General features: G+C 38.3%; 2 protein-coding genes across 6 annotated transcripts; one reads left to right on the forward strand and one right to left on the reverse strand.

The window, feature by feature from the left end:
• The first annotated feature begins 692 nt into the window (after window positions 1-692).
• Window positions 693-19,455, forward strand: nxph2a (neurexophilin 2a). 2 transcript variants are annotated; one of them, XR_006098671.1, is made up of 3 exons: window positions 693-1,329; window positions 1,432-1,581; window positions 6,899-7,137. XR_006098671.1 is itself a non-coding variant. In XM_042425499.1 (3 exons), exons 2-3 carry the CDS (start codon window positions 1,537-1,539, stop codon window positions 18,762-18,764), a joined length of 792 nt encoding a protein of 263 aa, XP_042281433.1. In that variant the 5' UTR covers window positions 693-1,329; window positions 1,432-1,536; the 3' UTR covers window positions 18,765-19,455. The 2 variants fall into 2 exon arrangements, 1 of the variants encoding a protein (XP_042281433.1); XM_042425499.1 differs by lacking the exon at window positions 6,899-7,137 and adding an exon at window positions 18,018-19,455.
• Window positions 19,456-25,236: 5,781 nt separating this feature from the next.
• spopla (speckle type BTB/POZ protein like a) lies at window positions 25,237-39,078 on the reverse strand. Of its 4 annotated transcripts, XM_042426721.1 has the most exons (13): window positions 38,888-39,078; window positions 38,614-38,646; window positions 36,331-36,414; window positions 33,843-33,956; window positions 33,234-33,355; window positions 32,792-32,943; window positions 32,520-32,647; window positions 30,161-30,338; window positions 29,461-29,516; window positions 29,208-29,330; window positions 27,435-27,577; window positions 27,275-27,328; window positions 25,237-26,747 (listed from the first exon to the last, which is right to left on the reverse strand). In XM_042426721.1, exons 4-13 carry the CDS (start codon window positions 33,918-33,920, stop codon window positions 26,603-26,605), a joined length of 1,179 nt encoding a protein of 392 aa, XP_042282655.1. In that variant the 5' UTR covers window positions 33,921-33,956; window positions 36,331-36,414; window positions 38,614-38,646; window positions 38,888-39,078; the 3' UTR covers window positions 25,237-26,602. The 4 variants fall into 4 exon arrangements, with proteins under 4 accessions (XP_042282655.1, XP_042282654.1, XP_042282656.1 ...); XM_042426720.1 differs by lacking the exon at window positions 38,614-38,646; XM_042426722.1 differs by lacking the exon at window positions 38,614-38,646 and having other exon boundaries at window positions 36,320-36,414.
• Between the last annotated feature and the right edge of the window lie 22,592 nt (window positions 39,079-61,670).

The raw sequence follows: 61,670 nt of genomic DNA on the forward strand, positions 1-61,670 counted from the left end.
TGCAATCAACCCAAAGTCTGTTGTGACATAGAAAAGAAAAAAAAATAGTAAGGCGATACTCTCACTCTGAATTGATAAGGCCTCTGTTGTGTAATGAGCAACATTTTGCTCTGAGCTGCTCTTCTTGTATTTCATTGTGACTCCATTGCCTTCAGTCACTGGACTGTTGTCACAAAGCTGCTAAAGCTTAAATGAAGAGAAAGCACTGACTAGTTTTGCAACTAGTCAGATGATATAAATCAGAAATATGAACAGATGTCATCTGCACACTGCAGCTGAAAAATCCTCTCTGGAAAGTGAGATGGTTGGCTGTGACCACATGGTGGTGCCAAAGTCACATAGATCCCCACATACTTCTTGTCTTGTCCAGGAGAAAAACCTATTGCCTTCGGAAACAATCAGCACAACGTTTGACCTTTTGCTGTCTGCTCCGTGTGGTCAGGAGTGCTGCGTCAGCCGGTTCTCAAATGAATAAAGATCACACACAACTTTGTGTTTCACTAGCATGATTCCAAAAGCACTGACAATATGTGTTTTCATGTATGAAGGCATCATTTTGTAAAGTAAAATACAGATGTTTTGTGTCAAACATAACAAATATATATAGACCGTCAAAGGACATCTCAGAAGATGTCGAGTATGGCTACTTTTACTCTGGGTTTGCAACTTATACGTCCATGATTATTCTTTGATCAACCTAGTAGCCTAAAACACAGTGAAACTCTCCGTTGCCCAAGTGCCATTGCGCGTTTAAAGGGTTAAAAACGTGGACGTATAACTGAACAAAACCTGATAACAGTGACATCAAGACTCTTACTTGTCTCCTGCACGGAGAGAGTAAGACTTCAAAGCTAGATCTTTGGTTTGACTCTGCACGGATGCGCGCCAAACCTGGAATCTCCAGACGCGCAGCATAGGATTTTGCGCACTGAAATCAAGTAGAGCTGAAGAGAGCGCACAGCGAGCGGACTGCAACTGTATCTTTACTGCAGCTCTGTCTGTGGGATACGGGTTCATTTGGCTGTACCTGACATCGACATCATATTAATACAATTACTCGGGATTAAATAGGGGAAAAGATACCTCACAGTTTATGTCGGTTTGGCTTGATTCGCAACTTAGGAGTGTTGTTTCACCTGAAACACTGAATGTAGCCGATTCACCTTGTTTGTAGAGAAATCAAAGAGTCCAAGCTGCTCAGGGAAAAAAAAAATCACTCAACAACCCGAGAGACGGAGACGATTGCGAGGATTTTAGGACACTTTGTCGAAAGTGGATTGAACAAGGATGATTCCAACCGCCTAAGTGAGGTATTACATTTGCAAAACGGTAAGAAAAAGTTCATTATTATCTTTTGAAGATAAGACTCAAATGTCATTTCCTTGGGGTCCTTTCAGATTTAAATCGTGACATTTTCGACTTTTCTCGCAGGTGATCAGAGCAATGTTTCAGCGGCATGTGCGTCTGCCCCTATCCAAATCTTCCAGAGAGGATTTAAGCGCCGCTCATCTTGAATAAGTCGAGAAGTCATCGAAGATGAGAGCTCTGCAAACATTCCTGTTCTTTGTCCTCCTGCACCAGGTGAGGCGTGAGGTGGCTGAATGAGCGCAGCCAGAAATGTAAAAATATGTCTGTAGCCAAGAGGGCTTTAAAGAAAAAGTTGGCTTAAGGTTGTTCTTATGTTTTTTAAATTATTAAAATGTAAATTTTTAAATATTAACAGTTGACCCTTAAAAGACATGAGCTAAACAAAGTTTTATATATTTATATTTAAATTATTTATATTTATATATTTTACCAGTAATATGCAATTTACTGTAGATCTGCAACATATAGCTCCTGCGATATAAGCTGTATCAATCACCACATAATATCAAATATCAATTAAATCAATTCCTGGCATAAGATAGAGTTTACAGACATGAGCAGCAAATGTGTTTGGCTGACATGAACTCATTCAGTTTTACAAAGGATATACTTTTGTGTCATCAGAACCTGCAGGCTTTACAGTAAAAAACCATCTGACTTAATGAACATGAATTTTTAACATCTCTTAAAATAGAGGAAACCTCAACATCTCCACATATATGGTTGTTTTATTTATTTATATAGCCTATTAAGAACATATCGTAGAAACAAAAATAATAATTTTTTGTCCAATTGCTTTAATTTTGCAGAACAGATTGTGACTTTGCCAAAGCCATAATGTATTATACACTATGTAGTTAATTTCCTTAATAGCATCTGAATGAACTTTTTATTCCTGTTTGGCATTGTGACTTTTCCAAAGAAACATTTATAGTTATAGAAAAATGCTTGAATGTGTATTTAAACAATAAAACAACCATTTACATTACATAGTTAATATGAGAAAAATGCTTATTATAGTTCAGAATTAACAATTATTCTTAATTGAAAAGTGGATTTAATGTAGATTAAAAAATCAATTAACCATTCACTGAATATAAACTAGTATTTGCTTGTTTGATTTGCTTGCTGTGCCACCGTGCAAAGTTTATGTTTTATTTCCACTGTGGTGTCTTTATCTTTTATATTATGGCCTTTTTGATCTTGCTTCTGTCACTTATGGCTCAACAATGCCATACAAATACAGCATGCCTCTTCATTTATTCAGCTATATCACATGGATATTTCTGGTAATCAATCATTTTAATAAATTTTGCTTATAGGCTTGAACAAGGTTCAACCTCTGTGTTGAACACCCGACACAGCCGTACTAAAAACTAGGCCGGAGTTTTTAAAAAAAGACAGCTGTGAACAATAAGTGAAAATTGCACAGGTTTACAAAAGCTTATGCTGTTGCTCCTTGATAACTTATACAGTGTGATGAAATCACAAGTCCTTGTGAAATTATTTAATATTTACCAGAAATTGATTGTCTTAAGCTTCTGGACATAATCTTTCCCTAGTCTAATTCTGTTTTGATTGCAGGAATAAGCTCTCCAAAGACTTATCAAAAGCTTTGGGGAAATACAAAGGTCTTTGCCCGCTTTTTTTTTTTCCCCAGCAGCCGCTGATGTTGTCCTCTATAGGTAGCTGAATACAGTGTGGTTTTTATAGTGATCATCCTAGCTTTAAGGGCTCTTGCCGTGATCACATCTGAACAGAAAATGCCATGTGATTGAAGAAGTTCTTCACATCTGTACCATCCTCAAAGAGGGATTTTTTAAAGATAGCCTTGAACTGTGCAGATGTAGCGGCAAAGTGGTGCTGGCTGCTCTGGATGCTGTTGTAATCAGCCTTGTGTCTACTGGGAGCCCTGCCTCCAGAGAACAAGGCTGCTTCCCTGGGGAGGCTCTCTTCATATGCCTCACTGGTTTCCCTCCCAGCAGACCCACAACTCTCTGACTTGGGACACATTGGTCCTTATCAATACTCGCCCACCCTCTGCAGAGAAAAAATGTTTAAATACCAGGCCAAAGCTCAGTGAAAGCGTGAAATATGTACCAAAACTTCTTGAGCTACGAACAACCTTCCTTTTTTTCTTCTTTTTCTTTCTTTCTTTCTTTTTTTTCTTACAGTAACTGATCCATAGGATAGTTTAGTATGAAGAGGCGCTGGACAGATGTGGTTGTGTGTGACATGCGATAAAATTGCAAGGCCAGATTTCAACCCGGGCATCATATAGTGTCACAGCATGCATCTCAGCCAACTGAGTCACCAAGATACCCTGTAATATGAAGGAAACATGTTTATTGTTTTAAGCAAAGGGTCAGCGTCTGTAGCATTCTTCAATCTTTCATGCGTGTGGCCAAATCATGCAAATGACACACCAAAACACAAAGACTTTTCTTCTTCTTACTCTTTTAGTCACACACACACACATACAGAAACACTCAGAACATGAATCAAACAGTGAAAATGTAACCCCGGCCCCAGCATCTGTGCCATACCCCAGGGACAAATAAGAGGGTCAAAGCCATCCTGGGAGAACCCATTCTTCCCCATGACATCTGCTGCAGTCATCCTTTGTGCAATGACAGCAGAACAATGTAGATGAAGATAAAACATACTTGAGAGCTCTGCTCTCTGCCATCTTCCCTCTGCCTGTCCTGCCCTGCCTTTAGTCCACAGATTGCATGCAGTGGGTTTTTCAATGCTTCTCGGGATTAAGTGTGAGGAGATGTTGACAAAGTCTATTATGCCTTCGTATCCTATGGCTCTTTGGTAATATCATGCCATGACAAAGCATCTATGTGGCCCATACCAAAAGGATCAGTGGTGGTGTTAAATGTATAGCTACCCCCTCTGTTACCGTAACGCCGCCCGGGGTCAGACTGAGCAAGGCATTTTGATAGAAGGGTGTGACGCATTAAAGAGACAAAGCTGAGCTCGTTACTAGTAAGCTGAACATGTCTTGTCCCCTGGATCCGCTACATGCTTGGAGTTCATCCCCAACTTTGATGTGTACTGATTTAGAGGATTACAAGTGATTTCTCACAGGATTTAGCATTTAATTTGAGCAGTTATTTATTTCTTTATTAACATCTAGTTACTCGATTATTTATCTGTTCATCTGTCAGTGAAAGTGGGAAATCATTACAACAAGTGAGAATTTGAATTCGGTTCGGTTCAATTTTAGCTGCTAATATTGTTGTAAAAATGTGCCAAAGGATTTTTTCCCCACTTTTTTTCTCTGCAGTGCTGGATCGAGACAGTGAGGCTCTATTCAAAGTCAAAAAGGGCTCTGGCAAGGACAACAGTTTTATCCCTGTCTTCATAACAAAACATAAATTCTACATAAATTCCCTCTCTGAGGGCTCTTTAACCCTTTTCCCCTTCCCCATGCTCAATTAGGTTTGGTTTTATTATTTATTTATTGTATATTTAAAGGCAACTAACACTGGGAAGTGTAATAAAATGTACAGTGGGGGGATTAGGAGCAGCTCTTTAATCTCACGCTTCTGATAATACTGCATGGGCTGATTGATTAGTTTTTCAGGAAGCTTATGTCAGAAAAACCTAATCCGTCTTTGGATTGTGCCAGCCTTGTAAGGTTTTCCGCGCCGCCACTTTATCATGGCGGCGAATTACAGAGCTGCTGGGCTGTGATAAGGTCCTAGTCTCTTTTACAGACCCCACTACCCAACCCCTGCACCCCCCCTTTCCCTCTGGACAATAAAAAAATGTGTTTATATTCTTCACATCCCTGCTCTGCCTGGTCTTCACATCAACCTCTCCCAGGATTTGCCTTGTAAGAAAGAGAGAAAAAAAGAGTGGAACTTAAGTCTTCAAAAAGCCACCAGAGAAATTGGGTGGGGAGCGAGAAAAATATGAGAGAAAATGGCAGGCAGACCAGTAGAAAATTTCTGTGGAAGTGATTAAACATGGATTGACAGAGTGAAGGGGCCTTGTATGCATGTGCTGCCTTCCAGGAATCATTTTGGAGCTTACATGGTGCTGATGTGTATCTGTGCTCATATTGGGGTCACAATCTTTCTAGCCAGAAGGCTTGACTAGATAATCCCTCATAAACAATACTGTCTGTGGCATTTGCAGTCCTCAGCCTGTATGTTGTCTCAGACCTCCAAAGGAAAGGTTGTCATTTCTGCGGGTTAAATCCCTCAAATGTATCTCGCAGCCACTACAGGTTGTATTGACTGTATTGAGCCCCGCAACCTATTCCTTTTTCAATCATCAATCATAATTGTGTGCGTACCAGCAATCAATCCATGATAAAGGTCCTAAAATGAAGAGAATGAAGTTCCAAGTGATTGATAGGTGTGACACAATTGCCCTTTGCATTGACAATAACGCTCATCTGGTTGCTGGATGGACCATTAAAGACTTAAGTCAAACAATTATGAGCAGCACGATTACTTTTCCTCAGCTCCTCCTGTGATGTGAGGTTTTCGGGATGAAGCGAGGTGCTGAGCAGCTCTCTCAGAGCAAGTCGCACCCATTCTGGTGGCTCTGGTGCAGGATCCATTATGTTTAATATGATGTTGAGTAGAGCCGTCATTAGGCCTGGGCATCTGAGGCTACAGCCCTGAATGTTTTATGAATATATATATATAAATATATAATTTTACAAAAATAAGAATTAGAAAAAATAGTGCTGGTCCTATTCATCTGTCATTCCAATCATGCATTAAAGCCATTGAAAATAATGTGATATCATTGATCAAAAATGCAAATATGTTTGGGTCCTCTGTGTTTCATTCAAGCAGCAGATCGACTTCACACTACACATGCGTGCATTTTGTGTGAGCGCGAAAGAGAGAGAGAGATAGAGCGAGAGAACGCGCTCCAGTTACAAGGCTTGTCATTTGTTGGCATCTGGTGGTAGCTAGCCAGCTAATTCACTAAGGCAAGACTTGAAGGCTATGGATATAGAGTAAGAGGCTTTTTCAAAAAGAAAAAGGATGAAGGCAACGAGGCGCAGGCGAGGCTAGAGGAGGTGGAGGAAGAGTTATCTCCTGTTGCTGTAGCAGCAGATGAGTCAGGACGTGAGAGTGCCATTGCCTCATCCACAAGCTCAGGTTGGTGAAGAGGAGGGCTCCTCTCAAAGATTTTTGTCACAAGGCACACCATTTACGAAAACAAGTATCTCCAAGGCACACTTTTACATATGATTATAGCTACTGTATGTAAGTCATCAAAAATAAGACTAATTCCAAGGCACACCTGGCCAGCTCCCAAGGCACACCAGTGTGCCACTGGTCTTGCTAGCCTGCACTCACTGTGATGGAACAGTGCAATAATGATTTGCTTTTGTATAATCTGATATTGGTAGGTGTGCTCAAATCATTGGTCAAGTCTCTGTATAAAATACATTGGTAAATAACGTGTTTATGATCTAATTATCACATCAAAAAATGAGAGACTTGGTTAGATTTTGGTTGGCATATGCTGATTGCATCCTTTTAATGAGCAGGACAGTAAAGAGGAGAGAACAGAAGAGATGAGGAGTGTGACAGACAGATGAGACACCAGAAGAGCTACTGGAGAGGTGAAGAAGAGGAGAAAATCAGATAGACAGCTAAGACACAGAGTTAACACAATTTGTCAGTTCAAATCACAAATCACAGTTCAAAAGGAGCATTTGTCACACAACAGAAGCAGAAGTGGACCAGAACTGGCAACATATGATCGAGCATATGACTGCTTCATCAACGTCAAGGCTCTTATTTTTTCTTAGTTTTACTGCTGCTGCTGAAAATAAAAATAACAATAACAAAGTTGAATGAGAACTCAGACTGCACTCATTTTGTTTATTTTGATTTCATGTCGCCAGCCTACACAACTGACCGGAACCTTTTGGAAGAACACATTGTCTCACATCTTATATTCATTTTACTCTAAAATAACTTATAAATAATGGTGCAATTATCAGCTGAAAATCTTAAGATTTCTGGGCTGGGCTAAGCCCCCAATGTTTCAAGAGCCTAACAACGCCTCTGATGTTGAGTTTCCTGATCTATCTGGTCCACAGCTATGAATTTTTATGGGCGATGTGCAGCCTGAGGCGGTGTTAGCTGGAGGCTCCGCTATCTTATAGCATTGTCATTATCGCTCTGCAGGGTCAGGAAGATCCAGCATCCTCTGATGCACAACTTCAACTTTTTTACTGTCTGCATTGCCTTTCAATGCTGTGCTGCAACAAAACAAAATGTAGACAACAGTTCATATAAAGCAGGTATTTTGTCTAAATCATCTGAGGAATCGTGGTGTCACTTTTTAAAAAAATGTTTGTATAACAATCCAGTATTGAAAACCACATAGTTGTCTTGTTGCTGTACAGCCATGACTTCTCCTTCATGTCAGAACTACCAAACCATGATAAGCTGCGTAATCACATAAAACCATGACTCTAGCTAGGCACAGTAGTAAAGTTTTTGCCTTTGAAGACTTTCATATTTCCCAAACACTCTGAAGTTCCTAATTACCACCTGGTTTGGTACTTGGAGAAGGCAATCACACTACAAGTCAGCGCTTGGGAAAATGATTGACCTCTTTAATTAAAACTGCGTTGCTTTCCTGTAAAAAGCAAGGTGTGACAGCTTTAGAGTAAGTACAGTAAATCTCCTTTCTGATTATTCTCAGTTTTGCATTTCCTCCTCTGCGTCTGGGCTTTGAGGCCTTTCTTTTCAGCTTGTCATTTCCAGCCCTAACAAAGCACTGTCAGCTCCCCTCTGTCTTTGTATATTTCTTGTGAAGTACCTGTCTTCAGAGCTGTTCAGAGAAAAAGGAAGCAACGTTGTTTCTACTCCTGTTTCTTCTTCAAAGGGAGCTGTTTCTGTGAAATCAGCCGCGGCACAATCTGCTTTGAGAACAGAAACATTTGCTCTGTCAAATTCAGTGGACGTACGTTTGAGCAAATCAAGCAAAAACATTTTGAATAAAACACCCGAATCATTCACAGCATGCATTTGAAGAGAGGAAAAAACAAAACTGAAGTTGTCACACATGAAAAAAAAAAAGAAAAGAAAAAAAAAGAAAGCTCAGCTTAGATTATGTTTTCTTGAGGGGAAGTGACAAAACTAAAACGGGAACCCTGAAGTATTAACATGCCATGCCTTCTTAAGTATTAGGTGAGGAGTTTTACAAGCACGTTTGCTATTGTTGTACACAGTAGAAGGTGTTTAAAATTGGTGAAGAGAATGATAATTACACTGAGTCCAGCGTGTTTCATAGAATTATCTTCCTGAATCCCTGCTATCAGGCGCACGGAGGTGTGCTGCAGGTGTCAGGAGCCTGCACAAGAGTTGGCGCTTTGACCACGTAAGGGGATTATGAAACTGATGATGCGTTGAAAGGTAACGCCTGCCTAAAAGTGAAGTGTTCAGGGCTTTGCTGCTGTCACATGTGGCAGGTGCTGAGATAACACAAGTATCCAGATTACCTGGAGGCTCTCGTCCCAGCGCCTCCACGCTCTCTCCTTCTCTCCTAGTGGGATCACTGTTAACACTTTCTGAACATCAGGCATCATCGCTGCATTTAAATTACCCACACCACCGATATCCAACTTTCACCCTCGAGGCTTGCCACCGCCAGGTGAAAATAAAATTACAATGATCTCCTGCAGTTAATTCACAAACTGACAGGAGGCACATTATTTTAAATTGTTACAGGCTGTAAATTCATGCAGCTATACAATTTGGATTTTTATAGATTTTATTGATGTGAGGAGAGCATTTGAATCCATAGTAAATATGGACAAAATGATAAACCTTCTTCCTTGATCTGTTGATTTACTATTTTGTCAGAGTCACTGATGCTTGTCAATATAAATTCAGTTGTATCCTTGAATTTTTGCCACTATTACGTAGATGCTGCAGGTTTTCTTGCTTTAAACAGCTGAAAACAGTCATGGAGTGTAAATTAAATACATTTACTCAAGTACAAATTTGAAGTATATGTATGTCACTTGAGCATTTTATACTGTATTGCAGCCACTACACTATGAGCTAAGCTAATATTGTACTTTTTACTTCATTACATTTGTCTGCAAACTAAGCTTACTAACTACTTTGTAGATCAAGATTTTCAATAGAAATGTAAGTAAAATATGATATAATATATATATATATATGTATATATATATATGTATGTATGTATATGTATGTATGTATATATATATATATATATATATACCCAACAGTATATAAAAAAGTTAGTGTTAGCTGCCGGTAGGCCAGCTACTGTACAACATTAAAATGCTTTTTTATATGTTGATGCGTTACTAATACACATCCAATAATACAATAATACAATATATAATATAACTCTGACAGGAGCCATTCTGTATATTAATTAAAAGCAGAATTTTCACTTGTAATGGAGTGTTTTTACAGCATGATATTGCTGCTGTTACTTATTAAAAGTCCTGAATTGCAGTGATTTTTATTTTAAACACAAATATGACTGTACTAACTTATGAGCTTAAGTAATGATTAAAAATAAAATGCTTCTACAATAACCCTTCAATTCCTGCTGCCTGAGAGTGAGTAGAAGCAATCTGTCTTTAATATTAAAGCAATAATACAGGAGTACTGTGCTGTGTGCATCAGGTGTACAACTGCTCATGTGAAAATGTGTTTACAAATCTGGCTTCCTTGCAATGTTACATTTTGGTGTCTGATTGCCTCCAACCAGCTCTATGTTATGACACAGAAAGGAAATTCTAAGTTTAGTACATTTGTGTTGTCAGTAGATCTGACAAAACCATTTTTGTTTATTCTTTTCCCAGCAGAAAACAGACTTTGTACTAGCTGCTAAGTTACAGATATAAAAGATCAGGCATTTAAGTTAATGTGATACTTTGAAAGGTCTGGGAGTGCTACTGTATATCAGGATTAGAATCCAAACAAACTGTCATTAAGGTCGGAGCTAACTGTGGTATAATTTCCTGTAATCTGTTCTGTTTATTAACAAAACACTGAAGCATGTTTCTACAATTCTGTGTTTGCAGCTTCCATACTGCAGTAGAGATAACTGTGTGTGATTTCTGTAGTTAAGTGTTTTACTTCTTGTAGGGAAATGTTCTTTGATGACACTGAGGACTTCACTATGAAGTTATGGGATTCATACAAACACCATTACCAGTGTATGTTTGTTGAAGCTCAAAAAAAGGTGAGGTAAGGCATTGCTTCAGTCAGTGTCAGTTGCTGGCAGGAGGGAAAATAGAGAAGCCTGTGTGACTTAGCAAGAAAAAGAAAAACACTGACACTATAAACATGACTAATAAGTCACATAATATGATTTATGCTAGCCAAAGGAGGGTTATTTCCTCTAATTTATGCTAATCATAGGATGCAAGCAGCCCAGAGTGACATAATGAGCAGTCAGATAATATTTTGCCACAACATGTGTGCGAAAACACCTCCCAAACATACAGTAGTCAATTTTTTTTAATATGAGAGATGCTGATGCAACACAGAGAATAAAATAGGACTTGTATGGGAAAGACTCTTTATTGAGAACTCTACATAGTGGTGTGCATAGCTATAATTTCTTGGAAAGTAGGCATGATTCAGGGTTCTTGCTCTCTATCAAAGCTTATTGTCCTTCACAAGAGAGGTCAAATGTTGAGGACAGTGTCAGATCAACAGCACTGGAGCTGTTAGGGATACAGTGTCTTGCTCATGGACACCTCTGCAACACGTATGCTTGCTGACATGAGCACTTGACTTGGGTTATAAAACATTCAAACTCATCACCAGGCAATATTGTTGAAACTAAATAATACCTTACACACCTCAGAGCCCTAAGGCTTGGTTTATGTTTTCTGTTTGGATTGATGGAGTTAGAGCTAGTGATGCAACCCCTGAGTTCTTCGGCATTCATAATTATCTCATGACGACTGACTACTCATTTGAACACTCTGTACTTTTGTGGTGCTGAAGGAAAATTCAGCTCTGAATAACAATGAACCAACTGAAAAAGTGGCCGCACGAGCACATTAATTCAACCTGTACAGCCATGTGCTTCTTACTTTTCCATCATTTTGGTCACAGTTTTCACCGCACATTTAGTGTGAATAAAAAAAAAAAAATGAATTTACACAATTATTATTCACTGTGTGCTCTTACACCATAAGTTCAGTGAAGTTTGATGTTCACAGCTTTGTGTTTTTAATGTCAATCATTCTAATAATGGATGCCTCCCCCTCTCTCCACCTGAGCATCTACAGTAGATAGCGTCAGCTCCCTTGTTACGTATTATGTTTCATGGCAATGATGTGACACTCTTCAGGTTTTTTTCAGCACATCTGTCAACAGTAAAAGAGGTGAAGGGATGAGATAAAGCACTGGTGATACCACTGGGATTACTGTGATGAAAACATCAGCATCACTTTTTTTGGAGCTTGTCATACCCTCTCCTCTCACCTGCACAGCATGTTTAGACAGTTAGAAGCTGGTCTGGTGTAAACATACATACATCACCTGATGAGTGATGAGTTTTTGAGGCTTTTGGAGGTCTTATTCTTATTAGGCCCCAAATGTGATTATAAGAACATCCATTAGATACTAGCTGCTCTAAATATTTATAAGACATTATCATTCAACTTATCAACATATTAAAAAATGTGTCTGCTAAATGAAAATGAAGTTATATCAAGTATCAGATGATAATATATCTAGTATGTAGAAGATGACATAATCCACAAATTAAATATTGGATCTATAACATCTTGAGTCTTAAGATAGTAGAGGCTGTCTCATTCTGACAGAGGTCAGGTAGTAATGGCCTTAAGGATTATACTATAGGAGTGGAGGTATGTCACATGCACCCACACACACTAACGGTAGCCATCCGTGATTGGTAAGGTGCCCCCGGTGTGGATTTGCTGTTGCGATCCACCACAGTGCTGAAGCACCTGCCATGTGTTTCCCTGGACAGCCTCTGATTAAAAGTGATGGCTTTGGAGCGTGAGGCTGTTCCAGCGATCAGAGCAGCAATCTATTCTTCAGCAGCGTGTAGACTCTCACTCTGGGCTGCCTAAGCGCCTCCAGGGCCTTCTCTCTTGGAACTGGCTCTGGGTGTGAATCATTACAAATGATATGCCCTATAACATCAGGAGGAAGATGGCTGGGGAAGGATGTGGGGCAGGGGATTGTAGGCTGACAATGGTTTTAATGCGAGTGGAGCTGCTTGTCATGTTGGATGCTTGAAAGCAAGAGGCTGCAGTCCATCTAGCTCCACCACAATCTGTGGTCTAACACTAGCAGCACGGGCTGTGCATCTTTAATACAGCAGGTGTTGTGTTGCAATAGTACTGGGAGAGTATTACGAAAGGTAGTGGTGAAGCCGGTGTAATTTCCATGGGAGGTCCAGATTTTTACTACGTAGAAGCACATCAAGTTAATGAAGCTTCAGACACAGAAAATTAGCAGAGAAATGAATTGCACCACCAAAGTGAGGTCAATTTGCACAGATAAATCCATGAAGAACAGTGGAGTGCATCATTGGAGCTACTCTGCGTGCACTGATGAGCAGGTTAATTGCCCATTTTGTTTATTGTGAGAAAGATGCCTGAAACCAATTTTCCCCAGACGCATATTCCAACCTTATGTGCTGGAAAAAAATCAACTATGGAAAACTAAAAAACAGATTATTTTAGCTCACTGAAACAAGGAACTTGGCAATGGACACTATGCAGAAGCTCTCAATACAAAAAAAAAAAAAAAAGGGACAATAAGAAACAGAAAAGCAGATATCAGCTCACGAGTGGCGGGCCACATTGTCAACTGTGCCAGGTTGAGAGAGATTCCATCAGATTCCATCGCTGCCATCAAAACAACACTGTAGCCTTGCCTGCGGCCCAAAGCCCATCACGGCCGAGTACAATGTCGCCGGCTGCTCACTGAAAATGCATTTTAACGGCATCTCTTCAGATGATCCAGAAGCCAGATGTCACTGGCTTCTTAATAACTTTCTAGAGGCTAGTTCTGGTCACTGTGGCAATTACCTTTATGTCAGGCCTCTAAAAGATATGTCTACCCACGGGACAAGCAGGCAGCCAGTTCCATAATGCTCATTACAGATGAACGTCGAGGCTGATTCATCCTGACTTAGTGTGTGGCAGGTTGCTGCTCAGGCCACTGTCAGTATTTAAGTTTCATTAATACCTCTGGATAGTATTGATTGACACAAAATCACACATACAGTACATGTGCCATAGGGGTAGAACCTTTACAAATGATAATTGTACAATACTCAAAGTGGTTTAGTAGATGCACTGTGGAGAACATCTGTGACCTACTTACATTTTACCTACTAATTTATCCCTTATTTAGAGAGGAAGGTCCTTTAGATACAAATCTCTTTTCCTGGTCTTAGGCGAGATGGCAGTAAAAACAGAAAATTTGCACATAAAATGTATTTCATACTGACACCTACATAGAAATACATGTAGAATATACACATGAAAACAAAAAGCAAATATTCTTTAATATGGGGAACGTACAGCCTAAAATCCTGTTCACACCAACAGGTTTTCTTCAAGGCAGTTTGTGAAAAGACTAAAAGAAAAGAGAGCACAGCTGAAGTAACAATATCTGCAATTCATTCCACACCCAAGGTTCATAAAGAGGTAAAAATGTACTTAGGTGTGTGCACTTTAAGCATGAACTAGAAAAATTCAGTTTTCCCGCCTTTGATGCTGACATCTATACCAATGATACAAATTCGTGATATAGAGTCCAGACACTCTTTTAGGCAGATTTTTTGAGAGTCTAAACAATTTTACAATATATCAGCCAATGTTAATTTTTTAACATGAATGCAAAACCAAAAACGTGATTCCTTAAATTTGATTATTAAAGAATTGTGACCAAGATATGTACTGAAAGGGGCATTTTACAATTGAAAACCAAACTTCCTCTCTGGTGCACAAACTATGTATGTAAATGACTTCAAACAGAAATTACTTCTCATTTATTGGCTGATATTTACGCCAGTATTGATATATCTTTGAACATCTAAAATCAACCGATAGTATCGACACTACTAATGCTGGATTAGACCAAAAATACTGAATATTTATTGATCTAAACTTATGTGTCAGTGAATTTAATATTTAAAATTGACAGCTAACCATAAAATATTTATGATAACTTGAACTTAAGTTGAGAATTTTATGTCCAAAATTGGTTCTTATTTGACAAATAGTGCACTACATCTACTTTCTGCCATTTTCATTGAGTGTTTGAATTTTACTGAAAGTGTAAAATTTGTAAACTATGTACTGGGTTCAAAAATTCCCACAATGTCCATAACACACACATCACTTTTTTGTAATAAATCTCACAGTGCAATATTTTGAGATTTGTAAATACGACACTCCAACTGTCAGTGGTGATGCAAAATGATGATGATTAATACGTGTAATAAATCTGTATTTATTAGTCATTAGACAGAGAGAGAGAGAGAGAGAGAGAGAGAAAGATTTCAGGTCTAAAGGGGAATACTGTATGCATAATAGCATGAAAAAATACTGCAGATATTGAAGATACTAAAAATATATGCATTCAGTATGAAAGCAGTTTTTATGTGGATACATATGTGGATCTCCATTAACATTACTGACATGATTTATAGTTATAGTAGATTTATAGTATGTTTACTGCTGTATCACTACTCTCTACTACTCTTTTATAAGACATGTATAGCTTTTACTGCTGTGGTATAGCTGTAATATCTTTGCAGATGGGTATAAGGTTCATGCATGACTCTGTGGTTTTGTTTAGGATGAACAGGAAAAGGTAGAAGCTAAACCACACAGACAGGTATCAGCGATGTTTGCCACTAGTCACTTCTTTGCCTGGTGCTGCTGAAATGAGGTCTGGTGTTTTCAGCTCCATAAGTCTGCAGTTATTATCATAATAATGTCTTGTTTCAAGTCGCCCTGAAATGCCTCTAGCACAGCAGCACCGATTAACAAATCTTAATTAAGCTTTTGTAGATTCTCCTTCATGAGACCTTGCCTCATTTTTTTCTACAGCGTCTTGTTGTACAGAAACTCGGATTCCTTTAGTCTCTTTTTAAGAGGCACCACATTCGCCTAAATGAACGAGGTGTGTTAGTGTGTGCAGGGAGACAGCGAGAGAGAAAGAAACCAAAGCCTATGTCTCAGTGCAAGCTTTCAAGTTCCCAGTGCTTCATCTCTCTCGGGGCATTTAAGTATTAGATATCCCTCTCCTGATCCTCTCGTTGTCACAGCAATTTCCCCAGTTGCTCATCATACTTAAACTCCTCTCTCATTTCCATTATAATCATCCTATACAAAGCTCACCTGAGATTTACACTAAAAGACAAAATTTGGTTTCACCTCTGAAGCTGCGCAGCACGACACCCAATCAGTAACAGATATAACAGCTCAGGCTGGTGAGAGGATGAGTGCCACGTTTTGCTCGTTCACAGCGGTGAATAAATGATCCTTTTGGGAGTCCACAGTCACACAGGTTTTATGTTCAGCATAGCGTGTTATTGTGATGTTGTAAGAGACATATCAAATTAACAGCGGAGCTCACGCGAGGTATTACTAAGTGGCAGTATCAGTGAGGAAGCACTGCCACTGGAATTAGTTGATTAAATGACTGTGGATATGATGAGCTACACAGAGGGACATTATTGCAGTGTTGCCTCATTCATCCGTGTTTATGGGGAGCAACTGTCTCAATTAAGCATTGTGAGGGCCGATAGATGGGCCAGGCTCACTGTCCGTGGGAGACACATTGATTTCACATTATATATCCAGATAGCTGAGCCATTATGTCCTATTTGCTTCATTAAGGTGTCACTACTGTCTAGGACATAGGAAGCATAGTAAAGAAAAGTTCTAATTGTAAGATAGACAGTTGCGCAGCATTTCATATACATTTACATGTACGCTTTCACATGGCCAAATGAAAGGTTTATAGGAATGTGAGGGGTGTAATGTTGTGGCAAAACAAATTGTAGCAGACAGACCTAGTTTGTTAGCTTTGTACACATGTGCTTCAGTTAGGCTTACAGCAAAATTATAATTAGTCTGGAAGTAGCGCGCCGCAGCTCAGTGAGAATTCAAACAGCCGCTGCTCGGTGCTTTCAACATCTGCTTCTCTCAGTGATCCCTACAACCGGGCCTGGGGAAAGCCGGCACTACTAATTACTAATAAAACTAGCTAAGCTTATTGCCGTGAATTATTAAAGCTTTATCTGAAGTGGACCAGGAATCGCTCCCGAAGCTAAAAGGCTTTGAGGTACAAGGAGGGATCACAGTTCATTGCTGCGTCTGGATTAGCATTTAGCACATACTTTACCATACAAGAAGGGTGTTTTATCATTGGGAACCATTACAAGTCAAAGTTCATGTGCATAGAATATCTAAGAATAGCCCTGGTGATCTGGGACCAGCTCACATGTTAAATCCAGGGGATTTTCATTGTCATGTAATCTGACAAGTCGTTCTAAAATATTAGAAGCTTAATGCAAATGTGATCCCAGCTGGGGTGCATGCATCCAGAATCATTCCCTTATACTGTGTTATGAATTTCATATTTTTATTCAGTTATTTATTTTTATTTATTTATTTATTTATTTTTACCATATTTTGTGCTACAAATGTCTGGGAACAGTTTTATTGCATGCTTTGCATTGCTATTTGCAATGTTTTAAATATGTATTTGTAAAACTAAACATTAATATATGCATTTAAGCAATTATAACCATCAATCATTGCTATTTGTTCTCACATATTTTGGTGTTTTTGCAGTTAGACGCTCAATGTCATACCTTCTTGTATTCAGTATCTTGTAGACAGATGTCTCAATGATGGGCATACATATAAAATCCATTTGACAACCCTTGCTCTTTAGTGGTGAATAAGGAATATTTTTGTTTGACCCACTTTTTAAAACATTTTTTTTAAAAGAACAGCACTTTTAAGACGGCAACTTGAGTAATTCAAGAAATGTCATTATGCCAAGAAATCAAGTGGCTTTTTGTATATTCTCAATAAAATGTCATACTTCCAATTACTGAGCACTCCTTCAGCATCTGTTTGAAGTTCTTTTTGTAAAGCTTTAGTTTACCAAACATTTTTCCCATGGGTACCTTTTCTGTAGTTCAGCGTTTCCTAAAGTAAATCTTAACTTGTGTGACAAGCGGGTGCTCCATGCTCATTGTGGGTTTTTTTCTCTCCAATTTTAGAGCTGAAGTGCTTGTTTTCTTTCCTTGAAGTGCTGCTGTAGCATTTTTACAGTGCAATCGCCAAAATTTAAGATTTCATGTCTGTGAAAGATATCACTGCCAGTCTAAAACTACATCATGCTTTTTTAACATTTTCTTAGCAAACTGGAAACATCAAATACATTTCTGTCTGTGCACCAGTGGGTTTTTTCCTTGGAAAGACCAACCAGAAATGTAGTGTTTGTAGAACAACTCTAAAACACTTCGGTATAGGTTGCATAATCATCATGTTACATTACATAGTAATAGCTTTAAAAGGTTTTATGTCACCTAACTGTAATGCTCTTTTTCTGTCTACCTCTGCTCCATTTTCTCTGAAGGTCACATGCAGGAAAGTGCGTGGAGGAGCCACAGAGCTCATCGAGTGGGGGGACAGAGTTAACGAACAGAAGATTTCTCCCACGGGGGCGAGTCCACAGATCCTCAACCCCCTGCGTTTGTTTGCCAGGGGCTCCCCGGGGTTCAAGAGCAACATGAGGGAAGTGACATATTTACAGAACATGGAGGACTTCTGGGACTGGTTATCTAACCAGACAGATGTTCAGGGTGCACAGGCCAGAACTAAACGCAGGCCCATCGTCAAGACTGGCAAGTTCAAAAAGATGTTCGGGTGGGGGGATTTCCACTCCAACATCAAGACTGTCAAGCTAAACCTGCTGATCACAGGGAAGATCGTGGACCACGGGAATGGCACTTTTAGCGTTTACTTCCGCCACAACTCCACGGGCCTAGGGAACGTGTCGGTCAGCCTGGTGCCGCCCTCCAAGGTGGTGGAGTTTGAGATCGCCCAGCAGTCCACACTGGAGACCAAAGACACCAAATCATTCAACTGTCGCATTGAGTATGAGAAGACGGACCGCAACAAGAAGACTACCCTGTGCAGCTTTGACCCATCCAAGGTGTGCTATCAGGAGCAGACGCAGAGCCACGTGTCCTGGCTGTGTTCAAAGCCCTTCAAAGTCATATGCATCTATATAGCCTTTTACAGTGTAGACTATAAACTGGTGCAGAAGGTATGCCCTGACTACAACTACCATAGTGACACACCGTATTCCTCCACAGGATGACCTAGCTGTTGTTAGTATGCATCAACCTTTTGTTTTACCTTTAAACAATGTAAATGTCAACCTCTAAGCCCTTCGTCCCAAAACACCTAAATACCTGAGACAATTTGCTGGAAGTGCAACTTATAATGGGGTGCACACTGGAGGGATTTGGTGCATTATTACAAAACCTTTGTATATACTGCAGAGAAGTATAAAGCTCTAACACTTCAGATAGTTAGGTGTTCAGGGACTTGGTTTAAGGGGTTGACTTGGGATTCAGAGCTAGCTACCAACCCTGGGTAACTCCTCCCCATCACAACAGCACTGTTCTCTGTAAACCACCGGTAATTAGCATGTTGTCCAGATGTTTTCTTTAAGGCTAGACCATAGGCAAGCAGTCCTCCCAGTTGGAAACGCATCGCCGGCTTCTGTGCCAGTGCTGCATTGATGCTAACATTGTCAAACTATTCCCTCAACTCATTTAATCCTTGTGCCTCACTTTAAAAAAGTTGCACTGATGTCGTTAAAGGAGAAAAAAATGTCTGCATCAAAAAACTTGCATAAAAATATTATATATTAATATTATTTTCGACTTTCACTGAGTTAAATCTTTCAACCAACTTGAGTCCTGATCATCACTACCAAACATTCATTCATTTTCAGAATTTTAGCCATTTAAATGCCAGTTTGTTTACATAATGCCACTGTTTTTTTTGTTGCACCCCCCCCCCCCAAAAAAAAAAAAAATGTAAGGGGATTTTCCCCCCACAGTCTGAGATATGTCAGTGATTAACAACAACATTGATTTTTAGGGCATTTCTATTTTTTGTGCAGTGTACCCTTACTAAAACTGCTATAAAAATACTATATATCAATATTTTCCACTTTCACTGAGTTAAATTTTTTAACCATCAGTCCTGATTATAACTACTAAATATTCATTCATTTTCAGAATTTTAACCCTTTAAATGCCAGTTTTTGACATGATGCGACTATTTTTAAATGGAAAAAAAAAAACACAAAATTGCTATGTTGAAATTCTTTTTTGGATTATCACAGTCTGGGATATGTCAGTGATTAGCAACAACATTGATTTTGATGCATTATTATTTTTTGTGCAGTGTCAGTGCACACATGGATCTTTTCATAATATGTGCACGCTGATTTGTAAACTGTGCTCAGACACTGTGATGAAGTTAGTTTTAAGTTGGATATTCGACAGACATTCACTCCGGATCCAGCGGCTTCTTCTTACTCAGTTTCACGCAGTGTTGGCAGTAAGAGGACGGTTAGCTCGCCTCCGAGCACTCGCTCTAAAACACCTATACTTTCGTGCTGACTTGCCTATATTAGTGAAAATTATGATTAAAGAATTTTACTAAATTGGTCTCATGTAGCACACCTATTTTGATTGCTAATGTGTAATTAATTTACTTACATAAATATTTGAATAGAAAATAATTGCAGTTTTTTCAATAGTTTCCATGTCATGTGACCCAGTGACTCCAAATCAATCCAAATTGTATAACCACACTGGACAGATAAGATACACCTCTTTTTAGTGGATTTTAGTGGTTCTTCTCTTTTATATAAATTACTGTTTTGAATGACACAAAACCATTGTTATTTTCAATTTTATTTGTCAGTTATTTTGAAGGAAAATTCATCATTTATTTTCAATAGCTTCCATGTCATGTGACCCAGTGACACCAAATCAATACTGAATTGTGTTACGCTACTACAGTCCTGTCTCACATTGTTGAAATTTAGTTGTTTCATTTTCATAATTGTCCAACAATAAACAAAATACCTATATTGTGTTTCTCAAAAATGTAAAAACATGTTGTTAAGTTTGCTACAGCCACTTTGCTATGTTGGCTTCTTCTCACCTGTTCCGTTCTACATTTGTTACAATATAAAATAGAAGAAGCACTAAAATCCAATAAAAAGAGGTGTGTCTTATTTGTCCAGTGCAGTAATAATATCTGGTATTGATTTGGAGTCACAAGGCCACATGACATGGAGACTATTGAAAAAAAAGATGATTTTTCCATAAAAATATTAATTGATGGTCCCTATGTGAACCCCCCCTCCCCTTGGTTTTGAGCAAGTGCTTGGAGGTGAGCTAACCGTCCTCTTACTGCCAACACTGGGTGAAACTGAATAAGAAGAAGCTGCTGGATCTGGTGTGAATTTCTGTCGAATATCCAACTTAAAATGAGCTTCACTGCAGTGTTTGCGCGCATGGATTGCACACAGTCTACGAATCCGTGGGCACGGATTATGAATCCGAGAGCATGGTTTATAAACCGTGTACATGGATTTACACATGGATCTTTTTTTTTTTTTTCTCAGCTGACCCCAGGGAAGCTCTGTAAATTTCCACTTTCACCAAGTAAAATTTTTTAACCAGCTTCAGCCCTAATTATCACTATCAAATATTAATTCAGTTTCAGAACTTTAACCTTTAAAAGCTAGTTTTTGAAGGAGAGAGACAGGGAGGGGGGAATTGTGACCTTCAGTGGCTGCTCCAAACACACACACCACTCTCTGAAATCCATATCAACACACACACACATCATTTTACTTGCGTACATTTGCTACATTGACCTCAGTGCTCCATAATATAGCAGCAATGCCCCTAGTGGAAACCAGGAAAATAGCATGTATTTATCCCATAGGGCAAACATGAGAAAATGGTTAACTCTGGTGGAAAATAGTAAAAACTACAATTTTGAAGCCAGGTCAGCTCTAGATTGAAAGCCTTATGTAATAGAATGCATGATTTTATGCTGAAAGGCTGAGGGGTCAAAGATTACAGTTTACATGGGTTTAATTGGGGACATTTTTGTCCATAAGGGTCCGAGTGTCTTTATTTTGGCTACACATTTCATTATAGTCTTATTATAGGAGCTGAGGTTGAACCAAAATTTTAATCAAAATCCACACCCTTGTCAAAATTTATGCCGTATGCATTAACACAGCCAAAATGATTGAAAAATCGCAAATTAAAAAGCCAAAAATGTCCCTAGTGAGGCACAAGGGTTAAACTGTCTATTATGGGATGAAATATAACACAATTTTCAGTCATGTTAATAGTGACAATACCAAGACATTTGAATTGTTATTCAACAGGGCATAAAATTATATATTTCCCACTTGAAACATGGCTACATTTTAACTAATTAATCAAAATAATCTGTTCATTGCCTCGAAGTAGAGTTAACATCCATTTGTATCTGTTAACAGAACACAGGCAGGACAAGGACTATTCTTTCAGATACGTTTGATCAATGGGTATTTTTTCAAGTAGCTCTGAATTATTAATATGGCCTTACAACCAATCTTTAATCTCTTTTATCTTTCTCTTTTTGGTGCTGAAATAAAGTGAATTGATTGATTGAGCTTAATATTAAGTGCCCATGAGAAAATAAATGGATCCAAGAAATCAAACTCTAAAAGCAAGCAGAGAGCATAATCGTTTATCATTACACATACGTATGTAGGTACCCATCCATGCATAACCTGGCTCCTGCCTTGTTCGCTTCCTAAAATATGTTGGTTTTCTTGCTACAATCATCATAACGTATGTGTTGCTAAACTAGTCTGAAATCCAACATCTGTGTTTGCAGGATGCACTTTGAGGCATCAGCCTGGCGAACAGGGCCCCACAGTGGATTAATGTGTCAGGAGAGGTGGGGGGGAAAGCGATAATTGCAGGACAGGTGGATTTAGCGAGGCTGGCAGACAATTATCAGCACTTTGTCATGGTCCCGCCACCAGCCCTGACATTACCTGTCTTTAATAGGCTTTAATTAGCCTGGGAAATTTCATTTACCCAAGATCAAGAGTGAAGAAACCAAAAGAAAAAAAGAAAAGGGGGAAAAAAAGTGAAAATACAGAATCTGTCTGGAATTTCAATGAGAAGTGGGACTAAATTTTAAAATGTCAAACATTTCCCAATTGTACAGCAGGCTTTAGTTGACTGGCTTCTGTGTAAAATTGGATAACATCCAGTCTCGTAGTAAATGGTGTAATGTACTTTGACTTAGCAATCACAACAGCTTTAAAGGTTGTGTTAAAAACCATCACACATTAAATGCCATGAGTGGAGATGATTGCATACATTTGGGGTTTTTAGGCTAGGGCATGTGGCAATGACTAAACACAAGGCAGTCATTTCTGTCATTGTTCCTTTATTTTCTGTATCTCTGATGTCTTTCCCCATCAGCTGTAAATGATCCTGTCAAATTATATACACAAAGAGAGGTGTATGATAAGGAAATAACTAAATCTGAGTTGATCTATGTTGATGTTTTAGTTCTACTCCTTTGTGCAAATGCTGTGTATTAATGTGTAACCCTAAAACTAAACGTGTTTACTTATTGCTTCAGAGTAAACAATGTCAATTTATTCTATTTTTTTCCAGAGAAATATATCAATGAGTATACTGTTCCTTATTTTTGGTGTTTGTTAAGCAATATCATGTAGATAGATGTCATATTTATTGCTTATAGTTAGATTGCTTTGATTTCCATTTTTGTAATCCTTGCAGATTGTACCTATATTGATTTCCTGCTTGCTTAATCTTGTTTAAACAGTTTCCCCTGTAAAATAGGAATAAGAACACTGCTGTGTGTATACTGTAAGTACAAATGTTCATTTTGGAATATTTGATTTCATAGGGGGTCATTTTGTTAAAATGAAATTGTAAAGATCAATTTAGGTTTTTATGGCATTAAACCTTATTTGAACTTGGCGCAGCATATTGTCATACTGAGTCAGCTCGCGTCTGTCAGTGCTCACAGTTGTCTCATTTCATTCCTATAAGGACTTCTCAACAGGATAAACACACCATTTTAAGAGGTACATTTCAGTGTAGCTTTTTAATGGCCAATAAATCTGTGTCCACAGGCGTGGATGATACCAGAGGTACACCTCAGGGAGCACATCCATTTTGCAGTGGCCATCAGGGACAGGGGTCTTTTCATTCGCTTCCATTACTCTTATCTGATCAGGGTGAGGCACCCACTCCTAAGGCATCAAGTCACACCAGGCTTTCCTGCTGCACACATCCAAATCCTTGGGAAATATCACTTTTCATGGTGTGAATACTGATAATTAAAGACACCCAAATAATAAATGATTCCCAGTTTGTTAGGTAATTGCCCCAGTCATACACTGATCTTACAATTAACACCAATCATTTGATTATGTTTACATCAAATTCACCAAGACGAAAATTTGGATTTACTTTTGGGGAATATTTTTTTTTGATGATTGTTACGGTTTTAACACCTTTTGTTGCTTCTTGATTAACACTTTAGACTAACAGTCTACGATCACACATTCACACATAATTTTTTCACTTGCTGCCGCCTCTACAGACCAGAATGTAACACAGCAACAAGACATGTTGTGTTTTCATATGTTCATGAATTCTTTTTTCTCTTAACTGCAAAGGCTCTGAGTCTACAAATGCTTTCTCCGTCTAGAGCTGATGTGTATTCCACAGCTGGATTTGACAAGTTCATGACCTTTAACTGGGTTTGTGAAAACGCTTTCTGGTAAAAACAAAACAAAGGAAACTACACAGTTAAGTGGACGAGTCTGGGGAAAGCACAGTTGTTAGAAAAGCATCTAAGAGTTTATCACAAAATACTGCCTGGGATGCACTGAGCACCACACGAACTGTTTCTTTAGTCTTAATCTGTCATTTCCTCATGTGGAAACGATGCTGACCAGACACCAAATTTTAGTTTAGGCAAACAGACGTGTCATTACTCAAGTGAAAGCACTACTGCAGCCCTGCTTTATTTAGGCCTGAAGTATAAGACAAGGGTATTTTATGTAAACCTTTTAACAATAAACTTGGTGAACCCATATTCATATTCAAGTGTTTGAAGTTCAGGTCCGCAGTGTCATTGTCCACTGCTTCTTTAACAATCTCATTTCCTACAATCCAAATGACTGAACAAATTTTTGATAGTGACGATGCCACTGCAGGTATCTTCTCTTTTAAGCGTCACAGTTAGTAGAGGAAAGCAAAAGAGGAAGATAAAAGGTTGGAGAGGCATCCTAAAGCAGAGATGGCATCAGGGCTTTTCCTGTGCTGAGAGGGGCGTACGAGGATCAGCGAGCTGTCGGTGAAGACGTCTCTGTTCCAGCAGGGAAGAGTGGCCTTGTGCACTTTAATTAGAGATTGTACCGAGCATTCACACATGAAACAAAAGGAAAAATGTCTTTCATGTATTATACAGGGTTCAGCGTTATTGATGTTACTTTGCTAATGCAGTGCACATTTACTTTTGATTATCACAGTGGACCACCTTAGCCTGACATCCACGTCCATTAAGACAACCATTAAAGAGAAACAGTGTGGATGATAATCACCATTCCTGAGTGACTGAAATCTAATATTTGACTTAATAAATCCCCAGTTAAAAAAAAAAAAAAAAAAAAAAGAGAAAAAGAAAAAACCTGGGCAACGTCAGACTGCTGGAAAATGTTTTAATGGGTTAATGCAGGCATTCTTGCAGACAACAACTTCCATCTTTTTTGCTTCCAAACAAAAGTTTCAACATCTCACCATGATACTGAATGATGAGTAATATCATGTAAAAATGATGCTACCCTTTTAATTTACAAAATCCTCTGAAGTGTCTGTCACACCACACTACATACGAGACGGACTGAATAAACATGACAACCCCTCATTCAAACACAGAATAACATTGCCAGTAGAAGTGATGCTCAGCATCCTACAAATATCCAAGCATGTTAGAGGAAATTTTTGCACATACTCAATTCATTTAATTCTGCACAAATATGTCAGATAATTGCAGAAAAGAAATTGTTAAACAATGAAATTGGTACTTGGACACTTTCTTTGACAATAACATGACCATGCATTAGTCTCTCCACTTTTAGTTAACCACAATATGAGAATATATAATATTTGCAAGTTGGCAATACTAAGGAAAGAAATTCTCAAAATTTAATCTATAACACTTCACAGATGTATGATCTGGAATATGTCATTCAAATGGGAGACTGGGTAAATACGTCCATATACTTCCAATGTTTTATAATATATTAGGGCCAAAGAATAGACACTTTTCCGTCTTACATGTACTATAAGAATTGACACTGGGTCTTCGTAATGGCAGATTACTTTTTTTCCCCCACATATATGCAATAGAACAGACTTTCTTGTACACTGGTCTTTTGAAGATGGTTCAACTGTCATTTACATAGAAATGGTGCCATCAATATGGGGCATACACATCTTTTAAAAAGTGTAAAGAACTGACCTTGCACTGAAAGTGTTCATGCTTTTTAATGTCTAGTCACAAAACGGGCTAAACATTACAAATATATAATATTTCCCATTTAGTTAAACCTTTGTTACGTTCCTATCGAACTCCATATCAAAATGACTATTCATGGGAACTAGTGCAACCTGGAGGAGGCCTGGTCTTTGTGACAAGGCAGGCACAGAGTAAAATAGACAAAGTACTCTAGAGCAGCTCCAGAGCAATGGCAGATATATTAAGGCCATTTTTTAAAATTACAGGAAAAAAAACAGTAGCAGACAGCTTGACTTGCTACCCAGGCTGAACAGAATTCAGTTGGGGCAGCAAAGCAAGCAAGCAACACCGATTGAATCAATTTTTTCCCAATCCATTGATGCCAGTAGTCCACGTGCCAGCCTCCCCACATCCCTGGCCAGAAAACTCCACTCTTCTTTATTCAAGTGTGTTCAGTTTTGGTGGAAATAGAGTGGTACCCTCGCTAGTCCTTCCTTTGTAAACCCATGCTTCACACCTCCAGTAAAGTCCTGGGGCACAATTGGGCAGTCAGGACTGTTTTAGACGCTTTCTGGGAAGACCAAAGGGTGGGCACTGTGCTGAAGCCAGGGCACGAAAGGCCTCGGCTACCAAGTGAGGGTGGGATTGGATCATTGACTTCCAGCCTGCAGTCTCCATTATATCCGTAGCATGACTGTAAGCACAGGCAAAATGAAGTTAACACTCAGACATGAGAACATTAAAACACTCAGGCATACACATTAAAAATCAATAAACATAAATGAGATCGTAATGACAAAGTAAATAAGGGGGACTTGATTGAGAAGCCGTATGATAAACTTGCAAAGAGACATCAGTGCTTCCAGCACATGTACGTAGGTTGAGATTAATGTATGATTAGAATATTTTCACATGTTGAATACAACAGAGCGGAAAACGTTTCAAGGTGTCCTATAAAAACACAGTTCATCATCTGAAAGAAATACTTCTCATAGTGACCATCTCCTGTCCGTTTAAAATTCTACAAATATTCCATTTCCAGGGTTTATCCAGGTATGAGTCTATTAATAACTTGGATACAAAGATATGGAGCTTCAAACTGAAAAGGCAAATAGCACTCTGTCTGCCTGGGCTAAAACAATGAATTCTAATGCATCTGGTGGGGGAAGAGATAAGAGTGTGTTATTAATCTTGTGTCACATATATCAGCTAATTACATACTTGCTATTCCAGTTCTTTCCATCTTTACAGCCCAGCTGTCTCAGGACACTGCACCTATGGCAAGGAGATAAAAAGGTAAGCATTCAGGGCTGGTAAACAGAAATGGCAGCAGGAATTTATCACTGGAGGTTTTTTTTTTTCTCCTCCCTGCGATACTTGCCTGTTGATAAAATCTATGGCTTGTGCTTTGAGCTGCTCGGCACTGTGCAAGTCTGCTAGGATGAGGGTGTCGGCCACATTCTCCACTGAAAGGCTGTTGCACAAGGCCTCTTCACACATGACCTTTAAACGCTCCAACGCGTACTTGGGGTGGTGGTGAGAGAGGGACACAAAAAGCAGCAGTTACAGTCAAGATGCAAAGTGGTAGTCTGTGATTTGAGGTGTGGCTTCAACTGCTCAACAAACATAAGAGATACAGGTGCAATCAGTTACTAAAATTGCGAATAATTATGGCTGCAGTAGAAATGGGGGGAGAAATGAACAGGATTCAAAACTTCACCACCAGCAGGGAGATTTATCACTTTAGGCTGTTGCTCAATATTTTGGCTCACTGTTCAGTTAAAACTCATCTATCAAATGTATGATCAGTAGTTATTCGCAATACACTTTGCTTAACCTACAAGACGGATGTGAGAACTGGTGAAAGAATGGTGGTGTCAAGAAAGGATTTAAGAGTACACAGGAGGCTTCAAATCACAGTCCTCTGGTGAAATATTGCATTATACCTATAAAGCTGCATTTATTACAAATGCAAAATGACATGAGCAAAAATATGTACATCTCCTGGCGGCATAATAACAGAAGGGGGGAAAAAAAATCCAAACTAGGGACTACAAAGCAGATTAAGTCTCCACGTCCTCTTGGAATTTAGCCCTTTCTACTCATTTGGGACAGTGTTATTCTGTACCGCCTATGTTTATTTTGAACAAAACACCGCCTCAAGTGAAGTTTTTTTTTTGTTGTTGTCATAAAGTATGTTTTCATACTGCTGAGACTTAAATCCTATTTCAGTGACACAATAATGTTTTTATACCAAGATAATGACCAAGGAATTTTCATTATCGCCACACGCCTACGTAGAATAGAAACCATATCACGAACTACAGCTTGAATGTGTTAACTTGAACCATCTTATGACTGTCTCAACAAAAGCAACATTATAAGCTTCGCAAACAGTATTTATTGAAGAGCGACTGGAATGTACAGAATTATATTTTACAAGGGTATAATATTTTTCATACCTTGTACAAACATCTTGTATTGAGGGGAAAAAAAGGTGGTGGGGGGGGGCTGAAATAGTCTATAATTTCACATTTTACCAATACTGAAATGATGCCACTTTAGATGCAGACTAACAGCTGTATAGTTACATTACAGATCACATTAGCCTCATTGACTTTCATTCAATGCTGGTCTCTCTATTGACTGGTGGAGGCTCCAAATGCTCGAGTAGAAGACAGCAAGGTGCATGACTGCCCATGACTATACTGTATCTCAACTTATTGTTTCATTGATGTAATTACTAACTTGACATAATTACTTGTAGTGATACAATAGTCAGAAACTGCCAAAAAATAACACACTTAAACAATGGAAAGCAACTTAAAAAATGAATTAGTGTTTGAATAAAAACTGAAATTCTCATCTCAGTCATTTTGATCAAGTTGATGGGTCCAAGTTCATGTATTTTGATAATGTTTGTAAAAAGCAAAGCAAGTGGTGAACCTGGGGATATTTCCAGGGTGGGGCAGGTGGCTAAAGCCTAAATAAATACAGGATCTACAGTATAAGGTAACACTGTTGTATGGTATTTAACATACAAACCAAAGCATTGTATAGCATTGCCTGTGAAAATGTTTAGCCAGGAATTAAGGAAATTATTTTTCTGCTTTGGAAAAACATCAACAAGACTTTCAGTTATTTTGACACTTACTTTGTCTGCAGCTGCCAGCAAATTGTCTGCCATCTTCTCCAGGTTTGGGGCCTTTCCTGTGTAGATGAAGCCCATCATTTCCTTAAAGACATCTGGGTCTACATCGCTGATGTCAACACGGTTCTGCCAGGGAAAAATAAAAAGACTCTTATTACCACTGTGTTACAGCGAGTGGTCATCGAGAACATGACAAGGTATTTTGAGCTACTGTACATGAAGAAGCGTTGAAGCAAATGTAACCAGTTATTCTTACCTTTTTACTCTCTTCCATTTCATGTTCAAACATAGCATTAAAGACCGGGGACCTTGCTGTCAAATAAATAAATTGGACACTGATAAATATAATGACCAGTCATCATATTATACAAATCATATCAAGGTATAAAGGCACTTTTACAAAACAGCGTTTAAAAAGGAGCAAATAAAAAAACTAACACAAAAAACCAGCTACAGAATACTGAATTATTACAGATGTTGCAAAATCCATGTAGCTGCCACTTTGTCAGCATTTCTCTCTGACCACTGCAGCTGCCACCACCATATCTAATGGAGCCAAGCTGGAAAAGAGAGCTAGACTTTCAATCTCCTGGATCCTACAGTCATCTGGGTCAAGCAGGGCCAAGCAATGGTAGTGGGGTGGATTAGCGCCCACTGCAGAACTAGGCCGCTACAAATCAAGCCAGGAATACAGACCCTCAGTAGCCTTTCAAGGTGCTTATGGCTCTCCATGAGAGGCCGTTAAGAACAGGCATGACATATCTCGCTAGGGCCAATTTGGGGGTTTCTCTCCTGGTTGCTGCTTACTAAAGGCCACGTTCAGACAGATATTAGCCCTGCGTGAAAAAAAACACAGCCCTCTCGCTCTGAATCAACAAGCCCGTAACAACGCAGCCCCCATGCACTGTTTTCTGTCTGAATCCCTGCAAGGTGCTGGGGGTAGAGGACCTTCTTACCTGCAAGGATGGATTTGTGGGCTTTGAACTCCTGCCCTCTCACATAGAGGCTGCAGTCTGTGAAGCGTGAACACTCCCACAGGTTCCCCAGGTCATCAGACAGCTGACACTCCGGTACCTTCAGCATGTTCATGTTGGACTGGCCAGAAATGTTAACAGAGTCCTGGACAACACTTACCTGTAACAAAAGAAACATTTCAGAGATAAAAAAAAAAAAAAAAATCACTGAAGCTGTCTCATCAAGGCTAAACATCCTAATACATCCAGCAGCAAATACTGTGTGTCTAACTGGTCTGGAGAAAAATATAATTTGTGTTTAATTAGCTCTTTTTAAAAAAGAGTTAAAGACTAACAAACCTGCAGTGGGAGGGACTCTTGCTTGCAAAAAAACAACAACACTTGAAACAAAAATTAATTAACTTTGCAGAAACACCTAATTGACGAGAAAAGGCATTCTGTCTTTAATTTGAATGTCATTTGTTTATCAAAGTGGCAGTTCCCTAAAAAATTGTTGAATCTATCTGGAACTTCTGTCTGGCACACTGTCTAATCCTGCCAGTATTTGGCCAATTGCATTTACATGAAAATTCATTGACACTTCATTTCATTTGTCCCTTGAAAAGACATTTTAGGAGACATTTATTCTTCCTGACATACGCAATTCAATTATTTTGAGAACAAGTGTAATTGTAAGTGATGTAAGATGGAAGAAGCATGTCACTCCCACACACACACAAGAGTTTAAAGGAAAAGTTTGTATTTTTTTTTGCTGCAACAGCACTTTCTGACCAAACGTCTGATCTGTGGTGTAATACAGTGCACAGCATGTGTAGGAATATGGAAGTTCTATAGTTTCGAAAATGTATTGCTAAAGGAAAAAGGTATTCTAAATATAAAGTACACTTAAACTGATATTGATTTTTTTAGTTGGGCCTTTCTTTAGGTGGCTAAAATACATCTTGCTGTTGTCTGCATCCACATTGCTTAGCTTCTGTACTGGTACTCCTGCCTGCTTCTCCAAACTGGGGGGTGCGGACCAGCATCTACTGCAGGTAATACACTGACTATATCCCACTTCAAAAAATACAAACTATCCCTTTAATGTCATTTGAAGCAATTGCTAACAATATATTCGCTACAGCTCATATCTACAGTCAGGTATAAACTGGTCTTGATAAGAATTAAGATACGCTAGCCTTGATTCCCTAAAGCAGTGTTTCCCCTATAATTGTACAGGCCTTGTGGGCCTCCAGGACAAGGAGAAGCGTTTGGGAGCCTCTGAGCAGCTCTGTTTTGAAACGTGAGTCAACGTCTATGTCGTTGCCTTGGAAACTCCTGGTAGCATAGCTCTTTTTAAGGAATAGGGCAGTGCATAAGCGTCGGAGTGGTTAAGTGAGAGAGCAAGCAGCAGAAAAGTGACGTGAATGCAAGCAGAGGAGAGGAAAAAGTTAGCAGTAAGTTGTCAATCTGGCAGTAAATGTGCAGTACAGGCTGCAGTGTGTTGGTTAATAAATGCTGCAGCTTCTCAAGGCCAAGAAAGGTCTCGTCTGTTTGCCCCAAAGTTAGCAACAATGGGTTAGAATGGGACCCACCCACCCCACCCCACCCCCACTGCCAGACCAAGGCAGTCAACCTAGGGGAAACACTGCTAAAGGTTGCACATAACATTTAAATCCAACAGAGATCTGATTTTGGTGGTTCCAGCAAAGACTGAATGAAACATGAAATCTACTACTCTGCTCGTCATCTGATTCAATATGATTCATTCTGATACTTCCAAAAGACACAGCAGCTTTCATAAAGTAATGTTAATACTTGATTCAGTCAACAACAATAATCTAGCATATATAACCCTCACACCAAAGATTTAGTTAAAAAAATAACATGCACTTTTTAGACAAACAGTGTCCCACATCCAACAAAACAGCAGCTCAGTAACGTTGCACAGGTAGGCAGCATTGGGAAAATGCCAGTGACACACATGAAAACATGTGGAATCAAACAGTTAAATTAAACACCTTAATGTGATTCTGATCATTTCAAACTTCTCAAATTAATAAAGTCGGCATTACAAAATCAAATCTATTCAGTGTCCATTTTTCACTCCTGGTCAACACAGAGACACAGTGTGTCACTAAAGTGACCAAATCATTCCACAGTTCAAGAAAAAAAAAAATCTCCTGTTCAGCCAACAAAATGGGTTTTTTGGTACAGCTGTCTGCACCATGTGGGAACGAGAAAAAGTGCTGCTCTGTGTTATCATGTGCAATTTTCGCAAAATTACAGCAATAATAAATAAAAAGATTGTGACTCTTATTAATTTGAGGAACAGAAAGAAAACCCAGAGTATGGCAATTACCTCACAGAACAGTGTGAGCTTGTCATCTGGCAGGAGTCCATTGGCTTCATCGAGGAGGAAATCTCTCCTGATAAATTTTTTGAAGCCCCAGTCTTTGCCTTGGACAAACCTGTATGCTCTTTGGCTTTCTGTAACAAAAAGAAAATAATGCTAAGTCTAGATATCGCCTTTTCTTGTGTTTGTAAAATGGAAAAATGAATATATTGGTGGTGTAAAAGGAACACCAATGTAGCATAACTGTATGTGATGCCGTTCTGGGTGCTTGTACTCACCCATCGCTTTTGTCTCCTCTCTTTTAGCGTTCAACAAAGAAAACTTGAACTTTGCTCTGACTTCACTTTTTGGACAACTAACAAGAAGTAAATACAATGACAGATAATCTTTGCTTTCATCATCAAGTCCCTTTGGATTGACTCGCAGACACCTGGGAAATAAACAGATAACACTGCATCAGTCGTTTTACATATTAGTAAAGACAGTCACAACTGGTTTTAATCACTTTTGACAAAACAAGACTATGATGAGTCTTCAGATGATTCTCAGAGCTTTGAGGGAGTGAGTGTGTAATTACTATGCAGGTTATCCACACTAGAACAAAACATGCAGACTTTTTAAGCAGCATTTATGTTTGTGTTTGGGGGAAGTTGGCATTTTCTTTTTTACATTAAACATAGATCCAAAAAGCAAATGCATGAGTTTCGTCCGTGTACTCACCATTTCATTTTGTCATTAGGGCCAGAGGAGAAGGTTGAGCTCTTCAACACCTCCCCCATTTCTTCTCTGCAAAAACTAAAGTTGTTTATGGTCCACATGTAGGAAAACTTTACAACTTTGACCTTGGAACAAGAAGAAACACACAGAACTGTCAGAACAAATCTGTGTTCTTTTCCATTTTCATTTTTAAAACACAGTAAAAAAAAAAAAAAGACTTGGGATGAAAATTTTACCTCCTCAAACTGAAAAAAATGTTTATTTTGACAGAAATTTTACCACTTATGTCTGAGAAAAAGCAGAAGCGTAAATAATAAAATTAATGATGAATACTTCAGTTTCAGGGTCCTGGTATTGTGTATGCTTGCTTGTTGTCATGGCTTACTGTACACTTGAATAGAGCCAGCATTAATGTTATTATAAATAATTGTGCTTTTCCTACTATGACATGTCAAAATGTCTGCAGTGAAAAAGGACTATTAACATAAGAACGGGAAGAAATTAAAGATGCCCAGTGATAGAACTTGAGATAATTTGACAAGCTATCTGTGACATGATAGATTCTATCACCTTGTATAAAACATGATTCAATTAGTTAAATTGTGTCCAAACCTGTGTGTAACACCAGCTCTCTGCCACAGGTCCACTTGACATCTCCCCAGGAGGAGGAGGGGTGGGAACCCGTGACATCACCAGTTTAGGGGTACCACTCACGTCCTTAAAGCACTAATTGTTCGAAGAAAACAATAAGAAGCATTAACTTTCCCAGAAACTAACAGAACAAAGATCACATATGAACTAAACTATAATGAAACTGGTCACAAAAAAAACCTTGCAAAAATCACATTAATTTTAATCTGTTTGTATCCAAATTGCTATAAAATGTAATGAAACAAAAAGTCTGCATTCTTTCTGCAACCTGAGGTCTTGTAATTAAGTGACACAAGACACCAAATTCTGGAAATCAGTTTAACCACAGTAGCTGACAACCTGAGACAGGCAGGAAAACAAAGTGAATAATTCATGCACCAGAATTTGGTGCAGTCAGCCGAAATTTACTCATGTGGTGTAGCCAAGAAGAGGGGGGCAGGAAATAGTGTGGGCGGGGTTGTAAACATAAACCGTGAGAGTTAGCATGGCTAGCGTGCAAACAACTACAACAACAACAAAGTTGTAAATAATGTAAAATAGACTGTTTTATCAAATATTTTACTGACAACATTTCACTTTTACAAATCCTACACATCAATTTGCTATTCTGTCAATTTTCAAACTTTTGAAAGCTCACCGAAAACTAAAATTCATTCTTAAAGCTAGCTACATAGCAGGACAGACAGACTGATTAACTTGCTATCCTCAGGTCCCACCACTAGTCTTATTTATGATTCATGAAATCTAATGCATCCAACCATGACACCTGAGGAGACATTCTGTTACACTTCATCTTTAGTTGCCACTTGTGTAGTCATGTGCACAGATTCTCTCACAACTTGAGTATAGTCTCAAACTGATTAATTTTGTAAATGAGGAGAGGAAGGAGGACACACATGCTCTCTAGACAATTAAACTGGATACACACAGTCAAAGTGGAAAACAACTTCTCATGTCACACTCTTGACTAACTGATGAGGTGAACTGGGTAGTTGTTACTAAACAAAGCTATTCAGTAACCACTGTGTAGCAAGCCAGTACAGATGATGGTGACAGAAGCAAATTCTACATGTTGTTTTCGTCAACTAACAGCCATTTATTTTTCATGTGCAAACATGCCACTTTCAAATATTCAGTCTTTGTGCCTTGAGTGTAACCATGATGATGACCACTACAATTATCCATTGCCATAGCTAAAAGTAAAGGTCAAATAGCCTGTGAAGTTTTCCTTAAACGCTACCAGCAATGGGTTGATTAAAGGTGAGGATGCAAGTTCACAAGAGGTCATTTAAAGATCATCTCAAACATGACAACACTTGTCTTCAATCTTGCAAGTGATGTCACAAACCCATTTGAAACAATAGTTGGTCAGAAATGTCAACTGTCACAAAAATGAGTATTGTGAGAAACCTAATCTTAGGGTTGGGTCATTTTCCAGTTTTGCCGGTCCGGGCTGGTGTACAAGCTTAAACCGGGTTGATTTTATGTGAACAGACTGAACCAGCATTTGTCATTATGGGATGTCTAAGCGTCTGACGCGGAGGCTCCGACACTGACAGGGCCGGCTGCTGCTGTCCACCCAGCTGGACGCCAAAGACAAGCTGGAGGAGGTAGGCTGACCTGGGCTAACGGTGCAGATCTCACCGATAACCTGGATAAACCCAGCCGGGCTGCTTACAGCTTCCAGCAGTCTGAGAGCAGCTCGTGTATATCATGTCCATTACATTCCTGAAATGTAATTTCATACATTTTAAGTCACTTAATCAGCATGACAGTTAAGACAACTGTACATCAAAGACAACACAACATCTGGCATGTTCACACAGGCACATTTACTGTAGCTGAATCAGATCTGTAAGTATTTTATGTTCCCTCCGACCCTGACATTCAGGGGATACATCCCCTTTTGGAGTGTCAGCACATTTAATTTCATTTTTCCCCCACAAAGTGAAGTTCATTTCAAAGCCTCCAAGCCCATGTCATCCCTCTCATTCCTCTGATCAAGTCATCTCAGAGTTAAATATTTCCAACTCTCCTTAAAGAGGTATAAACATAGTCCAAAATGCGGAACATATTTTAACTACTGACAAATGAGGATAGAGACAAATCCTCAAATGGTTTTGACATTATTTTGTAGCACTCAACAGGAGTAAGTTTTCACAGTGCTGTTTATTGTTCCCCTTGGATGGAGCAGTGACTCTCTAGATAAGTACTATTGGGTCTGTTTGACCCCCTCCCAGACAATCCTTGCTTAAACACTGCACATGAATAGCGGAATATTTAACGAACAGATATCAGGTTGCATGAGTCTACAGACATTTTCATGAAGTGACAGGTTAAACAACTGTTTTATAAAGTACACTGCTGCAAATTAACCACTTTTAGCTATAAAAAGTCAAATGTGAAATCTGAATCAGCATGAGCAAGAAAATTATAACCTTCACAGCACCTCTTGAATGGTTGAAAATGTTCAAAGATGGAGTTTATCTAGGTTATCACAGGATCCTTCATGGCCCCATCTTCATGTTCCAGTCTAGAGGGGAAAAGGCAGACATTAGTCCTGGGAAATGGACCTGATGTACCCATCTAAAAGTAATTAAAGTTAGCCTCTTACATGGCTTCCTACATTACTGAGGCATCTGGCAATTAAATAACTATTGTGTCAATACACCTGATCTACCACGGGGTATTAATTAATTATGTAAGTCTAATTGGGAATCCACATAGGAATCGAGAGGTGAGCAGAGCACGTTCTATCTCTCCAATCCACACCGACTCTGACCTGCATTCAGCGCCTCTGTTCGCAGAACCGGATGTCTGTCAGCAGCAGCTCCTGTCCAGCGGCCGGCTAACCTGCCTTCACGAGGCTGACTGACAGCAGAAATTTACTGAACCAAAATAGTTTCCATGTTGGCGCCATGGGAAGAAATCAACAGTGTTTGTATTTATTGATTCATTGATTTTATTTCCCCGCACACCAAAATGAGTGAGGGGAATCTGCCTGTAGTGAAACAGGTGAGCTCACAGACACACTGGGAGCCTTCATCAATGTAGATACTGTTAATAAGTTCAAAACATACATACAGTGGGATATTTGTGTGTTTTAAACAGGTGTCTGTGCAGATTACGCTTCACTAAACACGACAGAAATAGACTCAGAGCGTAAAAAAACGCAGGGAGTCTCTGTGAGACATGTGTCTCAAAGTCATTTAATAAAATGGAAGCATATCTGTTCCATGAGACGTGCAAGTGACAGACGTCACAAATATGTCACTACTATGTGAATTGGCTGTAAGTGTCAATACTTACAAAGTGACATCATTTGAAAATGAGAGCTTTCTACCCAATCAAGATCATTAGTTAAAGGATAGGTTCACAATTTTTCAAGTCTTAAAACAACAGTCAGGTGCCCGAATGAACATTAAAAGAGGATTTCCTTGACGTAATCATTCCTCTTGTTCATACCGACTATTTAAAGATCGCTTTCACATGTGCTTTCAATGCAAGTGATGAGGGACAAAATCCACAGTGTGTCCACACAGTCATTTTGTGCAAAATGCATTTTAAAGTTTATCTGAAGCTTAAATGAGGCTTCAGCAGTCTGAGTTAGTCGTATCAAGTGGATATCTGCCACATCTACTGTCTTTTTAGCATAAAATTCCCTCTGTGTTTCCTCAGACAGTGTTTCCCTGTTGACCTGCCGTGGAAATATAGTAACAAAAACAGGGACTTTGGCACTAAAGAGACTGTAATGTTAAAAGATATTGCCTTGATTTGACTCATTTGGACAGCTGAAGCTTCATATTAGTTTCAGATAAACTTTTAAATACATTTTCAAACAGAAGGATGGTTGTGGATTTCGGCCCCCATCACTTACGTTGTAAGTGCATTATGAAGGGATCTTCCAATGGCCAGTATGAACAGGGGGAATGATTATGGCAGGAAAAAGCTGTGTCAATGTTGATTTGGATACCTGGCTGTTGTTTTAAGACAGAATTGAAAAACAGTGAACCCATCCTTTAAACTAACATATCTAGCCCAATGTGGCACTGCAGGCTGTAAATACCTTACCATATCAAATGTTATTAACTGAGATTTTGATGATTTTTCGTGTAGCCTAGCCTTTAGCTGAATATTCGACACATAAACCGGCCAATTAAACTAGCTAACTCAAGATTAACCCGCAACTTTGTTTGGCTAACACATTAGCTAGAAATGTTGCTGTCTCGCCTTTCATACAACAGTAAGGATGCTATCCGAGCTGATATCTAGCTTGTTTGCATTAGTTGAAAGCTAAATGATCGTATCTTTCTTTAAGCCTCACAGATAACAGTTAGCATAACTCTAAATGCAATTCGAGATGTAAACGGATGTGACCAACCTTAATAGGAGAAAAAAATCGACATAGCTACAGTTCAATGTTAGCGTAACATCAGGTGTCAACACTAATTTCAAAACCATCAATATCGCTTTCACGATTTTACTCCACCAGGCTCATCGTTCTCTCTAGCTAATTTCACCAAGACTAGTATTTTCCGAGGACTATTAAAATGCATTAGCTACGACAATCTGTCAATTCTGTGTACAATACGTTTTTTTAGCTAACCCAAGCTAACATTAATGTTCTCACAAGCGAGATTAATGTTAATTTCCCTTTAGCTTTACACCGCAAATCCAGCTAACACTGACCAGCTAGCTTGACATATTATAACATATTACCGGGCAGACTTACATTAGTTGCGTTACTCCTCTGTTGCAACACCAACTAGCAAAGGATACATGAAGTTAAGTTAGTAATGTGCTGTTAAGACCCCGCGTTACCCGGTGTAAAACAAAAGGGGCCTTCATCCTGTGACAGGATGCTAACTAACCGAGCTAACGTAAACCCTCACGTTTTGGTACAATCTGCTGGTGGGAAAACAACGTCGGCTAACTAGCAGCTAGCCGAAGCTAATCTGTGCACTGACTGCCCACAAAAAGTTTAAAAAGACACGGTGACGGCGTACCTTTCAATTTCATACTTCCATATGTATCGAGTAATGCATATAGCTTTATGTCACAGTCGCTCCTTTCACCCTCCGTTACTTTAAACTGTTTTTCACTCAGACTCTTCACAAGGTTTCTTTGTCTAATTTATATCTGTGCTAGCTTACATCTGTCTAGCTGGCTGGTAGCTTTAGAGGCTAGACTGTATGTCTACTGCGCATGCGCGAAATTTGTATAACGTCCTGCTCCATCTCATCTGTGACAACTGCCACCAGTACAACAACATAGATTAAGAATAATAATATTTATATAAAGAAAAAATGTTATCCAGTGCTTTAATGTGACAGCTTATATGCATATTATTCAGGCAAGACACACAATAAAACACATTAACATTGTACATTTCTATTGTAAGACACCATATAGTAGTTTGCCCTCTTTCCACATGGACCTTAAAATATTCATGGTGCATGCATGGCAGTAATTCTGAAAGGGATCATTCAGACATTGAGTTATTTTATTTTTTATTTGAGTACAACTCACAGCTTAGGCTACATCTTCACTTTTACAAAAGAAGAAGAAGAACTAAGAAAGAATAACCACTCAGTCAGACTTGTTTGTCTGTTTCCCTCTTTTGGGATCCCCTCCTCTGAAAATAAACCATGATAATGATGATGATGCAGAGTAGGGCTGTGCGATATGACAATATATATTGTTTGACGATAGAAAAACGTATATTGTTTCATTTTATGTTATATCGTTTATATCGTGATGTCGCAAATCACACTCTTTATGGCAATATCTTTCGTCATTTGACGACACTTTGCATTCTTCCGCACAGTCGGATGTAAGGCAAAGGCAAAAGACGAAGGCAAGATGACATAAACAAACATGGAGTGTGCACAGGAGTCCAACGAGGAGCTCGTACCTAAGAAAGGGGATACTTCTGTCATATGGACATGGTTTGGGTATGAAAAGTTTGACTCGGACCAGAAAACTGTATTTTGCAAATTATGTCCCCTCATCAAACTCAAACACCAATAACCTCTTTTACCACCTACACAAAAGTCATGTCAAAGAGTACGGGGAGAGTCTACGGATGAGAGCCACGAAAGTACAGCAGAGTGCTCAAAAGAAACCCCAGACTGAGACATTCCAAGAAGCTTTTGCCCGCGGCACACCATATAGCAAAGATTCACGTTCAGCAGAAGGATTAATGTATAATGTAATAAGAAATAGGCCTTTCCATGTGGTCATTTTATATAAAATATTTATTCATTGAATTTACAGAAAATGGGCTATATCGTGATATGTATCGTTATCAGGATATGATATTACCTATATCATGATATGAGATTTTGGTCATATCGCCCAGCCCTAATGCAGAGTCTACAAAAAGGTCCCATATAAATGCAATGCAGTAAAATTTAGAATGATGAGAGATAAAATAAAGCCACAAAGAAAATGACATAATAACAAGCACTCAGGCACAGATGCTTTAAGCGAAATGCTAACATCAGTATGCCAATGCTAACATTAGCATGCCAATGCTAACATCAGCATGCCAATGCTAATGCGCTGATGTTTAGCAGGTATAATGTTTAGCATGTTCACCATCTTAGTTTAGCATGTTATCAGGCTGCCATTTGCTAATTAGCACTAAATAGAAAGTACAGCTGAGACAGATGGTAATGTAAATTTTGCAGGTCATAAACCAAAATATTTTGACCTGATGGGTGAGGAGTTCTTACAATTCATACTGAAGGGGGCATGAATGTCTGAACCAAATGCCATGGCAATTCATCCAATAGTTGACAAGATATTTCACTCAAAACCACAAATGTCAACCTTGTGGTGGTGGTAGAGGAAAAGATCACCAAAGTCATTAGGATTCATCATCTGGGACATATGAATGTCTACAAACGTTTGTCCCAATCCATCAAGGAGATATTGGATAAGTGATAAGTGGAAATTTTGACCTTGTGGTGGAGGTAAAACAAAAGTCAGGGAATCACCAAAGTCTTTAGGCTGTATCCCCTGGGCACCTTGGATATCTGTACCAAATGTCATGGAAATCCATCCTATAGTTGTTGAGATATTTTAGTCTGGGTGAGCTGAAATTGTCATCTCTAGAGCAATGCCGGTGTTGCCGCTAGCTTAGCTAAAAATGAACACACTGTGAGATTCAGGGATTTGTTAAATGGAGTTCATACAGAATGCTTACAACAGGTAGTCTTTGTGAGAGCAGATTTGAGTTTTAGACCCTCAAAATGAGGATATTTTGGATAGTGGTATCTTTCTGGCCTTTCCTCACCTCCTCATAGGTTCTTTTAGTAATAGGGCTTGGTTTGGGATTACATTTGAATTTGGATTATAGGTTGAAGTGTTTGGTTAAGGGCTGATGTCAGACACTGAACACTGCTAGCTGAGGTAAAAGAATGAATGTCATTCATTGCGTGTGTGTGTGTGTGAGAGAGAGAGAGAGAGAGAGAGACGAAGAGGTAGGCTCATCATCTGTGTACAATGCATATAATAGCCCATCTTCATAGGATAGAGACAGAAAAAAGAATGATATAATATAGCTTACATGATAGATGAAAACACCAACTGCTGCTCATTCTCAGCCGGTCTCCACACTGTCTCTTCTGTCTACTTCTGATGTTTCTCGTCTTGCAAACACAAAGCAGCTTGGGGTAAGCCATTCACTGAAACAATACTCTATAATGGCTCCCTGTAGGCCTGTGATAACTAATTCCCTTTCTGATGGATGGACACTGTTCTGCAAAATGAGCGATAAATGGCTCCTCTGCACCAATCAGTCTACATTCATGGACAAAATATAGTTTAGTCTTTGCATTTTTTCACTATATAGTGACGACAAATACCTATGCAAGCCAGTTTGGGCTTGGTCAAATATACTGTAAACACAGCAGCAAAATGTCACATTTTGATATAAAAGCCCACATCAAATGTTTTTGATATCATAGTGATGATACACTGACCCATCTTGAAGTGGAAGGGATGGATGATAAGATCACAGTTGAAAAGATACAGGGATGCTTATCAGGAATTTAAATCAGTTTAATTTAAGGGCAGGGAAGCAGGCTTTACTGAATATGTCCACAGACAACATAGGCTAACAATTCAAGAATAAGAAGGCTCAGGAATACTCATTTAACTGCATGTATCTGCTATTCTTTTAAAAGCACTGATGTAGAATTAGTAGTTGTAGAGCACGGTGTGTGCACCTGGCACATTATATCTTTTTTTTAAGTTTTACATCAATTTGATTGTCAAGTTTTTATTCTTCGTGCGTGTTTGGCTTCAGAGTGAATTGCACTGAATACATATTTTATGTCTTTGTCCTATTTCATATGTTGAAAATAATTCTACATGAATATCTCCTTTAACCACAGCTGTGACAGTCTCTGCACCCAATTTACATTATTGTTCTAATTAAGGGGATCTACGAATAATACTGATGTTTTTCCTGACAAGTATTCAGTGCTTTCAGTGATGATGACTGATACAGACAGAAGTAATGAGCAGGGAGAAAAAGGCTTCAGTGACAAGACGAGCCCCGGTGACCTTATCAGAACATGGTCATACAGATGTCAAGAGAAAAATTGAGCATGACATTAATCACACACTTTCTTTCCAGTGTCTTGGAAGTAAAGTCATAATACTGAACAAAGGAGATAGAAGGTGGAAAGATTCCAATTTCATCAAATTTGATTAGATCTAAGTAATAAAATATATGGTAATACCCAAATATTGAAGAATAGATGGATATGAAAGAGAGCTAAACAGTATTTGTCAAAAAATATCAGAAGTCTTAAAGAAAGTTCTTCATTCACTAGTTTCCCTTAAAAAAATGACGCAAAAAATTGTATCCCATCATACTCTTCTCACACGATTGATACAGTATATATAGACATAAAATTCAGTGACACAATGTGTGATGTTTTATGTGGTGATAACATTTTTGTTGTATATATTAACCTGCATCGTCTATGTCTACTTCAGCTAGAGATTTCTACGTTTCCAAGGCTGCCTGTCAACCAACTCTAGAGAGATTTTTCTCCAGAAAAATATGTCTATTGTTATATAAATAGATAACTCAAAACAATGTGCGCTGCATTGTATTTTGGTCCGTTGTGGCTATTGTTGTAGAGAAATTGTTCCCTCTGTCTCATCTGTGATGGATTTCTACCCGAATGACTGTTGAATTTTGGCACAAAATTGTTGTTTTAAAAGACGCCATTTACTGCTTATTTGAACTAAACTGAAAAGCTACTTTTTGCTATTCTTTTTTCTACTTAAAATGGAAATAGGAAAAATAAACAACCAAAGAACAAAACGAACTTTGAAAACAGCATTCATTGCGAGAAGCTTCCATACATTTTAACTATGGATCCTTCATTTGAATATGTCTCATGGTACAAAATGAATCTAATCCTAGCTACATGAAATGCTAATCATTCTGTAGGCTGTCATTAACTTTGTCTACTCTATCACCTTGAATCTCCTTGTCAAACTAATCTCGCTGGTTGACCATAGACAGAGAATGTGAAAATTAGTTTCTTCTTTCACTGAGAAGATCATTTTCAACTCTGTGCTATCCAGTGTGTCCTTTACTTCATTTCAGCATGCATAAGAATTTTGTAGTTCATAATTGGTTTGATATATGCACACCTCTCATCCATTCCCAGTAGTAATCACACTGAAACACATTTAACATATTAATCTTTAACAATTGGTAATGTTGGAAACGTTGCTGTAATGTTCAGCATGATCCTGCAAGTTGAAGGGGGCCGAATTAATCATGATTTTAACTAAATCTTTGGTGGACACACATAGGCTGCCGGTCTAGAGTTGCACATAATGCACATAAACCATGGACAGATTTATGAATAACTTCATATGTTAATCAGTGTTCCCCCGCTGACCATGCATACAGCTCTTTCACTCACAGTAACAACTGTGTAGGCTGTGCAATATAATGTCACACATACAGTATGACTATAGTTAAGCATGGAAGATTCACTCTTCAGGCACAAAACTGTAAATAAATGTAGAATTCCAGTGTCTGACTGAAGGTCAACATATGAAATCAATTTAGTCTTGTTGCATGTCATCGAAGGTCTATTCATTTTATTCAGATGGTTAAAAAAACATGGCACAATACTACTCTCAGTGCCAGTATTTAAAATGTGCAGCTTCATTGAGCCTGGGCACTGGACTGGGACTCCAATACTTAGATGTAATCACTGAAAAAGCTTTGAAGACCTTTTTTCCTCTTATGTGCTAGAACCTCCCTCTAATGAAAAGGGATTTCGTCTCCTTCAGTCAGTCAGTTGGTTCTGATAACTGAGCAGTTCAGCTAACAATAATACAGATAGTAGGATTTCCTATACTGCTATATATGTACTTTGTGAAATAAAACAAGCAACGGCCCAAATTAATCCCTTTTAGCATGTGAAATTACATTGTAATGGTACTGCTTACCTATCCTGTGAGTGATTCTGACACAGCCGGAAAACGTAGACCTGTTTGAACAATATGTGATGTGGCAATTCAGAACCACATTTACAAAAAATGTGATGAGCCAAATATCTCCAGGGTTATAACACCGGAGTTTAACACCAGAGTTGGCACAAAATTAACTGTGAGGGGGAGTACAGGAGGGTGAGTGTAATGAAACTCCAAACAAGATTAAATTATTCTTGTTTCTATTTCGTTCTCCTTAATTAAGTGCTTTCTGTGTTTTTCCTTCCTAGCAATCTTTGAGCCTTTTCAGGATTTTGACAGGGCTGATTATGTAGCATGAAGCAGATGCTCTGTTGCCAAGATGTCCATTGACAATTATTGCTATTCTTCATAGCTCATTTCCCATAGAGCAGTGAGAGAAATTGCACACTGGCTCCTTGTTATTAATAGTGCCGCTTGGTATGGAAATGAGACACTAATTTAACCAAAATACAATTTTTTCCCCTCTGGTTTGATTATCAAATGAACTATGACGTTCTTGAAATCACAGTTATTAGTTTTAAGATTAACACATTTCAATCACATTCTTCAACCACATTCATTTCACTTGATTAAAAAACAGATCAAATGCGTTTGACAGGCAGATGTTTGTTTGTCTCTGTGTGTCTAACATAAACAGCAGAATACAATTAGACCTGGTCAGTCATATTCATATGGGGAACTGACAGGAGTGGTGTAAATTAACATCAAAATAAAAACACTACAAAGGCAGTTTTGTGCAGGATTTACAGTGAAATCTGTGTACTTTTTAATAGCTAGTTTTTCTTGCAAAAGATGATTAAATGTAAGTTGATATAAGATGTAATGTAAGATGACGCTAAATCGAAATATTAAATGTAAAAATAAATGCAAATGTCAAGTCTAAATGTTAAAGTTTGAAATCTCAACTTTCAGTCTGTAAAACTAAATTCAGTTTTCAGTAAAAACCTTTTCAATAGAACATGAGTTCAGTTGACCCACTTTGTAAGTCATTCCACACTTTGGCCATAAAAATTCCTTGGTTGCCTTGTATATTTAGGGCAATTATGTATAGGCAATGAGTCATATATGCTGTTCATCCATTATGCATGTGAACACCTTTAAAGCTTGTGAACTTCCGCAATAAAATCACTAACCACCTTCAACATTGTAGTCAAAGTACTTTGTTTGTTATGTTACAGCTCTACATAATGCATAGTGTGTTTCACCTGAGCAGAAATAATAAAGGTCTGGAGGCTTTGGCTGGAGCAGTATTGTTTTACACCTGAAACAATATCAGTAAACATTAATATGACACAGTTCCTTTTGTGTGTGCAGCTACTTCAAGCGCTTACCTATTCGTAAGGTATATGCCTTTTTGAAATATAATTGATTATATTTACAACAATTACCATTTGCTATTATGTCACATTTAATATACTTTAAGAATGACAAAATTCACAAATTTCATGGGAAATCTTGTAAAAATTGCCCTTAAATAAAGACAGCTATTTCAATATTTGGAGCCACAGTAACCATGGCAAAATGAGGCTGTTAAATATGAGCGAGCACCATTGTACATGTCAGCGTCTCATATTTGCAAACAACATACCGTCAGTATAAACACTGTCACATCAGAAGTGAGGATGCTTTGGTGAGTGTTGAGGGAGGAATAAGACATCATGACTTGATGGCGAGGCGTCTCATTTCTCAAGCAGGGAGCTGATGATAACCTGTCATTCTTCTGGTCTGCTACACCTGCACACTAACTGGCTGCTGGGACTGGCTTCTTCCTGACAAGCTCCTGTCTTCTCTGCCCTTTCATCTCCTCGCTCCACAAAAGAGAGTTTAGAAGTCTTTTATCTATGCCTGGGGGTACAGTTCCTTGTCTGCCAAGAGAGGAATTCAACCAATTAAGCCTGTGGTACCATGCTTATGAACCATTCATCATGGGAAGGGGTCTAAATGTTTTTCAGTTGGTATAATTTGCAAACCTCTTGCGAGTCACCAAAAACTTAAATAGTAAAATGAAACATAACCTGGTGTTTACTGTATGTAAATGTGGATCTTGTCTTGTAGTCTAAAGGTTATACTCTATGTTGTCTAATAGGAGAGCTCACTAGCTACTGTTTAGAAGACATTTTTATTGGTTTTTCTCTATTGGCAACACCAGAATTAAATTTTTGAAAATAGGATAAGCGTTCCATGTAGAAGTAATAGGACAGTTTTCTCACTTTCTCATCATGGTGGTCTTGGATGCATGTAACCCTGACTTCCGAGATTGGAGTGTGGTGTGTTTTGAGGGTCCCCCACATCTCTTTCACCTTGTATTTTGAGACTTTCCTCTCATGAAAAATGGCTCGTAATGTCAGTCGCACAAATATGACTGGTAATTACGTTTGAGTGACGGATTCCATATAGTGGTCGTAGAAATTGTGACCCAGAGCAGTGGCGCAGGTCAAATGACGTATACAGTACCAGTCAAAAGTTTGGACACACTTTCTCATTCAAGTGAATGGGACGATGTGTCCAAACTTTTGACTGATGGAGGCTATAACCCAACTGTGGACTTATTATTGTAGCCATGATGATGAAGGTCACATAACTTTAAGGAATTAGTCAATTTAACCCACACCACATATTTCTCTAACCTTAACAGAGTGACCCTTTCAACCCAAACCATGATCTTTCCCTAAACCTAACCAAGTGGTTTTTGTGCCTAAACCTAACCAGACCTTAACCATAGCCTTGTCACATCATAAAACAGTGTAGTAAATAGTGATTTATAACAGTTTTGGAAAGCACAGACAAATAATGTTGTCCTGCTGATTACTGCTGATAGAGGCACCTATTAGAAAACGCTCCTATGTGTTGTTCTTGAGTGCAAATGGTCAAACAACCTATTAAGTTGCTTAATTTGGAGGACTTGTGTATTTTCCGGTTATTTTCTACTAATAACTATCCAATGAAGATGAAATCCCATTTAAAAAATGCCTTAAGAAATAGTCTAAAGCTTAAAATATTCCTCTTGGAGATGGTACTTGAAATGCTCTGAACTCCCTACCCTCACTTTTTCTCTCTCTTGTATTCACTCCTTGTATATAGCATTTGCAAAGCACACAGTCGTGCTCTGAAGAGATACCCAGCATGGATGCATTACTGAGAGACTGTCTGTGAGCAATTGCTGATCCTAGGGAGTGATAAAGAGAGCTGGGCTGTCTGAAACCTGAAAAAGGAGGCTGGTGAGAGTCATGTAGCATATAGACCAGGAAGGTCACCAGCTGCCAAAGAAGGGCCGGACTAGCTCCAGAATGTCCTCCGCTTCCCCTCTATTTACTGACATTAACGACATTGGGAACCTGCAGTAAAGCAGTGTATAAAGGCAAAAAAAAGTGTGTGTTTAAGACAAGGAAACTTCAGTCTGGTACAAATGAACACCTAATGACCAGCAAAAATAGAATGTAAATAAATACGAGACTGATTCAAAATCATGACACAGTGATCTTGGCCTTTGCACATGAACGCTGCAAGAGGACTGATTAGAAGATAGGCAAAAGCGATAATCCGCTGGACATCCTCACTATCGCTACTTTTGCATATGGTCATTTTAAGGACGTGCTTATCTCTGGCACCAGAATTTACCATGCTAATAGATTTATTTCCTCCCAAACCCTTGACAATCAGTACCCAATACATTTGCATTTGTTTGGGGATGCATGTCTAAAGGTCACATCTACTGAACTGAACATACTCTTAGGGTGTTTTTTTGTTAAGCTCACATAAAGCTTTATGACTATTTGTGTACTATGCATGCTCCATAAATCGTCAGTGTTTTACATTCATTACTTCTACTCTTTCAGTTCTCTGTCATCTCATTTCCTTGGGATCTGAGTAATGATTGGATTTGATTTTGGATCTCTTTTCTTGTTCTAGCCACCAGATTTTCAGCAGTGTTTAGTCACTTATTTATCTGCAGGCTTCCCCCAATCACATTCCTAGGCAGGTGCATGGCTGCCCTCCACAAATTACGTCCAGGATAATTTCATATTGATTAATGCAGATGCGTTCCTCTTGGCTCTCATACCCTACCTACAGTCTATTTGGTATAAATTACTGAAGCCATTTTGCTGCACAAAGCCAGCCCTCTCAAATAAGGTGCTGGCTCATGTGTCGACTGGGGCCCCCAAACTACCCCTCTGCCTGCAGGAACCACTAAAGCTTTTAATTGCCTTCTGTGCAAATGGTCCTTATGCACTTGATAAAGTATCTGGAAAGTCAGGCACGAGTTGGTAGAGGCTTAGGGGAGTCTGTGCACTTGCAGTAAGTGTGAATGAGATAGAAAACGTTTGAGAGAGATAGGGAGAGAGAGAAAGAGAGAGCGATACAAGTATATAGATAGTGGGACTTAGTGACGGCTGGTTGGTGAATCCTATCCATGATATTACAACCTTTATGAGTATGGTGTTAAAGTTTCCCTTTATGAGCACAGTGAGCGCTCAGCAAAATACTTGAATAGCCCTGTTAGTGGACCACAGGATTATTTCCTTCTGTGTACATCCGCTACAGTAGAGTGGCTGATAACCCTGGGTAAAGCGATAAACAATCAAAGTGCGGCTTCAGTGGAAATGATTGCATTCTGTACCTTGCCCAAGAGATGGGGGCCATTATTAACATGGGTCTTGTCCTGACAATGCTATTTTCTGGAAGGTAATTGCAGATTCAGATCTCTGAGAGGGCCTGACTGAGAGTAAATGCCACCTCTTTAATTATGGTCTCCTCCACGTCTCCTCTATTGAGCCACGGAGATGTCTATCGCTCCACGGGATCCTGGGGAAAATGACTCTAATGGGAAATGACCAGTGTGTGGGAAGCCAACTCAGATTAGAAGCGACGTTTCTAATTGATGGCTAAAGAAATCCCTGGCCGGATGACTGGGAAAAGTCACTTTGGAGCAAATGTGATTGGAGTGATTGGACTTGTAACAAGAATCAGTGGATAATCTCTTCTGATTTAAGCTTGTGCTAACGCAGACAACAAGCTCAACAAGAGGCAGCACGGCATGGACTATTGTAGAAATTCACAAGAGTCAGAGTTATAATGACACCCCTTATGCTTCATACTGTATAGAGTCAAGGTGACTTTAACATTGTGTATTCTGTTTCAGGGTGACAAGCTATATAACACACATGAAGGGTAATGGGGACATCATATTTGCTCACTGATAACATTGCAGAGCTATATCTGAGATCTAAGTATTTAAGTTTGAAGTAAGTGTCCACCATAAAACATTGCTATTACAGATGTATTATGAACTTGCAGGCATTTAGATATCTGACTCCTGTTTATAACTTGCACCAGGACTTGGAGTGACATGATTGTTAATTTGGAGAATGTTACAGGTAACTAAACTATGAAACACAGGGTCCATTGTCAGCTGCTCAGAATAAACAAAAAAACTTAATCAGTTTAGCGTTGATGTAAAACAGTCACACAGGGAAAAATATTATATTATATAATATAATAAGAGACAAAGGTGCAATTTTTGGGTGGGTAAGATTTTACCAATCACTGTAAAGACACCTGTTTAGAGTGGCTGTTTCAAGTGTGATCAAGTTAATTGTCACTGCATTTAGATAAATCTATATACAGTATACACAGACTCATACAGTAACATATAGTGAAATAATGTTTCTCCTACTGACAATGGTGCACAAACTGGTAATTAAGAAGTAAAGAAAACCAGCTGCTGCCACAGTATACTATCAAACAAGACTATTATCATTATTACGTTATATTGTTGTGTAGTTATTATTAGCATTATTATTATTATAATAATTATTAACGCTCTCACTTTTTCTTTCTCCCCCTCCTCTCTCTCTCTTCTTTTCTCACTTTCATTCACTCACCCCCCCTTCCCTTTTCCCACAATCAATCCATATTGCTTAGTTGCTTTCTACATTTGCTATCTTTTTCATTGTAATATGATGTTGTTACTACTGTTGTTTGTCATTATTTTTGTTTGTTTGCCTATTTGCTTGATTTGTCTTTTATTTATTTTTTTCCTTTCCACTATGTCTTGTTTTGTACTGCACTCCCAGACCAGACAGGCTGAATCTGGCCCTTCCCCATTTAGTACATGTATAAGTTTAAATGGTTTACAAGAAATCATTAATAATTAAAGCCTTCCATATAATGTTAATGGATTTTCCACCGGCATGTTATCAGTAGACAAAACATGGTCAGGAAAAATGTGTCAACCAAAAATAGTTACACTACATCACAATATAACCATTGTTTATTTATTTATTTGATTTGAACATTACAGACTTTAATGACATTAATGGAGGATCTCTAAGTTACTGTATGTAATTTTGAGGACCATTACAATTAAAAAAATCCAAATTATTTGTAGAACTTGACTCTCTCAAACATTGATAATATATTTTTAACATGCACACCCAAACACACACACACACACACACATACACACATACACAAAAACCAAAACAGAAATCATTTCAGCAGAGATCAAGACAAATTCAACAAATCAGAGTCCTGCACGACTGTGTTTGTACTTATCATCAAGAAAAAAGCAGCTGCAACAGTGCAGGAGAATTATCACTATCTTAGTGAACAATGAAAAGATCTTTCTCTTTATAATGGGTTTGATTTCTTGATGTCAATGTTTGAAGTAATTTATGTTTTTAAAGTGACTTTTCATTTCTATTATTATTTCATTCTTCCATTGAGCATGTATTTAAATCTGCAGTAACTCCTTGTGCTGTTACTGTGTCCCTAGACCTTTAAGACTGTCTGCTGCTGTTTTGTGGATTCTCACCAGCTCTTGAATCCATCACTGCTTTCTGTCAGTGGTAACAAATTCGCTGCTCTTTTCCAACTGTCCGGTCATTAGTTGACATTCTGGCGCAGGGCAACAGGATCTCTGAGGTTCTCCAACTGGTGTGAAATGTTGAAATGACAAAATAATAACAACATCTGTCTTGTGTCCAGCGGTATTGACATAACATTACAGATACCAAATTGTTTGTGTTGTGAAGTGTGTCTCGAAGATACCTCAAGCTTATGACTCTTCGGGCTCCAGACTATGTCAGGGTTTCCAAGAGTTGATGGGTGATGGAAACTGGATTTGGCAGCAGAGATATGTACAGAGAATGTTGTTTTGTATTTTAGTGTAAATGCATGGATACAAGAGTGTGTATGTGTGTGATTTTTGTAATTAAACAAGGTGCCTTTTTGTTTGATTCACCAGTGTTAGTCTTTGCCCTTCTTTCATTGGTTTCCTTTTGTATGAAGTACAGCAGAGCACCTTGGTAAACATGAGTGTGCTGTTTGCAGTTGACGGATTTCTGGAATCTGAGGTTAACAATTTTGAAACATACCCCTCGATGCCATTCATAGATGTGAATGTGCAAAGTCTCCAAGTGTAGCTTTAATCAATGCAAACTGCCCCTCAGTGCAAACGCTTAATTCACTTCCAAAACTGGAACATGTGAACTCTCCCTCTCATATATATATATTTTGAAATTATACTCATTTCTACCTGCTCTCAAAGGTCAGCATTCACGTCTTATTCATTGAGTATTTACTGACCTTGTCACCTACTTTGTATTGTGTGTGGACAAATGAATTAAGATTCAAGGGCCTCGGTAATGGAAAAGTGTTTTAATTTCCCCCTGACATTAAGATGTTGTGCCTCATAGGCATTTGGTGGCGCATTACTCGGCACCTGCTCTCTGGCTCTGCCATTGCCACCCATGTTCCACTTAAACATTTCAATCACAGCAAAAGATCAAAGGAGCTGTTAAACTAATCAAGTGGGGACACAAGAGATGAAACTCCCCCTGTATTCAGTGTTTTTCCTATTAGCACGCTCACTCTCTTTCCCTCACGCTCTCCTCCTATAACCCCGACGAAAACTGTAAATTCATAGAGGAGGTTTGCTGGCTCAATAGTCTGCAACATATATAGAGCAAACAATGATCCTAAACAAATGGGCGTGTATTCTCTATGAGCTGCATTATTGAACAAGGAGCGAGAATCATCTTGGGAATGTTGTACCTCTGCAGTACTTAACGACAGGGAACAACAATTTCACCATCATCCTCTGCACTAGACACATAGTATTATGTAGTACCTGTATAGTATTACATAGACCGTACTTATTTCTATTATTCATGACAGCTCCATTAAAACAAAATGTGTTTAGTTCTGCAACAACCAGTAGTCACAACCAGAATTGCATCAGATCAAAAGAATGCATAGACTTTCTAGTATTATAAAATTCTAATGACACAACCAAAACCATAGGCACAAATGGGAAAAATGAAATGACAACATGAAAAATATCTGACAGTAATAGCTTACATTAAAAGAATTCAGATGTATATTTCCTCTCAGCCAGCAAGCATAAGAAGTAAGATTGTGAAGGATATCCTTTGTAAAATAACCTATAAGACAAGACCAAACTGAATTTGAAGCTGTGCGGTCTCATAATAAAGCACTTAGAGGCTGAAGGACAGTCTATTGCAGTCCTTAAGAGTCCATACTCCAGCTTAATAACAGCCTAGTATAGACCTTCTGCCACTTTTCACTAGTCTCAAAAGGCTGCCATATTGGATAATAACTTGTTATCAAGCAGCTGAATGAGGTGAGTTTTGGAGAAAAGGTTAGGAGGTGAGCTCCCTTTTATTTTCTCCCAGAAGAAAACAATCTTGGAGATCTTGCACATGTCCTTTGCTCTTTATTCAAAAATATGTTTAATAGACATTTTAAGAGACAAATTATTTTTGAACCTTCTAAAAAAACAAAATATCCAACCATTTGCAGTCTTAATACAAGCATAAAAGTAGATTTGGGTTCAGTAATGCTCATAAACTCCTGAGTGTTATGCTACATTTAATAAGGCAGCATATATGCTTTGTATACATATCATCATTGCGGCAGGCCATTGCTCTCGTGCACAGGAGCACATGATGACATCTTTGAACATTGTACTCTTTTTGATAGCTTCATCGAGCGCAGATTCATCATTTGTTTCAAGTGTGACCTATATACTGATATCTTATTCCGATGTAGGAATTCATTTTGGGTTAATGCAGAAATGTAATGTACTGGAAAAAAGGTTAATTTGACAGGTCTTTACATTTCAATCTCTCTCTAATTAAGTAGTTTAATTTAGGAGACTAAATAAAGCGAACAATCAGTGAATATATGCTATTGCAAAAATAAACATCTGCAGCAGAACTGAAATGAAGCAATTAATGGTGAAAGACAGAAACTCATTAGTTTAATGGGGAAATTACAAAATAGAATAGTGCCTGGGGTGTTTTTTTATGCCATTGTCCATTTGTTTATTTTTACTGATGATAAATGTGTCTGCATTAATAATATGAACACATTTACTCTTTGTATTTTTAGTAGATTTCTGTAATCATAATTGCAACATTTGTTCTATTATTGAATGCTGTCTCAATGAGATTAATTCCAGACACATTTTAAACATTCAATGGGATATTGCATTTCTTGCTTTCAGGACACAAATATCTGATAGCACCAATAGCATAGCATCCAAAGACAGCGAAGACAGAACAACAATTAAAATAAAAAAAAGCACAAAGAAGAAGGAGAACTTTTGATCTGATTACAGAGGAGGGAAAGTAGCTCCTGACAAGGCACATAAACTCTTTGGAGCCTTGCTTTGAGTCTCCTTCTGCCAGTCCTTTCACAAGGAAGTTAATGATGCTGGCAAGAAGATGAATCACCTCAGACAGCACACAGAGCAGCTCTGACAAGTGAGCACCGGCGAGTCTGACACCTGCAAGTACCAGAAGAAAGACTAATAGTCATGTCAGCTGCTACCTGTAGGAGTTGAGCTATGTCTGTCTGTACTGAAAGAAACTGTCCCTCTGATCGGAGGTGAAAAGCAGCCTAAGGGATATGGCTGACTGGACTTTAACAAAAAATACAAGTCATGCAGGCCAAAGAGAAGAAATGCTGGGTGACATTTGTAATTGACTTCAAAAGTAGTTTTAGGGAAAATGTTTGTGTCATTAAAAGTCCATGTGGCTATTTCACCTTTTTTGTTTTTTGAAAAAAACACAATCTTACCTGACTAGCAGTAATCAAAAAGTTTCACACAGAGAAAGCTCACAAAAGTTTGTGCATTTTGTATCTTTTAGTAAAATGTACAACATATTGCTGCAGGTTATCTAGGTCCACAGGATCCCTCATTACAAGTGTAAAACATACAGTGTCAGGTTGGAGCTTGTGAAAATGTGCATAAAATGATGTACAAGAGATCTACTATATATCCATTTGATCTAATCATACACGCATAAAAATGATAGTGTCTTGGATATGAATGTTTCAGTCAGTATAAGTATCATACAGATTCAATGATGTGTTGGGAGAAGCAGATACAGAACTTGCAGTGTTGTCAAAGCATTCACTTTAACTTCACTTTATGAGAATACCGTGTTCAAGAGGTTATTAAAGTTATATTACAGGCTTATAAGTTAAAAAAGCCCCTATATTAGATTGCATTGTATTATGTTAGAGGAAAACAAACTGACAGGCACAAACCATCACACATCAACAGCTTATACAGTTTTTATGGTAATGATATCAACCTGTGGGAGTCGTGTTTGTGGCTGCCTGAAGAATATAAATCCAGTAGTTTCTTTTCAGCCCTGTTTTAGTCTCTATAGAGAAACACTCCAAGTGCTGAGATGAATATGTATGTTTTTAGCCGCTAGATGCTCAACTATGTTCAGCCAACCAGTCTGTAAGTTCACCTGTAATGTGGTGCTGCGCAGGTAGCATACAGTAGGTTTATCTGAGCGTGTTTGTGAAAATGGCTGCCCATGGGGAGTTGATGAGAGCTTTTAAGGCTCAAATATACGTTAAATCTGCAGGTTACGAAACCACAACAATGAGCTAAAAGAGGCCAAAATGCCACCCGGGTGTTTTTGGTTTTAGTGACTCATTTTACATTTTGAGTCTTTTCATAAAGTCAGTGTTTAATGCAGGTTTAAAAATACAAATACACTTGATTGTTTAGTGTGGATTATTGCCATGGAGCCACAATGGAACCTGCCGTGGAAATGGATAAATTTCTCACAGCTTTAAGAGAGATAGACAATAGACCCAGCAACAGCTCGGAAAACAAAAACACAATGTGATAAATCCTTTGAAATATGTCACTTCTTATTTGTGTCACTGTCAAATTTGAAATATGTACTAATGGTCTCAATATGCAGCTCAGTTGACTTTATGCATACAGCTCCCCTAAGAATAATATATTTGAAAGTGATAGAGTATAATATATAATTTGCACACAAAACAAGTCTTTATAAAGGGAATATGTGTTTGTGGATGACATACAATCATGAAGCTTAAACAGTGAGTGAAACAGTTTGTTCCCAGTCTTGTCAAGCCCACTTGACAATGATTATATGTGCATTTTACTACCGTATACAGTATTAATTGGAAATATTATGTATGTATATATGTACTGTAAGTAAACCATGTAATAAAAATTCATGACCTGTATGATCGTCTGACTCCTCATGTTTCTTTCCCTTCCTGATTTCTTTGGTGGACCATTCTCAGATCTTAGCAATTAAATTAATACAAAGTACAATGTTATTATTACCAAAATGAATGATGCCAAAACCTTGAAAATAAGTCTCCAGCCGTAACAAACAAAGTTATTCTTTAAAGGCCCTGCACAGCCACACAGGTGTTTTCAGTTATTGCTGATTAGGTCACTGTACTCCATGCACTAATAAAAAATGATAAAGGTGTTACTGTCTTAACCTAATAGCCATTATAATCATAATCACCTGTAGTTTTACGGCGTAATATATTAGTGCAAGTCATAGAATAAACAGATGTAGAGATGTATAAATAAGACATGTCAGAAAAAATTTACTTTAAAAAAAGGTTAGTCTCTGTTACATGCATCAGTGTAATCCCATGCAGTATAATAATAATACATAGAAAGAGATGCAATTACAAAGGTTAAATAAGGTCTTGCAATGGTCATAATGAGTATTGATATGATCAGTATATCTTAATTCATCTTTTACCAATTCTCAGTCAGACAGTCAAATCAAAGAGTAGTGAGAAAAGCCATAACCCTGCAGTTAATCACCTGTAGAAGCAGATAAAAAAACTAAATCAGATGTCATAGTACCCCAATATCAATATGACAAGTTTTGGGGTATTAGTATTGCTTCTCTTAAACAATATTCAGTCTAAATGTGAGTGATAATTGTCTCTGAGAAAAAAAACAAAAAAAACAGTAAAGTCAAGTATGTAGATGAGTTCACAGTTTATTTTCACTTAGCTACAGTTAATTAAGATCAGAAAATTATATCACATAAGAGTAATGAAGTCAATACAACATTTCATCTAAAGTTTGCAACAAAGTTATCCCAGGAAATATCTTTGGTTTGTATTTTGTTTTCACACATCACACACTACACTCATCCACACACTGCATTCATTACTTATCTATGCTCTTTGACCCCTTTGGGACATAAGGCATCGATAATGTTCCTCCACCTATCATGGTCTTTAGCAACTAGTTGTGCCTCACCTCATGAGAAAGCCATCACCAGCAGCTCAGCCTCTACCGTTCTTCGTCCGTTGATCTTTGGTCAGCCTCATTTCCTTTTTCCTGTTGGTGTCTTTATTCATGTGTGATTCCCCTTTTTGTCACTGAGTCTGAGCCAGTTTGTGACAAAACCCAGTTATATAATCAGAGTTAAATGAGGAAAACTGAAACCTCCCTGCAAAACTTAAGTGAAATTGAAATTAGGTCATTAAAAACAAAAGCAATTACAACTGAAACTCAAACTGTTCCCCAGGTCACCCTCCACCACAAGCAGGAAACATCTGCTAGAGACATCTTGCTCTCTCAGCAATTGAGTTATATTTTGTGATTATATCAAGTTTCAAGTTTCAAATTTATTTGTCATTCCAACCATATCTATATAGAAACACACATACAGCAGAACAAAAATGTGTTTCTCAGGACCAGGGTGCATAACTCTTGTCAAATCATCTAAGCACCTTTAGTATTGGAGTCTTTCCAGTTTCCAAGATGTTCTAAGATTTTCGTAAGTATTGTTTGCCTCCTGCAAACTGCACCTAACGTGTTTCAAATGTGAACATAAAAAACACCTCTAGTGCATAGCAGCACTGTGGCTGAATATTTCCAGTGTAGACACAGCAAACACATATTTGCTGATGGAGAACTGAAGCTGCTGCTCCCCTAATTCTTTTGCTTTTTCTACATTTATTTTGACTTAACCATACATCTGATGAAAAAGCTTTATTCGTACATGCACAAAACAATCTGCTGAACAGTTTAGTTGTGTATTTATGAAATAAACTAACAACCACCAGAACTATGGCCTCAAGCAGCAATGTTGGCTTGGTCTTTTTGATATGACTCTCCAATCTATTTATTATATGTTTTACAACAGACTGAGCCAAACTGAACCAACAAAAAGAAACAGAGACAGATTGTCCAAACCAATCAGTCCAGTTTTATTAACATTAGAGAATGTCATCACAGCCATGTGTTACTGAGAAATTCCTGTGTGTGTAATCTTTTTAAAGGGAGCCATTATCAAAAACGGTAAAACAAATGTGACAGTCTTGAGAGCGTCCTCTCTCCCTGGACCCTTGTAAAGTCCCCACAGGGATGATGTGATGAACGATCCAAGGCCAGCTCTGGCCCAGGGATGCTCCATTGAACCATGCTTTGATCTATCATCTGGCCTTCCCATATTAATGATGAGGTCACAGCGTTGAGGGTCACGGCATTGCTGATAAAAGCGCAAAGCCTGCTATTTGTTATGAGCCCAACTTGACTGATCATAACTCTTTTGATGAAAGGGGACATGATTTCACACCCCTGTGCTGTCACACCCAAGACATGCCCGAGTTCCTCATAATATAATGTCGTTGGGAGGATCACAGTGAATGAGCCCTATCACAGTCAATGTAGAACTAAATGAAGTGGTTGTTATCACTCATAGGATGACGATTATGGTCTTCTGGGGGAGTTGGTGAATCCGACCCTGCTCATATAACACATGTACTTACTGTATGTGCTATTAAAAGTTTGTAGGTTGTGCTTCATGTGAGATCCTACTGTAGGCCAGAGCCCAGAGGGCATTTGATGAGAAACTGTTGTCCTGCTGAAGTTATGATTTTAGAAATGAATGTAAATAAGTGTAAATATTGTCACAGCATTGATTGATTGGAGCTGCATTACAGTTTATAGTAACAAAAAATGTTTGCCACGTAGTCACTCTAGCATTATATAATTGACTATTATTAATTATGGAGCAATAACTGTAAGTTAATGTTTATTTTATGTTGAATTTAGACAACAGTATTTACATGGTTTGAGCTGCTGTAACGTGATTTACTGTAATAATCTGTAAACAAGTGACCTTTCACCGTACTGGTAGTTATGTAAATACAAGATCAAGTTTACTGCATGTCGTGACTTTAACATGGACAGGTTGAAAAAAATATGACTGTGGCTTTTACAGACAAAACAACAAAAAAGCCACAATTAAAGAACATAAAGAACAATTCTTGTTTATTACAACTTCAGCCTCAGTTTCATAATGCTGTCTATTGTTCCCTATCGGTAGTAATAACATTGTACTTGTCAAGTAATTGACAGGATGAAAAGACATCACTAAAAAGAAGTCAGATGGGACGAGGTGGTCAAACAAACTCCAAGGTTAGCCAAATATTAATCCAACAGTCCATTGTAAACACCAATCACAGTTCACAGACTGATCTCCTGGCACAGCTGTCAGTATACTGTGCCATAGTTGTGCATTGTGTAGATTTCCCCAATAAGAGATTGATACTATTAGTGGTGCACTCACTTTACCTAGAGGTAAGTTGGTTGAGAACTTCTGGTTGAACTGTTGTGTTGTTAAAGATCCGTCTGATCATCTAACCTTGTTTCTTGCCTGCTGGACTTTGTTGTAGTGATGCTGATGTTCCTAGATCCCTGCAAATTACTTTAGTGAGTAAAGTTTAATCATAACTGATGGTGGGAAAAAGCTACGACAATGAGACCTGAGTTGTAATAAACCAGAGATACCCTTTAAGTTTGTAAATCACCTTTGCAAACACTGCTAGTACAGTAGGGTCACATTAGGTTACATGTCCATCAGATGCAGATCTCACCCAAAATGTTACTGTAACTAGCTGTCATGTCCCTGTTTGTTTGTTGGTTTGTTTCAACTTTAACTCCTGTTAACCTTTGCTAACGCAGTTTGATTTTTCTGACTGTTCCTGTTGACATATTAAATAAATGTGCAGTGGGTTTGACTGATGTTCCAGCAGTTTGAGTACAGATTATTTAACTTCTTTGGAGTTCTGTCAGACGTCTCATGTTGCTTTAAAACTCACATATCCAAGTGCTGTTTGCCAGACCTCTTTTCGAGCTGACAAATGATGCTAACTGGCGTTCAACCTCATCTGACCCACTTTAGCAGCAGCCACTGTAAATGTGATTAAGTTACTTCAGCGACCTTTTTCATCAAGTGTTTAGCTTTTCCAGATGTACATTCACACAAATTGAAAAACTGATCAACTGACAAGCTATTCAAAGTGTCTCATATCCTTTTTAATCTATGTATTGTAATTGATTAACACAGTTTTAGCAATCCAATAATTGTGACATGTACTGTATATACATATCATTTTATTATTATTGTCATTTTTTTCTTTTTTACATTTTGTGTAAATATGCACCTCCATATCGAAAATATTAACAACAATTATTAGTATTCAAAGTTTCTGCCAGAATATGTTAATCTTTCATGGAGGGATAAAATCTGAAACAAAGCATTTGCATACTTATAAAAGCTGATACACATTAAACCAAGCAAAGGGTTTCCCATAAACGACCAGAGCAGTATTGAACAGTTTCACAATATATAATATATAATCAAGCAAATCTGAGTCTCATCCATCACGTCAGAGGCAGATGACACTGACTGCCTGTTGTCTTATATTTAATAAAAAGCAAACATCGGCAATGAGTGTGCGTGTGTGTGTGTGTGTGTTTGTGCCGTGACAGGAATCAGGAAGCAGTGTACCTGTAATGCCTTCAGGAAGAGGCTCCCCATGGTCAACTCGCAGTCACTTCACTGGCTGTCCCTGCCAACATATGGCTTCATCCCCAGGAAATCCAATCTCGCTTGGATGGGTAATGAGATCTACTGAATAATCTTGACTAACTTAAGGAGTTCAGGTGAGTAAATCAACATCAATTTTCAGCAAAATAGACACTAGCTTCATAGCTAAAGAGGAAGAGCCCACCTAATATGGATGAAGTTGAATGAAGATGTCCTGTACTAAAATTAAAAACTGGTACAACACCTAATGTCATAATGTCTAACACCAATTAGAATAAAACACTAGAATAACATTGTGAGAAAAAGTAAGTGCCACCTCTTATATCACATATCAACCCTGTCCTCTAGAAATTATGTTTACATGTATAGGCTATACTATTAATTTTCATCAGAAAATATGTTTTGAAAGACACCTTTATGATGCCAAAATTATGTTTTCAGTCAACATGAAGAGAAAATTAATTTAACTAATGAATCTGTCAAGTCACAAAAATGTTGGTACTGAACATATGAGTAAAATGTTCAGTGACAATGTATTTCATTTGTTTTCTGCCATCTGCCCCAACAACTCCCTATGACTTCTGGGCAGTACATACGCAGTATGTAAAGGAGTACATAGCATATTCCAGGAAGTGATTACATCTGTTTATACCCTGGCCACTGAAAACTCTGGATTCTGATTAGTTGGAAGGTGTAGATTAAAGCGTTGGGTGGCTCTCAGCCTCCGCATCATCCATTACAATCATGGAAATTACACCTTGTTGGGTTTTATCCCTTACTTATGCAACATAAAAAACAATTTAGTATATAAATGGAGTTTCTGGGAGACATGGTTGCAATGATTGAATTGTAAAATTACATCTAAATGGGGGAAATGTCACTGAACTGCCTGTTTTAAAATAACAACAACTTTTATCAGGAGATTGTAAGGTATCTGACAACAAAATGGTGTTATGTTGAATTATAAGCTTCCTGCACCCTTCACTTGTCCTCCTCTTCCTGTGTCGATGGTACAGTAGGTCAGGTAATATTTGAATGCTGTTGTTTGCTACAGAAAGGGTGAACGCAGCAGGTTCTCTAATAGATTGCT

The sequence above is a fragment of the Thunnus maccoyii genome, chromosome 11 (assembly GCF_910596095.1).
Source record: "Thunnus maccoyii chromosome 11, fThuMac1.1, whole genome shotgun sequence".
Taxonomy (NCBI): domain Eukaryota; kingdom Metazoa; phylum Chordata; class Actinopteri; order Scombriformes; family Scombridae; genus Thunnus; species Thunnus maccoyii.

What these genes read in the sequence shown, in the direction of transcription:
- nxph2a (XM_042425499.1), top strand. Translation starts at nt 1,537, where the DNA reads ATGAGAGCTCTGCAAACATTCCTGTTCTTTGTCCTCCTGCACCAG. An exon ending in TCTTTGTCCTCCTGCACCAG is followed by an intron (nt 1,582 to 18,017) that starts GTGAGGCGTGAG and finishes TTTTCTCTGAAG; the next exon opens with GTCACATGCAGGAAAGTGCG.
- spopla (XM_042426720.1), bottom strand. Translation starts at nt 33,920, where the DNA reads ATGTCACGGGTTCCCACCCCTCCTCCTCCTGGGGAGATGTCAAGTGGA. An exon ending in AGCTCACACTGTTCTGTGAG is followed by an intron (nt 30,339 to 32,519) that starts GTAATTGCCATA and finishes CTTTTGTTACAG; the next exon opens with GTAAGTGTTGTCCAGGACTC. An exon ending in AAATGGAAGAGAGTAAAAAG is followed by an intron (nt 29,331 to 29,460) that starts GTAAGAATAACT and finishes TTTCCCTGGCAG; the next exon opens with AACCGTGTTGACATCAGCGA.